This window comes from Camellia sinensis, chromosome 12 (genome assembly GCF_055761805.1).
Source record: "Camellia sinensis isolate YWXY chromosome 12, ASM5576180v1, whole genome shotgun sequence".
NCBI classification, from domain to species: domain Eukaryota; kingdom Viridiplantae; phylum Streptophyta; class Magnoliopsida; order Ericales; family Theaceae; genus Camellia; species Camellia sinensis.
The window spans coordinates 100,257,183-100,329,271 of record NC_138972.1 but is presented as its reverse complement, the minus strand read 5'-3'; the positions used below and the strand labels follow the sequence as shown (position 1 = coordinate 100,329,271).

Genomic DNA, 72,089 nt, shown 5'->3' with positions numbered 1-72,089 from the left:
AGAAAACCAAAAACAAAAAATGGTCATAATGATGAACTAGGAGCACAGTTGAGTTGGACTTTCTGTCTTTCCCCCGTCGCCAACATACTTGCCAAGGAGGGCACAACTGAAGCTGTCATTAAAGGGCTGAAAGCTCCCACAACCTCCGAACAATGAGGTATCGAACCAAGTGCGAAGCACGAATTTGAAGGGATCAAGGTACTCCGTTCCCTTACCTGGGGCATCGACCAAGCACCACCGGAAGAAACAGCCGTGAGCTAACCATGTTGGGCATGAACCCACAACTTCCTATTCATCCATTAAACACCCCGGGGAGGGATAAAAATGAGAGAATAAAGAATAGAGAGGTGTAAGTTGAGAGAAAGAGAGAGCAAAAAGGGTTTGAGAGAAAAACCGAGCTTGAGTGCCAGAGGGATGTGAGAATCACAAATGAGAAAATGGTGGAAAACAATACCTAGAGAAACTGGCTCCTCGTGATCTGAGGTCACCCATCTTCGTTAACACGTCTGTATGTCGTGTCTTTTGTTTTGTTTACCTCAACCTTTGTTTTGAGTCTTTTCCGAGTGTGTCTCGTTGTGTTTAGGTTGTTTACCTTTTTTTGTCTCCGCTGTTGAGTCATTCTCGCTACGTCCAGTTGTAGGCTCACTACCCCAGTTTTAAAAAAAAAAAAAAACTTTCTTCAATTTCAAAAATTAATCGTTTTGTGCTCAGAATGCTGTGCCATTCTCCACATTTGTGCAAAAACATGATTTGGTTCTTTCATACAACTGCAGGGTCCACCCCCGATAAGTGTGAAAAGGAAAACCTGGGCCTCTTTGAAGCTTCTAGGTTTCAGATCGCATCTGAGTGTGCTTCAACTTCAATAGATTCAACCTTCATGGTCCGTCTAGTCAGATTTGAGCTGTCTGTTCTGGATCCACTGTGTGCAAAATGAACCAAGCGCTGTGTTATGAGTTGTATGCAGATTAATCCCCAGTAGAGTATGAGCCGAGTGTTCAGAATAAGCAGTAGTTGGTATGGGTTGTTTTGCTGTTGGCTGGTTCATTATCTGATTATTACAATGCAAGTGTTCAATTTCCAGACAACAGATCAATTTCATTTACATTGAGGTGCAACATGATGCAATGCGATGCAATACATGAAAGGTACAAATACAACACTTTTTCAGACAAAACGTTTGTTTCATTTCATCATCTTTTTCAAGTACATGGTTTTGGAAATAAAAATCTGCCTGCGGCAGTACAAGGTACTCTAGCTACCAGCAAAAGGTATAAAAGAGAAAGAAAAAGAAAAACAGCAAAAATCTGGATCAATGACAAAGGATCTCAGGCCTGGGAGTCCGTCCTAGTCCTCTTCCTGGACGAAGGTCCAGGAGCATCATCAGCGCTGTCATCTGAGCCCGAGTCCGAGCCGTCTCCGGTCTCCTCCTCCGACGACTTTGCCTCCGCCTCCGACTCCTCTTCATCGTCATCAGGGACTGGAGCCCGCAAGCTACTCCCGACGTGAGTGCGTCCCGCCTTGGTGCGGGGAAATACTCTGCCCTCTCCATCTCCTCCGGCAGGAATAGAAAGCCTAGCTGGAACACCTCCCACAGTGGGAATCTGGAAAGGAGGCTGAAAAGTATAAGAGGCAAACGCATCAGTATGCCGTGAGCAATTTATCAGTACAGAATGCAGTGTATGAGTACAGTGTGCGAATACCGTGAGTAGTTTATCAGTGCAGAATGCAGTGTATGAGTACAGCGTATGAATGCCGTGAGCAGTTTATCAGTGCATAATGCAGTGTATGAGTATAGTGTAAGAATGCCGTGAGCAGTTTATCAGTGCAGAATGCAGTGTATGAGTACAGCGTATGAATGCCGTGAGCAGTTTATCAAGTGTTGTGTTGTGCACCAGATTATATGAAGCAGCTTATGTGTATGGTTTGAGACCGTGATCAAAAGAACATACCGGAATACTGTAGAGGGCCAGGAGGTCGAAAGTCCGCTGCAACATCCCCATCATGGAGGCATTCAGCTCCAAGGACTGCCGGGTATACTCGAAAGAAGCCTGCAAAAGTATCAAATGCATCAGTATTCTGTGGAATATCAAATAAACTGAAATGAAATGCCAATACAAGATGCATAAAATGTAGTAATACATACCGGAGGCAAGTCATGGAAACCGACCAACTCATGCTCAGCCGGAGAAGGAGTAAAGGGGATCTGGTAGGTCGCCCCACCCTGCCCTCGGCATGTCATCATCGTGGGTAGCATTGGCTAGCTAACCCCCCGACCCCTCCGAGCTCCGCTCCTGCCACGGACACGAGCTGTCCTCGACGTCCCTGCCCCTGCTCCCACTCCAACTACCGGCGCCGCAGGCCTCTCCCTCTCAACTAGACGGCCACCGCTCAGAGGCCGCATAATGTACGTCCGAACGTACTCGGTGTAGTCGCCCTCGCCCCTAAAGCCCTCCGCGTCCCAGCCGATCGTGTAATCGGCTATCTCCTCGGCAGTGAACCTCTCGGTGTCCCTCATGTGGGTAGGAGACGGACCCGGAACTATCTACTCTAGCAAGCTCAGGGTCTGGCGTAGGAAACGCTCACCCAGGTACCAAGCCCGACAGACCGGGCCCTCCAGCAAAATCCTGAAACGTGCAGTCTCCTCTGCACCAGCAAATCGATCTCGAATCGTCGCAGGCAATGGAGCCCAAGGCTGCCAAGTGATCTGAAAATGAAATGCAGATTGTTATCTACTATTATTGACAATACAGTGTAAAGCGAAGCTTAAATGAACTGCAAGTTGAATATACCTCTGCGGGGGTGATAGTGTCAAAATAGCGGCGGAAAAAGATGAACGTCTCCCGGGGCCTCCGCACGCACCTCCCGTCAAAGCGACACGAAAATGGAACAACGAGAGGGGTCTCCACATCTGGCACGGGGGCGAGTCTCGGAAAGTAAGCATAGACCCACAACTGCAGAACACATACCAGAAGGGTTATCAGATAAAGCAGAACACAAAATAAAGTAGAAATTGCAGGACCGTGTATTGTGCAGTGTATTGAGCAGAGTGTACAGTGTGTGCAGTGTACAGTCAGTGTAAAGCGGGGTATATGTGTGTGCCGTGTGTACAGTATACAATCAGTGTGAAGCAGACCACAGTGTGTAACCGTGTATTGTGCAGTGTATTGAGTAGAGTGTACAGTGTGTGCAGTGTACAGTCAGTGTAAAACGGGGTATATGTGTGTGCCGTGTGTGCAGTATACAATTAGTGTGAAGCAGACCACAGTGTGTGCAGTATACAGAGTACAGAAAATGTAAAGCATAAATGAAAAGCAGAGGAGAAAACATACCTCCCAAGCTCGCCAGTAGCCCCCGAGCAGCTGTCCGCTGCAACGGGAGGCTGAGCTCATGTACCCGTACAGAGTGGCCAAGGCAGCGCCACCCCAGTCATAGCGCAAGATCCGGGTGACATCCACGAGAGCGCTGAGCAGGCAGAGGGGCACAGTGTTCGCCCGGTCGGCGAAAATAGTCGTCTCCAGCAGGAACATGAGAAAGCCACGCGCGTATTGCTCCACCGCCTCCTGAGTCATCGGAGCCTCCTCGACTAAGGCCGGCTGGACTCTAAACTGGACCTCGAACCATGAATATTGAACGAAGCCGGGACGTGCGAGAGGCGGCACCTCACTAAGCAGGTAGATCTGAGCAGCCTCCCACTTGTCCATGTCGGTGTCGAAGGGGATCGGATCACCCCCTACCCCGATGCCGGTGAGCATTGAGAAATTATAGGGAGTCATCGTCATGTCTCCCACGACGGAGAAGTGGAAAGAGTCGGTGGTGTCCCACCACCTCTCCACTAAAGCAGCAAGGAGAGGCCTGCTCGCAGTAAGGTGCGAGGGTCCCCTGCAGAATGCGCCAAATCTGGCCTGGTCAACAATGCGATGGACCGCATCCGGTAACTCCATGTACCAATCCCTGGCGGCAACATTCCCATACCCGCGGACAGTATGGGAATCTCCCTGTTCAAAAGCAAATAGTTGCGAAGAATATAAAATGTACAGTTTTGAAGAGTATTCAGAATTCGTGGCAATATAGCGTGTGTGCACGTTTTCAGGTTCAAACAAATATCGGGTGCCGGTGTGCTAGCAGGGAACTACAACGTGTGATGTGTCAGCATGTTTGAGTGGTTCAGTACAAATACAGCATGTGTGCATATTTTCCAGATTCAAACAGATATCAGGTGCCGGTGTGCTCGCAGTGGAATACAGTGTGTACTGTGTCAGTGTGTCTGAGTGATTCAGGGCCAGTGTAGTGTGTGTGCACGTGTCAGTTTCAAACAGATATCACTTGTAAGTGTGTTCACAGTTAACTACAATGTATCTGAGATAAGCAGTTAAAGAATATAATCAACTATGGCAGTTAAGTGTTCTACATTGCGGAAAATGAAACGGGAGAGAATATACCTCGGAAGCGCCATGTGATAAATGTGACTCCGGCTCACGCAGAAGCAGCTTTGGTGGCACACTTCTCGCAAAATCCTGGAACTGACGAAGTCCGTCGGGAGGAAGCACGTGAATCGCCGGCCGGTAGGTCGCTGGGTCGAACGGGCGGACGCTCAAGGGGAAGAGCTCGGCCTCTGGATCCATCTCATGCTCTGGGGGAGTCCCACCCTGTGGAATATCATCCGCCATGTCAAAAGTGGTGTGAAAATGGCCGGAAGAGAGAAAATCGGCCTAGAATGGGAAGAGTCAACAAAAAGTCAACCCCGAGAGGGCGGAAAATGGCCGAAAAAGTCGGGAAATGGAAGAGGCACGAAAATCGAGAGAAACTCAGGGGAAACAAACCCTAAAAGGTGGAAATAGCAAAGGAGACACTGAAACGAAGAAATGTTCGGTTCAAAGTGTTTGAAACGCGATGAACTTCACGAATCAAACGTCGAAAAGGGCGCAAAAATCAAGGAAAACGAGGAAATGAAGAGAAGAAAATACTCTAGAGGGAGGGAAGAGAGAATTTCGGCTAAGAGGAAGTAAGAAAAATAGGGTTTGGAACCCTATTTTAAAAGACCTGAGCCAAAAAGACAAAACTGCCCCGATTCAGGCATTTTTGGCCAGTCGGCTACATTTTTGGCCGATCGGCCAAATATTTGGCCGGTGAGATGTTTAGATAGCCGGTGGACAGCCGGTGACTTCCCTTTTTGGCCGGTGAGCCTCCTACAGCCTTGTTTGGGTCAAATTAGTGGTTTTGGACCTTCATTGCTCAAGTCAGTGCAAGAACAGTGCATTTTCGAAGCTCAACCAGCCTCTGTTTCAACCTCGGACCGTGTCGTGCGTGGCACTCGAATTTGTGCAAGGTGTATCCTTTTGGTATCCTTTTTTATCTCTTACAAGGTTCGAAAGTTGCCCCACGTGGGTTACATTACAACGCTCTATCGTGAATGCGCGCTGATTTTGCGTCATTTCTATCACGTCGTTGCACACACATCTCGCATTGTCATGCGCATGTCATAATCATGCATAATCATGCATTCAAAATAACAAAATTCATGTATTTTCCCGGTTTGGCGAGACCTTAAACCCGCTCGGTTGCATTGTCATGCATTTCAAACGACGCGCGTGGTTGCGCATTCGGGTTCACATGCATTGTTATGCATATCAAAAGACGTGCCTGGTCACGCACTTACATCAACATGCATTGTCATGCATCTCAAAAGCCGTGCGTTGTCGCGCATTTCAAAATCATGCATTATCATGCATTTTCAAAAGAAAAATAAAAAAAAAGAGAGCAACATGCATCGCTACGGTCTGGTGAGACCTTACATACGCTCGATCTAGGAGACCTTAAATCCTCTGAAGGTGCAAGTCCTTCGGTGTTTGTCGTGCCCGAATGACTTTTGGCAAGTTTACATGCATTATCATGCATTTCAAGCGATGCGCATCGTCGCGCATTCGAGTTCATAAGCATTTCGAGCGACACGCGTGGTCGCACATTCAAGATCATTTGCATTGTCATGCATATCACAAGACATGCGTTGTCACGCGTTTACATCAGCATGCATCAACATGCACCATTTGCATTTCAAACAAAACAAAAACAAAAACAAAAAAACAACATGCATCATTGTAAATAATGCATATGTCATGCATCATTGTAAATAGTGCATATGTCATGCAGATCACTGTAAATAATGCATATGTCATGCATCTTACTGCAAATATTACATTTACGCCCATCCATTGCATATTGTAGATATTGCATTGTAGCTTGCATGCATTCACTGCATCACTTCCATCTAGGGTTTGCGCCTTTCCTTGTTGAGCTTGGTCTGGTATGTGCTCATACTTTTCACGTCTATACACTCATAGTCCTGTATGACCGTTCTATGTTAGACGTGACTTGTTCATGTCCATGCCTTTCCTAGGCAAGATACGGCTTGGTCGTAGGCCTTAATCCACTGTATCCATTCCATTGCATACTTGTAAGTAGTGCATTATAGCTTGCATACGTCGACTGCATCCCCCTCCATCTATGGCTTGCGCCTTTCCATGTTGAGCTTGGTCTGGTATGTGCCCATACTTTTCATGTCTATACACTCATAGTTCTGTATGATCGTTCTATGTTAGACGTGGTTTGTGTGTGTCCATGCCTTTCCTAGGCAAGATTTGGTTTGGCTGCTTGCCATATCCATTGTATATATATTACATTATAGTGTAATTTTCGCATCCAGCATTAGGATCATTGGTCTTTCATTAACGGGTCATTTCCCCACTTATGTCATTCCACCAAATTACTTGTTCTTGTGCCCGTCTACATCACTCATAGTTCTGCATGTGTACGCGCCTATTCCACGTTGGTATGTTGGTTTGAGGGTTGCGACACCTTTTCTATGGTAGACGGACTTTGCATCTCCATCAATCTATTTGACATTTGTGTGGTTTTGAACCGCTCATGATTGGATCATGATTCAATTGCATTGCATGTCGTTTGCATTGTTTCAATTGCATTGCATTTTCATTTGCATTGTTTATACATAGTTTTGTATATATTTCATATCATTTTGCATTCATTTTGCATTGTTATGCATGTTGCTAACAATATTGTACCTGTTAAGTTTGCTTTCTTTTCAGGCACGATATTGTATGTACGGTTTATTTGAGGCTGGTGTAACCAGACGAACCAGACAGGTATTGTATCCTCTGAGTGAGACGTATCGAGAATCGCATAATTCTCTTACATCCTTTCTGCATTGTAGTGTAGTTTGGTGTATGCTAGCTTAAAACTGTCGCATGTTATGCTTCGTTACAACTTTCTTTGCATGATCATAAGTTATGTTCGGCTTTGTGTATTGTCTTGCATTTTGCCCCTGCCTTCGGGCGCATATCTTGTTTGTCTTGCATGTTTGTCTAAGTCTTCGGCCTTGTCAAAAATGGGTCGTCTCTGGGCTTTGACATTCACTTCCGTCATTGTTATGACTTTCAAGTTCTGTCAAAGAGGGGCAACTGTAGACACCCCATTTTTGACCGTCCTCAAGACTTGGACGTCACTGCTTAAACACTCGGTGATCATCCATGTTTGTGTTCGTCTTGAGTTCCCGGAGGCCTCGGCTGCGCGCCTTGCCTCAGGATCTTTCGACTCGACCGTTTTGTGTCTGGTTTTGCACCAAACACTTGTGTTTTTACTTTGGAGGGCAGGGAATGGCTTTTGGGGATCCCCACATTCCACCGGCCATGGCTTGAGGCCACCGGCTGTGTTTTGTTGCCATCGGCCAAATGTGATGGCCGGCCGGCCAGTTTGACTGCCGGTCGGCCACTTTGATGGCCGGCCGGCCAAGTGTGGTTTTCAACAGATATTTCTGTAGACAGCTGGCAGCTGTCATTCTAGGCCATACCCCAGCCCATACCTGGACGTGGGAGTTCTGAGGAGCTGCAGATTGATATATATATATATATATATATCAATCAAGCTCTCTCAAAACACAACTAAGGGAGATACAACTTGGAGGAAGAAAAAAAATCTTTTTCTCTCTCTCTCTCTCTACATTTTCTGCCTCTCTCTCTAAAGTTTAGGGGTTGTTTGTGCTCAAAAGGGCATTTTCTTTGCACTTTTTTCACAAGAACACCTAGTTCTCTACTCCCTTTATTGGGCTGAGGTCCTTGGAGGTGATTTTTGGGGTGATTTGAAGCCTTTTTTTGATCCAAAAGGGCTACTGGTTTGGTGTTTTGAAAGAGGTCTTCAAGGGTGAGACACTTACCCTCTTATTCCTTTTTTTTTGTACAAGCTTTTAGACTATCTTGCATATTGATTTGAGCTTAGCTATAAACTGAATTTTTTTTTGTATTTGCATGCTTAACATGTTTGTTTAAGGTCATTTTGATGTTGGGGGTCATCCACCCCCTCTTAGGCCTTGTTTGGTCTCATTTTGAGCCTTATCGGTTGAGCTTCGGAACTTTCATATATTGGCCTTCTCACCACTGAAATCCAGAGGATTTTCAGTGGTGATGAAGTGGTTTTGAGGTCTTGTATAGGGGAGGGACACCCCTCTCCCTTCATTGTCTCATTTGCTTGTGTTTTGGCTCATAAAGGAAGCATGTATGCCTAGCTTTGTTTGGCTTAATTTCAGAGGTTATTTGATGTTTATTTAGCATGTTTTACCTCTGTCCCATGTTGGTTTGTTGGCCCCTCTCATGCTTAATACACTTGCTTTGTATTCCCTCATTTTGCCTAGAAATGCATCTAGCCATTAGACCATCATGCTTGCATATTCTTGCTAGCTTTGTGAAGCTTTTGGTCATGATTTATCATGATTGAGGTCTGTTGGGTGCTGGTTTGGTCGTATTTGATATGTTTTGTATAGCCTCTTTGTATTTTGGCTTGTAAGCCTTGAGGGTGTGAGTCATGAGCATGCTTGAGTTAGGTTATTTCAGTGATTTGGAGTCGTTTCCCATGTTATTTCAGTCCATAATCCATGCTTATATGCTTGTATTCATCATCTCTTTCATGCTTTGAAGGGTTGTTCTTTTGTGCCTTGGAAATGAGCATTGTGCATGCCTAAATGTTTAAGCCTTCGGGGCTGCCATATCAGAGGGTTTTAGGACTTATTTCAATGCATCTAAACTCTGTTTTTGGTTGTGTAGCTCATGCCATGTTGGCTTGGGGTAGTGGTGGTAGAATACTCCTTGGTTATGCCTTAATCTTGGGCCTATTGATGAATGCTTACATGAGTATTTGTTCATCATTTTAGGCACCTTTTGTCACTGTTTTAGGAGTGGGTTGAGGTCTGCCCTTTGTGTCTTAGGTCCACCATTGCATGATCATGTTGCATTGGTTTCATGTTTGCATTGTATCATACTCGCATTCTTGCATATTATTAGCTAGTTGCATTCCATGTCTTAGCTTACATGTTTGATTGCATTGCATTGCATCTTACATGCCTAGCATTGTACCTTTGCATGTCTAGCTTGCATCACATTTGGCATGTTTTGCATCCTAGTCTCATGTTGCATCTTTGAGCCAAGTTTGTATACATGCATTGCATTGTTTGGTTTGGGGTGTCAAACCAAACTTGAGGGGTGAGGATTGTTCGTACTCCAAGTGACGAAACACACCTCAACCCTCGGTAGCCAATGCCCTTTACTTCAATATGATAGGGTGTTGGCACTCACCTCTTTTGTTACATTCATTCACATTGAATTGCAAACTTGGCCTCTTAGGCCATCATGCGTCGAAATTCATAATTGATGGCCCGGGTGTCGAGGGTCATGCTCCCTTGAGTCCCTTGCATGATAGGGAGTGTGTCCATGCTCACATTTGTTTGAAAATTCCATGACATACACTGCTTGCCCTCTGCTGTTGCCAGCTGCAGGTTTCGGCAGGAAGAATTGGCCAGCCGGCAGTTTTGGGTGCTGACCGGCAAAACATGTTTGGCCGATAGCTTATTCAGTGGCCGGTGATCATCCCCTCCGGCCGGTGGCGTTTCTACTTGGTCGGTGATGCTCCCCAATGTCCACATAAGCACCCGTGGGACTTGTTAAAATTTTCAGAGGAGCAGGGCAGTGTAAACAGAGGCAACAGTGGCATGGTACGGATTTCCGGGCAAGACGGATTCGAGCATGCATCACCCACGCATTCCGAGGCAGGGCCGCGACCACTTTCCCCTTTGCATTTAACTTGTTAGTTAAATTAGAAAGTTCTGTAATAATTAATATAATTTTATTTATTCAGACTGTAATATTTATTCGGACCCTCCGAGTGAGGGAAATTTTGTAATAAGTGTGCGTGAGTGTGTGTATGTCTCCCAATCCCACGTCTTTCTTCCCTTTTATTTACTAGCTTTTGATGGTTAGCCTAGGGCATGTTTCAATTAGCATACAGTATGATAGCATGCGTGCATCCATGCATTCGTCTTACATGCACCGGGCTCGGCGCATCATACTAACTGCATTTGTATTTCAATTCCGAGTTGAATACTTGTTAGTTGTAGCATTTCACATGCCATCTTTAGAATAGCCGAGCCTATTGTAGTTGCATTTTTGCATGTGCTGCATTAGGCATTTCTGTATAGTTAGGATCATGCATGAATTTCTAACATAGCTTCTGTTTTGGCTTGGAGTACTCGGTAAGTACTTATGCTTTAGCATCCTTGCATGCGTATGAGTGTCTGCCATGATAGCATGCTTACCATGAGGCTAATTTCTTATGTGATATACCTGCCTGAATGCTTGTGGGTGAAGGTTGGGTTATTTGGATTGGAACAATTCATCAATTATGAGTTTTAAGCCCACTAGATAGTGGCAAATCATCATGTTTTCTAAGCCCACCTAAGGGTGGCAAAGCCACATTTTAGCCTACTTGCGAGTAGCAAACCGTTTTCAAAACAAACATGAGATGTTTCGTTCCAATTCAGGCGATCCAGTCTATACTTGTATGCTGTGCGCATCACATAGTAAATCTAGGCTAATAACCGGAATAAGAACGTATAATGTTTTCAAAACTAGATATCATGGTTAGTAGAGGCCGATCTTCGGATCGGGCGAGAGGGGGTGCTCATAGCTGACCTTCTCCAATCGTATCCAAGCTTCCGAGTCGAGGCAACTTTGGTGATGACGGACACGTTTGGCACCGAGTCAGGGTTTCGTAAATTTTTCAAAACAAAATATTTAGGTGGCGACTCTGTATCTGGCAAAGCAGTCCATGTTTGGCACTTCTTTTCAAAAATCTGTTTTCTCAAAACGATTTGCCGGATTTGAACTATTTGGTTCAGATTTAGAATCATGACAATTTGAGAGTCCGAACTGTAGTGAACCCCAATATGAACAGAACGGGGGGACTCATCCTCCCGGGGCGTTCGGGGACGTTTACAGTCGGTGGTTGTTTCTGAGGGGCTCGGTTCTTTGCCTTTGTTGTGGGCGGGTGTTCGTGAACTGGTTGAGACGCCCTTGACGAATGAGGGTCTCAACCTAATCCTTGAGGTTGATGCAGTCATCAGTGTTGTGGCCGTGGTCCTGGTGGAAACGACAATATTTGGACTGGTCTTTCCGGTTAGAAGGGGTCCGTGAAGGCAGGGGCCATTTGAGGGGATAATCCCGTTAGATTTGGTGGAGGACTTGTTCCATGGGAGAATTGAGGGGCGTGTACCGCTCGAACTGACCGGGCGGTCGGACTGGCGCCGACCGGTCAGTGCGAGGAGGTCGGTCGGGGTATTGGGGCGTTTGGCTGTTATACTGGGTGTTTCTGGGTTCCGAGTCTTTTCTCTTTTCTCTGGGGGGCGGGTTTTTGGATATTGGATCTTGGCGAGCGGCTAGTGAATCTTCCGCATTCATATATTTCTGGGCTTTGGATAATAGGGCTGCTATGGAGGTCAGGGGTTTTTAGAGAGGGAAAAGAGGAAATCGGACGATCGCAGCCTGGCCAGGAAAGCCGTAAGGATGACCTTATCGTCATTCTCCGCTACTTGTAGGGCTTCGGTGTTGAAGCGGGTAACGAAGCTACGTAGCGACTCCCCCTCGGTCTGACGGATATTGAGGAGTTGGGTTGCAGGGCGGCGTTGGCGCTGGGCTCCAATGAAATGGCTGAGGAAGGAGTCGCTGAGATGCTGGAAAGTGGAGACAGAGTCCGCTGGTAACTGACTGAACCATAGTCAGGCTGACCCCTTCAGTGTCACGGGGAAAGCCCGACATATGATCTCGTCAGGGAAGGCATGGAGGATCATGAGGGTACGGTAGGTCTCCAGATGGTCGACAGGGTCTGTCGTACCGTCAAAGGAGTCAATGGTGGGCATCTTGAACTTGGCAGGCAAAGGTTTGTCCCGGATGGAGGCAATAAATGGTGAATTTTCCGTGGTAGAGGGTTTATGCTGAATGTTCTGCATGACCCCTTGGAGTTGGAGCTTCATTGCTCGGAGCTCAGCGTCCCAGAGTGAAACGTGGTCCCCATGGTCAGTCAATAGAGGTTGGACGCTGCTAGCCTCCCCTTCAGGGGCTGGTGCTACGACCGACGGGTATAAGGGTGGTGGTGGTGGATTTATGTGTGGGTGGGGAGGTTGCAAACCTTCCAAGTTGGGTGGATGGAGTTGTGGAGTAGTATGGCTCGGGGTTCTTTCTTGGTTGGGGGGAATATCTAGAGGTGGTAGAGGAGGAATCAGAAGGTTCCTTTGGAGTAAAGCATTTATTAAGGCCTGGTTTTGCTCGGCCATGCGGTTGATGCTGTTGGTAAGCTCGATAAAGTACTGTGGTGGGTTGTTTGGATTGAGGGGGTCAACTTGATGGTCGGCAGCATTATTGTGAGAAGCCATGGATCTAGTTGTGACCATGCACTTTGACGGGTAGGAGAGAAAGGTTGTTGGAACGGGGCCTCCGGCGACAATGAACACAACTGGCGCGAGGAGCAAAGCGTTCCCACAGACGGCGCCAACTGTTAATGCTGTTCGTCCCAGTGAATGGATCGGGCAGGTCCAAGCTCCTCAAGCCCGCGTCCAAATGATCAAGCCCACCGGATAACCTGCAGGCAAGTTCAACGGGGAACGGGGTAGTCCCCCAGTGAACTCTCTGACGAGCAAGTTAGGAAGAGAAGTAATGTGTAGAGGGAGAGGTTAGGGATAGAAAAGCTTAACATTTTTCTTGTCTGCAACGTTCGCTTATATCCTTTGGTAATCATTTCGCTGTCCCTTCTGACCTGTTCTCCTTGCCGAAAGCCTATGCTGTAGCTTACCTTGCTCAGGGTAAGGGGGTCCTGTTCCGGCGGAGAGGTGTTGTCGTAATAAATGCTATGATGGGCTGCATTAATGGTGATGTGCAGTGGCAATAACTCTGTAGATCTTTGTTTGCTGATGTGGTTCGTCCTTCTCTTGCCGTGTGTCTGAATGTCATTGGCTCTTTATGCCATGTTGGACTCCAGCTGTCCTGGACCTCGTCAGCTGGGTTATGCACTGGGCTTCAAGTGATGGGCCATAGGTGATTCATGGCCTTTATGAGCTTATACATGTCAGTTATCAAAAGCTTTGCAGACAGTTTGATTAATGTCTTTTGTTCTCTCTCCTTCGATAAATCCAAAATCCATCCAAACATAACAACCAGGGCGGAATAAAAAATTATGTCTTGGGGGTCTGAGATGTATGCGTAAAAAAAAATAGTTATGGTACATTAATGTGTAAGTTAATTTTGTAGATAATAAGTAATTTATGATGAGAAAAACAAGTAATTTCTAAAGTTTTGAACTACTAATGAAGCTACATTGTTGGTTGATAATATACCTAGTAGAGTAGTTTGAGATGATCTAAATAAATATATTTTTTGATTTTTTATAAAATATGAGTTGAGTATGAGTTGAGTTTGAAGTGATATGATAGACAATTGATATAACTTAAATAAGATGATGTGATTTAAATAAGAAAATATATTTTTAATTTTTTGACTTTTTTCGTTCATGAAAAACAAGGCTTAAATAAAAAGTATACATATATTTTTTTTATTTAAAAGAAAAAGCCAAAACAAAAAGTAGTAGGCACATCTTATATAAATAAATTGATTATATTTTAAGTTATTTAGTAGCGTGAGAAATGCCGGTCAAAGGAAAAACAAAAAGTTGCGTTAATTGATTATTGGTGTTTAAAAGTGGCTACTTTTTTAGTTTTTATTTTATTTATTTTATTTGACTATTTTAATAAGTTATTTTAATTTTTGTATTTAGAAAGATAGGTTTGATTTTTTTATTAGATTAGTGTATTGCAAAATGTGTTAGAAATGATATTGAGATAATAAATGACCAAAATGCCCCTACGTTGTTGTTGGGGTTTCTCAAAAATCAAAAGCGCAAAAGCGTCATTTTACCCTCTGTCCATCACATATGGCTGTGCATCACATGGAAAGTCCTCAACAACCGTACTTCTTTTGGGATTTTTTCTTTTATTAAGTGTGCAACTTACACCTTACACTTACGCCTTTCTGTTTACTGTCCTGTTTTATGTTTACACCTTCCATTTACACCCTTTGTGTTGGTTGCATATGGTGTGCAACCTTAAGGGATTGCACACCATAACAGTACCCTTTTTTGTATAGGCTAAAATAGCTTATAAATTTCGTTTCCAAACACCGCTTATATATGGCTCCATTTGGCAAGTTGATTGGGGGTTATTTTAGTCACAAAAAATAAAATAGGCCATTTTAGTCACAACAAACAAAACATCACATCTAATCCATAATCATTACACTCTTCTCTCACAAAAAAAGTCAAAAAAGTTAAAAAGTCAAAAAACCCTTCTCAGACCAAGCTTTTTAAGCCAGGCTAAAATAGCTAAAAAAGCCAAAAAACTAAAAAGCCAACCCACTTCTCAAACGGAGGCATAATATATATGCTGGCGTGACAAATGCAAATGCTGATGTTAAAAAAAAAAAAAAAAAAAAAAAGAAAAGAAAAGAAGAAGAAGAAGAAGAAAAAAGTAATGCAAGAAATGGTTGGAAATTATCTCATCATATATTGTAAAAAATTAATGAAATAGAGAGTTAGAAAAATTACTTTAAAAATTAGGAGGCAATGGAAAAATGATAGCAGCTAATGTGTTCAACCCTAAAAGTTGGATTCCCTGTTCATAATTTATAATTTGGATTAAAATGTATTATCTGAATTTGTGAGACCATCATGAGTTTCGTTTTGATTATTTAAATCGTTTATTTTGTTAAGTCTTTTGTATATATCGTTTATAAAAAAAATTTAAATTAATATAATAATTATAATTTATTCAATTTATTTCTAAAAAAATGAACCATATATCTATTTTTAAAAGTAATTCATTTAACGATAATATATGATGATTCAAAAATTCATGACTTAAATATATCAAAGCGACGTTGTTATATTCAAATCATTTAAATTATAAAAATTTAAGTCACCAAGTATTTTTCTTCATTTAAAGACATGACGGTTGAGTTGATCTATCCTATATATATTTAATGCTACGCTCTTGTTTGCGTATCCCTTTCAGCTTGCTTGTTTATTGAATAGGTCACATTTGTTTCGAGTTCATTTTGTAAATTGAATAGTACTACTAATAGTAGGGAGTTTCGTAACCTTCAATATGTAAAATTTATTAAGTATTTTATCTTTATAAAAAATCATATTGATTAGATATCGATAATTTTTTAATCAGATCAAATTTTTGTTAATAATTTATTTTAAAAATTATATTTATTGTTGACCGAAATTTAATTTAATCAAATAATTATCAATATTTAATTAACGTAATTTTTTATAAAAATAAAATATTCAATAAATTTTATGTATTAAACAATTTAAATTATCAAAATATGATGTGTAATTACATTTCACAAGTCCAACAATATACTATACAGCTTATTCCCGATTGTAGAAAAGTCAACCCTTATTGAATTATGTCCAGAAAACGCAGCCTCTGACAGCGATGTAAAAAAAAAAATTTCCGAACAAGCCGACAATTTTGAAATCTTTGGCTACATTATTGCCGTCGACAAAGTTAGATATCAATTATTTAAGGATAAATTACACTAACTTCCCTGAGTTTGCCCACAATTATAAAAATCTATCATTAAAGTTCTAAAACTACACTTATTACTTTCCCTTTGCTTTCGTTAGGTCATTGTTTTCCTTTTGCCAAGTTGATGACATAAGTATATAATATTTTTTGTAATACTCCACTTTGACTTGTATAAATTTATATAGATACAAGAGTAATGATTCATCCCCCTTTTCCTCCACTCCCTTTGACCCCCTCTCTCTCTCATTGGTTACCTTTTCTTTTTCTTTTTCTTTTTTTTCCTGCTCTTCCAATCACTCCCTGCCACGTGGCAAAGGGGGTGACCCCCAAAAGGGGGTCCCAAGCATTATTCTAGATATAAATACCTTTTCTACACAAAGCAATGTTTTAAAATCCGGATCGAATAGACTGATTCAATCGTCGACCGGTCCAAATCAACTCTCAAACCCAATCTTTTTCTAGAACTAATTTATTTTTTGAAAATTGCTCTAAACCGTAGTCGAACCAATATACGTTCAAGCAAACCGACTGAGTCTATATATGGCTTTAAAATGCAAAATGTCATATTAAAATGTTTGCAGTGGGAGTGAAACTCAAGTCATCATGGATATGTAAGTACAATACCAACTACCAAACTAGCTTTGTAATTATGCAATACACATGAGAAGTTTAATATTTATATAGTTTCTAGTTTTTTTTAAAAACATTTTTAAATGCATAAACATTTAAAATTGTATATATTTTTATAATTATTTGTGACGTAATTATGACGTCATAATTCGATCCGATTTGATTCAACGGTTGAACTAATGATTCATCCACTCGATTTATTTTTCGATTCGTTCACTAGTTTGGATTTTAAAACATTGTTACAAAGTGAAGAACAATAAGACTTTATATTAAGGAAATGAATAAATAATTGGTTGTAAAATGATTGGTTGTATAATAATATAAATGAACAAACAGTTAATTAGTCAAATGAAAAATGTTTAGAAATTCTAATTGAGCACCCATAATTTATCTCTAATAATGTGAAATGGACTCCACTCTTTACTCCTCATTTTTCCTCTCTCTATCTCTCTATTCTACCTCAGCAAAAGTCAAGATAGGAGTGATATATTAAGAGGATGTAATACCACTCTTAGTCAAACAAGAAGACTGTAATATCTTAGGTAAAATCTTTTATTTTTACCGGCATAAAAATAAAAAATAATATCAAAAAATATAAACAAATAATTTTATTTATCTACATTTAATTAAAAGGCATGTTTTCTTATATTAAAAGCATTTATATGTAGTAGAAGAGTATTAGTTACTTATTTTATTCACATGTTTGAATTGAGAAGTTTGAAGTGATTATTGCCTCGTTGGATCTAATCATCTAAAAAATATATAAATATTCTAAAACATTACATATTTTTATTTTTTCAATAAATATTATAATAAGTTAATGTATAAATTATAATTTTTTTTTTAAATGCGAGAGAAGGGGCGAGCTATATACTTTGAAGAAAATTAATAATTAATAAAAGTGTAGTAATAGAATTTTTTAAACGTTAAAAGCTAAGTTATACTTGCATTTCTAGGAGTAGATTCAAAACTTAAAATAAAAAAAGATAAAAAATAAAAATAAAAATAAAAGTGAGAAGTAAAGTTTTAAAAAACGGCCGCAATCATTATGTAATGTTGTTATAAACGGATGTGGTAGTTACCGCCATCCGTTACGGCCATTATAGTAGTATGATGAAAATTTACATGCCATTTCGGTGTTACATAATAGTCATAATGGTACCGTAACAGTCGTAACAATTCATTACACACCGTTACACTTTTTTATAATATTCTGAATAGTTTCCTTTCCCAAAAAAAAAAGAGAGAAAGAAAAAGTTTAGAAAAAAAAGACAAAGACTCAAGTGATTCAAACTCAAAGAAAAAATCTTATATGAATATTTTTTCTTTATAATTTTTTTTTAAAATTTTTATTTCCTTACATTAGCATGTAAAATAAAAAAATATATAAGCAGTGGTTGCATTTATTTTTATAATAATTTTATTTAATATTTCTTGTTTTGTTACTATAATGTGTTGTCTAAAAAATGTATGTAAAAAATAAAATAAAATCAGTAGTTCAAAAATAATTTTTGTTTATGGCAAAATTTTTATTTTTATAATCATTTTATTTAATACTTAATTGTAAATAATTTTATTTAGTTAGCTTTGAAGTATTGTCTAAAAAATGTCTCAAAAATGATTTTTGTTTATAGAATAATTTTTATTTTTGTAATCATTTCATTTAATAATCGAGAATATTTTTTATTCAGTTAATTCAGATATTGGTCAAAAATAATTTATAAATATTTAAAATCAATTATTTTTAAAGTCATTAACTGTTATTATGCTACGACTTTCACACTCTCAAATCGCAACTATTTTTCGGAGCCTTGGTGAGGATTGATTAGAGAAAGAACAAATTCGTTAGTTCTAGGAGGTGAGATTTGGAGTTTTGATTAGGGTTAATTAGAAAGGAAAAAGTATCATCTCACAATATATTTCATTATTTAATTAGAAATATCTCTAGACAAACAACGGAAAAAATGGTAATCTAGAAGGTCTAAAGCTACAAGGGCGGTAAGTGTAATTTCAGAAACGTGAAGGGAGGTTTCTGTAATTAGCATATACCTGAGGGAAGGTCAGTGTAATTCATCCACTATATAAACCCAAGTTGATCATTGGCTCCTCCCCTCCAGAACTCGTGAGAAGATAATATGTCGACTCTTCTTTCAAGCTGGTCTAAGGATGTTAACACCGTGCCACAAAAATTTGTTTTCCCACCGGAAGAAAGGCCAGGAGACCTTCCAGCTCCTCTATGCAAGGGCATTCCAGTCATTGATCTACAACAATCAGGGGGTCATCATGACAGAGCTGACTTACTTCACCAAATTATAAAAGCTAGCCAAGAACTTGGCATGTTTCAGGTTCATTTTTATTAATCCTTACTTTTTTGCTCTTCATATATGTTATATTTGTTTAACCAAATGATGCAATCAATTATGATTATATAAAACAGGTGATCAACCATGGAGTATCAGAGGAACTAATGGATGATACAATGAGTCTGTTCAAGGAGTTCCTTGACATGCCTGAAGAAGACAAGGCCAGTTATTGTTCTGAGGACATAACTAAGAGCTTCATGCTCTACACAGGCAGTTCTAATTCTAATTTGAATAAGAAGGGTAGTGGTACCTACTGGAAGGATTCAGTGAAACATAGTTGTCATCCTTTAGAGGATCACATCCAATCTTGGCCTGAAAAGCCTGCTAGATACCGGTATACTCCGCAACCCCATTTGTCCATTTATATTAATCTAGTCTTATTGTTGTGTATTTGTGTTGAGTTGAGTTGTATACGTTTTTTGTTAATTGTCTTTTCAGAGAGGTTGTTGGGACATATTCAGTGGAAGTGAGGAAGTTAAGCTTGAGGATTTTAGATCTGATTTCTGAAGGATTGGGACTTGAAGAGGGGTATTTTGCAGATGAACTGAGTAAAACCCAAGGACTGATAGTTAATCATTACCCGCCATGTCCAAACCCGACTTTGGTCTTGGGAGTCGGTGGACACTTTGACCCAAATCTCTTAACCATACTTCAGCAGGAGGAGTATGGGCTTCAAATGTACAAGGATGAGCAGTGGGTTGGTGTTGAACCTCTCCCTCATGCATTTGTTATCAACATAGCTAACCAATTAGAGGTATATCTCCACCCCATTGTGCATAAATGTAGACAGTTTACATATTATTGCCACTTTCAATTCTATGACTCTGTCTGACTAAAAATCTTTAACTAAATGCAAACTCTGTTGGGCTTGTATGTAGTTGATCAGCAATGGGATGCTAAAAAGTGCTAAACATCGAGCAGTGACAAATTCAAGCATTGCTAGGACATCCATAGTCACTTTTATTTCTCCATCTAGAGAATGCGTCATCGAACCTGCAAAAGCACTTGTTAAATCAGGCAATCCCCAACTGTTCAAAGGAGTTCAGTACAAGGAGTTCATTAACACTTACGCGGGCAAGATTAAAGACCCTAAAGATACGACATTGGAGTCCTACAGGCTCCAAGCTTAGTTATGGTCTGTGGAAGGAAAATGCAAATCAAATAAGAGAAGTCATAACATAGGTTCATGTAATTGATCAAACTGCTTGCCTACATTCTCAGAATAAAATGCAATTCAGTCTGCTGCTCAACCAAAACTAATGCCCGTTATAGTTTTTCATAACTCGCTGTGAATCTTTTCGATTATTAGTAGCGGCTCGTGAAGTATCCATCTTTCTTTACAAAAAGAGTGGATACATGCCCCTTTAATTACTTTCTATTATATGTAAACCGATATTAGTTGAATGCAATTTCCAAGCACACTGCTGGTACTACCTATCAAAATGTTGCTAATGTGAAGAAGTTCCAAAGTTTTGGTTCACTCTGACACGCTTTCCCAATTCAAAATCTTGTTATAACAGATGCATAGTTATTAAAGCCGATGTGATTCTTTCATGAGAAGGCAAAAATTTAGTTAAAATCAACCAAACTAAACCAAATAGAAACAGCTGAAGTGAAGAAGTTTCACATAAATCTGTACTAGTGATCACCTCCAGTGGTCTCTAAACAAGCTGCCATTTCCAAATTATACCAGCTTATAAAAAGCTACAATAATCTAAGCAATGTTTAGTCCGCATTTTGAATGGCATTGTAAATTTGTTTTGGGCATTGCTGTATCCATTGGAGATCATGTGGCACAACATATCATGTTTGTTTTGTTGTGCCTCTTGGAGTTGGTATTGGTCTTGGTGATTACTATATTATCGGTTTCACTAGACAAACTCTCATTGGCCCCAAAAACCAAACAAATTTCACTTCTTTCTATGCTTTGATCCTTCAAATTTTGGATGCTCAAATTTCACTGTTTTTGTTGCTGGCCCTGCTCTTATCAGTCGACAAACATGAATTTGATTTCCCTTTTGCATATCACAAACACTGGTGAATCATACAAGCATAAAAAAAACTATATATATATATATATGCATCTTTTCTTTTCTTTTCTTTTCTTTTCTTTTTTTCCTTCTGGAAGTTGTCATTAAGGATTTCTAATTATTAAAAAAAATTTAGGTCAAGTTTGGCAAGTTGAGAAAAAGTTAAAAAGTTATCACTATTCATCAAAAGTCAAAAATTACGGTTGCACAATTCCCAAATCTTGATTTTTCCCTACACACTAATTTATATAATTTTTTAATACACATTTTTTCATAAAAAGTCAAAAAGTTAATCCGAACATTCATATTTTTTTCCTCAAATTTTTAATCCAAAAAGATAAAAAATATACTTATTTAAGATACCCCAAACAACCCCTAAGTCATGTTCCCCTTTTAATTATTTTACACTTTCATTATTATATATATATATATATATATATGCGCGCGTGTGTGTTCTTTTTGGTTAAATTGCTTTCAGTTGACCAAGTGAATTTGCAAGACTAGCTCGCTACAGCCTACCTAAGGTTATGTATGGAGATTTAGTTAATTTAAATTGCAAGGCTTTAGTTAATTCATTTTTAAATTGCTTTGAGTTGACTTAGTTAATTAGCAAGACTTAGTTAATTTAATTTGCAAGATCATAAATAATTTTCATTTTATTTCTTTTGGTCAGAAATCATCCGTTTTTAAAATTTTCTATTCTCTTGTTTCAAATTATCTATACTCATTGTAAATGATTTCAAATTAGAAAAGAGAGGAATTTAGAAACAAATGGAGGATTCTAGGACATTTCTAAGCGGCTATGAAAATTGATAATACAGTTTGTCCCAGTGAATGGATCGGACTTGTCCAAGCTCCTCAAGCCTAAGTCCAAATGATTAAGTCCACCAGATAACCTGCAAGCAAGTTCAACGGGGAACGGGGTAGTCCCCCAGTGAACCCTCCGACGAGCAAGTTAGGAAGAGAAGTAGAGTATAGAAGGAGAGATTAGAGATAGAAAGCTTAACCTTCTTCTTGTCTTCAACGTTTGCTTATATCCTTTGGTAATCATTTCGCTGTCCCTTCCCACCTGCCCTCCTCGCCGAAAGTCTATGCTGTAGCTTACTTTGTTTAGCGTAAGGGGGTCCTGTTCCGACGGGAAGGTGTTGTCGTAATAAATGCTGTGATGGGCTGCATTAATGGTGATGTGCAATGGCAATAACTTTACAGATCTTTGTCTGCTGATGTGGCTCATCCTTCACCTGCCATGTGTCTGAATGCCACCAGTTGGGTTATGTATTGGGCTGCAAGTGATGGGCTTGGGTTGTTTATAATGATTCATGGCCTTTGTAGACTTGTACACATCAGTAGTCCCCCATTCCCGAGTGCAGCTTTAGTCCAGCGAAGGGAATAGTAATGAAGAAGGTGAGGGTGTTAGGAAGTGATAGTATGGAGGTCGACCGACGGGGGTGACCGAGCTGGTGAACCGACTGGGAGGTGGTCCGATCGTGCAGGGTGACCAAGTGGGAGGGCCGACCGCGAAGAGGGTCGACCGTGAAGGTTGGCCGAGTGGGAAGGTCGACCACGAGGAGGGGCAACCATGAAGGTTGGCCGAGCGGGAGGGCCGACCGTGAAGAGGGCGGTCGCAAAGAGGGCCGACCGCGAATGTTGGCCGGGCGGGAGGGCCGACCATTGGGGAGGGCCGACAGTGAAGGGTGAGGTGGAGGGGCGTGGGGCTCAAAAGGCGGCGTGTCACGTGGTGATTTGAAGTGGAAAAGACAGGGTAAGGGAAGGAGACAGTGGATCGTGGTCGTACATGTGGCAACATCCCGTAGAGGAGGAAGATTAGGCGTTGGATCAGAAATGAAACGTTAGGTCATTATGGGTGTTGAAGAGACAGTTTTGGCGGATGATTTTGAAAAGTTTTCAAACTAGCGAAAATGAATTGGGATCCTTGGAATACGGGCAAACCGTGGGCTTTTGGCATTATTCGATTCACTTACTTGTTTACGAAAAATCAAAATATTCCAAGTGTGAATTCCTTTGTTGCTCACGATACACCTCTGCAACACTTTTTCGATTTCCTTACACCTGCCTCTGAAGCGATTCACAGACATACCACAGAAATGGCCCAAGAAGGAACTGCGATTGTCAGGGTGGACCCACTTGGAGATGATGATGCGGTGGAGTTAGCGCAGCAATACAGGATGGAGAGGGTGGGGGAGTCGATTGTACGATCCCATGGTTCCACCATGATGGCAGCTCCAAAGCCAATCAACTAGGCAGAACCTGATCACTGGCACACAAAGGCAGATAAATCAACGGTCACTGCAGTAGATTTAGAGGCTATTCGGGAAAAATACCAGGTGCCTGCCGAAATAGAGTTGTCGTTGCCGATGTCGATGGAGAGGCCATCCGATGCCAGGCTAGGGCAGTTTGCCCTTTATGAAGAGGCATTGAAAGGAGGACTGAGGCTGCCCCTGCCGCAGGTGGTAGTAGATGTCCTAAATCGCTTGGAGGTGGCGCCGGGCCAACTAATGCCCAACGCGTGGAAGATCTTGCTGTCCTGTGCAAGTGCCTGGCCAAAGGCGAACGAAGGGGCGGCCATAACGGTGGACGAATTCTTCGTGTGCTACAAGGCCTCGGGGCAGCAAGAGACTTGGGTCACTCTGTAGGCAGCAGCAGGGAAAGGGCTGGTGGCGGGGCTGCCGTCGTCGATCAAGGAGTGGAGACCACGGTGGTTCTATGTGTCTACTAGTGGAGGAGTCAGAGCGCGGACCATTTGGAAGGTGCCCACCAAGTCGATGGAGCCAAGGTTGGGAGCAGCAGCAGAGGAGAGGGTGAAGAGGGTAAAGGAGTGGAGGGAGAAAGAAGGGGCCAAATAGGATAAGCTCGTTCAGCCGTCTGCATTGTTTGAGGCAGGGTTGGGTCCACAGCCGAGCGGTGGGGATCTCGACCGAGCAGAGTTGGAAGCGAGGAGGAGGGCTTAAGAGGCGGAGGATCAGACCATCCTTGCGAAAGCCCAAAAATTCAAAGAGTCCTAGGCTGACCGACCACCAAAACCGGTTGCAAGGGAGAGAATTCGACCTCGCCCCAAACCCTTGAGAGAGAAGGACTTAGGTGAATTTGTGCCGCGACCGCCCCTAATAGACCTTTTGAAAGAGAGGTCTTTGAAAGAGATGGAGGCGTTGGGCGTGGTGAAGAAGAAGAAGAGGGTGAGGCGGAGTGAAGAAGAGCCTGCCCAGAAAAGGAGGAGGGAGACGAGGGTAAAGGAGACCAGTGTGGCCAATGAGGCAGATGGGGGGGAAGTGGGGGGGGACCCCAGGAAGAGTGATTACCTCAGAAGTGGTGGACATCGCCTTAGAGGGCACGGAGGTGGTGCTAGTAGTGGCGGCAATGGCCGCCCCTGAAGGGCAAGTGGAAGATGGGGCAACTGGCCCTGGGCCAAGGAGGGAAGAACAGCCCCAGGAGGGTCCTGCACCTCAAGGAGGGGAAGTCAGTCTGACCACAGCGATCTACCATGCTCGTGCGGTGGCGGGGCGGCTGGAGGGAGAAGAAGGCCCAGCCAGGGCAGGGGCAGACCGCCTGGTAGGGATTGTAGAAGAGGCAGCCTTGCGTTCGACATCCAGATTCAATGAGGCTGAACTACTAAGGGGGTTATGCTCCGCTCAAATAGAGGTAACCACCTTAGCAGGGGCTCTGCTGAGGAAGACGGGGGCTGCCAAACTCAAGGCAGATGAGGCCAAGGCTCAGCTTACAAAGTTAAAGAAGAAGAGTGCAAGTTGGGAGAGTGCCCACGCTGATCTGCAAGTGGTTAAGATGGAACTGGAGAACACACGCCGCCAGGTTATGTCGCTCGAGTTCCAACTGGCTGGCGAGCAGAAGAAGTTGGATGAGGCCCAAAAAGCTTGCGTAGTCGCGGTCGAACGCCCTGAAGAGGCAATGAGCAGTAATGAAGAGCTGGTCAGGCAGAAAGATGAGGCAGATGTGAAGGTTGGCAATCTGCAGAAGGAGCTGGAGGGCGAGCGGGCTAAGGCAGTGGAGGAGATGAGGAGCCTTCAGAAGGAGTTGGAAGCAGAGAGAGCCAAGGCGACGGCGGAAAATGAGAGCCTGAAAAAGGAGTTAGAGGAGGAGAGGGCTGAGGCTGCGTCTGAAAGGGCGACCCTGCAGAAAGAGCTGGACGAAGAGAGGGCGAAGGCAGCCTCTGAGAGGGCGGCCTATCCCGATCTGTGCGTCGCCGCGATGGAGCAATTCAAAGGGTCTGCTGAATTTCAGATGGCAGTTGATGCCGCGGTCGCCAACAGCTTGGCTAGGCAAGAATCTGGGGGGGCGGGCCCCTCGAAGACGACCACTGGAGGCAGAACTGAAGCAGAAGTTATTGAGAGCTTCCAGCAGTCAGATTTCTATAAACACGAAATGGCTGAGTTCTGGGACAGTGACTGGAAGATGTTCAAGCGTAGAGCTGAAGAACTGTTCCCAGACTTAGACCTCAGTAGTGTAACAATTGGTGAGGATGATGTGGCCCAAACCCCCCTGGATGAGGGTATTGAAGAAGAGGACCTCATCTCCAGTGAGGAGGAGTAACTGGAGAAGAAGAAGAAGACTGTGCACAGACATTGTTTTTGTTTTTTTTTTTTTTTTTTGAATTGCTGTAATGAACTTTTGTACAAAGTTGTGGATAAATAAAATTTCTATTGTGTTTTGCATTTCACTGTTTTTGTTTGTGTGTCTGAAATGGATGAAAACTAGTGATAAAAACTTGTGATAGACTTGTGATAAAAACTGAATTTAGGAATTCCTCAAGGCAGAGTGGGATTGAAATCGTAATAAAAACTGAGTGTAGAGTAAAGTTAGGAACTCCTCAATGCAGAGTGAAATTGAACTGGTAACAATGCAGAGTGAAGGTGAACTTGTAATAAAAACTCAATGCAGAGTGAAGGTGAACTTGTAATAAAAACTCAATGCAGAGTAAAGTTAGGAACTTCTCAATGCAGAGTGATATTTAAAATGTAGTAAAATTACAAGTTTGCGTTTGCCACACTGCTCAAGTAGGTTAGTGGTTTACGGGGTGAGGCCTGGTTTGTGAGTTTGATTGAGAAAAGAATAACCTGACTTTTGTAAGAACGACTTTGGAATTCGACTGAGCGAAGAGTGGTGTAGAGATTTGGAGCTGGAATTTGTATGGGTGGCCTTGACCGAGTCCTGCATGCGTGCTCATTTGGGGCAAGACATTGTAGGTAACTGAGTCTGACCCTGAAACTGTGGCGCTCGGTCTGGCTAAGACTTGTCAGGCAAGCGGAGGGCTTCATGTTCGGTCTGGCAGAGGCTGTTAGTGCTCGGTCTGGCCGAGGCTTTTTAATGCTCAGTCTGGCTGAGGCTTTTGGTGCTCATTCTGGCTGAGACTTTTAGTGCTCAGTCTGGCTGAGGCTTTATTGTGCTCAGTCTGGCTGAGGCTTTTGGTGCTCAGTCTGGCTGAGGCTTTTAGTGCTCAGTCTGGCTGAGGCTTTATTGTGCTCAGTCTGGCTGAGGCTTTTAGTGCTCAGTCTGGTTGAGGCTTTTTTAGTGCTCAATCTGGCTGAGGTTGTTGACGGTCGGACTGGCCGAGGCTTATGGAGTGACGCTCGGTCTGGCTAAGGCTTGTAATAAGTGCTGCAAATGAGAATATTATTGAGACAGCACATAGATAGCCAAGGTATAGAATTGTTGTCATGATCAGTGTAATCCAGTCGATACAAGTTTACATTATGTAACAAAACAGAAAGAAAATACAACAACTGAGCAACACAACAGTAGGAGCTTATTGAAAGTAGCGTTTCAGGTGTTAGTGTTCCAGGGGTGGGGGAGATCTCGACCTTCCATGTCCTGAAGTCGGTAAGTGTCCGGTCGTGGTCGGGCCTTCACAACGTAAGGTCCCTCCCATTTGGGTGCCAGTTTACCCTCGGTCGGATTTTTGGTGGCAAGGGTTGCTTCTCTCAAGACAAGGTCCCTTACAGCGAACTCTCTTGGTCGGACTTTGTGGTTGTAGTGTGTTCTCATTTTCTGTTAGTATGAGGCCAGCCTGATAGCAGTGGTTTCTCTGAGTTCTTCAATTAGGTCCAGGTCTGCCCGACAGAGCTCTTCCGTTAGTGTTGGATCCGGATGTAAAACTCTAGGGGTAGGCAGACCGACTTCTACCGGAATAACCGCCTCAGCGCCGTATGTTAAGCGAAAAGGAGTTTCCCCAGTGGGAGTCCGCGCTGTAGTTCGGTAAGCCCAAAGTACATTTGGTAGTTCCTCAGCCCAAAGCCCCTTGGCAGCTTCTAGCTTGGTTTTGATGATCTTCAGAAGAGAACGGTTGGTGACCTCAACTTGGCCATTGGCTTAGGGATGTCAGGGGGAAGAAAAACATGGTTGAATTTGGAGGTTCGCACAGAACTTCCTGTACTTGGCGTTGTCGAATTGTTTGCCGTTGTCGGAAACAATGGCCTGGGGAATGCCAAATCTGCAAACGATCGACTGCCAGATGAACTTGGTTGTGTTCCGTTCGGTAATGGTGGCAAGGGGTTCTGCCTCTACCCATTTGGTGAAGTAATCAATGGCGACGATCGTGAACTTGGTTTGACCTTGGCCGGTGAGAAGTGGACCGACCAAGTCGATCCCCCATTTGGCGAACAGATAAGGGCTGTAAAGTGTGATCAACTCTAAAGGAGGAGCATGGGGGATGTTGACAAAATGTTGACACTTATCACATTTGAGCACGAATCAGTCGCATCTTGATTGAGAGTTGGCCAGAAATAACTAGTGCGGAGTATTTTGTGGGCAAGAGACTTGCCGCCCGAATGGTTGCCACAAATTCCCTCATGGATTTCCCGCATTACATAGGTTGCTTGAGCCGAATTGAGGCATCGCAGGTATGGGCGCGAGAAACCACGTTTGTATAAGATGCCATTGACAAGGATGTAATTGGACGACCAGGCCCTGACTTTGGCGGCCTGCTGTCGGTCATCTGGGAGTTCCCCCGTTGTCAAAAATAGGAAGATGTCGGAGGCCCAAGGGATGGGTTCGTTTTGGAGGAACTACACTTCTTGTAAGTCGGGTGAGATGGCCGGGTGGGCTAGGTATTCGAGGCGGATACCGTGGCTGAGGTCGAATTGGTCTGCAGAGGCCAACTGAACCATCTCGTCTGCCTTGGAGTTTTCCGCTCGAGGTATGTGCTTTATGTGGAAGGTATTGAAGAGGCGAACAAGGGGGAGGGCCATATCTCTGTAAGTCCGCATTGTGTCCTCCTCGGCATCGAATTCTCCCGTAATCTGGCCGACAATGAGCTGGGAGTCGCTGAACACCCGGATGTGGCTGACTCCGATGTCCTTAGCGAGGCGGAGCCCTACTATCAATGCCTTATACTCGGCCTCATTGTTACTGGCATTAAACAAGAAACGGAGAGCACATTTGAAATAGCCGCCCTCAGGGGCGGTGAGAATGAGGCTAGCCCCGCTACCTTCCCTGCATGATGATCCGTCCACATTGAGAGTCCATGAATGCGGGTCTTCTGGCTCGGTAAGGGTTGGTGGGGGTGGGGGCGCAGCGGTTGGCGTAGGATTAGTGAATTCCATGATGAAATCCGCAACAGCCTGTCCCTTAATTGCTGTTCGAGGCCGGTAGGAGATGTCAAACTGACTGAGTTCCACTGACCACTACATGAGTCTGCCGAAAAGTTCTGGTTATTGCATGACCTTCTTCAAGGGTTGGTCGGTGAGAACTACTATGGAATGGGCCTGGAAGTAGGGATGGAGCCGTCTGGAGGCGGTGACCAAGGCCAAGGACAATTTTTCTAACAGCGGGTAATTCTGCTCTGCTCCCCTGAGGGCCCGACTGATGTAGTAGACCGGCCGTTGGACAGAGTCGTCTTCCCTGATAAGAGCTGCACTGACTGCGGTGCTTGAGACGGCTAAATAGAGGAAGAGGGGCTCGCCCGTAATTGCTTATGAAATGAGGGGCGGATTGGCCATGCACTGTTTCAACTGTTGAAAAGCCTCTTCAGATTCAGTTGTCCATTCAAAAGTTTGCCGAAGAACTTTGAAGAACGGTAAATGAAACGGTTGAGGGCTACAACTCGGCCAGTGAGCCTTTGAACCTCCTTGTCCGTCCTGGGTGACTGCATCTCAATCAAGGCCTTGATCTTTTCAGGGTTAGCTTCAATGCCCCGCTGACTGACCATAAAACCCAGAAACTTCCCGGATCCTACGCCGAAGGCACACTTCTCTGGGTTGAGCTTCATTTGGTACTTGCGTAGGGTGGCGAAGGTCTCCCGCAGGTCGGTCAGATGATCAGTAGAGAGTTTGATCTTGACTAGCATGTCGTCGACATATACTTCCATATTCCGACCTATCTGGTGATGGAAAACGGCATTGACCAACCGTTGGTAAATGGCCCCAGCGTTCTTCAATCCGAATGGCATTACTCGGTAGTGGTAGGTACCTCGGTCGGTAATGAAGGATGTATGTTCCCGATCGGACGGGTGCATCAGGATTTGGTTGTAACAAGAGAAAGCATTCATGAAGCTGAGCATTTGATGACCGGCCGTGGCGTCGACCAGCAGATCTATACGGGGAAGAGGATAGCTGTCTTTGGGGCAAGCTCGGTTCAGGTTAGAGTAATCGACACAGAGTCGCCATTTGCCATTGTTCTTGTGGACTAGTACCATGTTTGACAACCATTTAGGGTAATCCACGTTTTTGATGAATTGGGCCTCAAGGAGCTTGTCAACCTCTGCGGCTATAAGTGTATTGCGCTCTGGATGGAAGATTCGCTGCTTCTGGCGGTAAGGTCGGAAATGGGGTTCGATGCTGAGGCGGTGAGTTATGAAAGAGGGGTCGATGCCCGGCATGTCTGAATGGGTCCAGGCAAACACATCATTATGCTCGATCAGAAGGGCGGTAAGGTCGGCCTTAGCTTGGGGGGATAGTTGGCGGCCGATCTTGGCAGTCTTCATAGGGTTAGTGGGATCGATGGGAACCTCAATGAGCTCCTCCACCGGTTCGCCTCTGACCAACTCGTCCTCATCTCGAGCGTCAAGTCCTTCAATGATCATGGCCTCCTTCAGCTTGACTTCCTTGAGTGAGGCGACATAACATTCCCTGGCTATGGTCTGCTCTCCCCGTACTGTCCCGACGCCCTGGTCGATAGGGAACTTTATGGCGAGGTGGTAGGTTGAAGTGATGGCTTGGAAAGCGTTGAGAGCAGTGCGACCAAGGATGATGTTGTAGGCAGAGGGACAGTCGACCACAAAGAAAGTGAGCAACTTGGTAGTTTGCCGTGGGTATTCGTCGATGGTGATGGGGAGATCGATGGAGCCGATGGAGGTCACTCGGTCACCAGTGAAACCGACCAAAGGGGTTTGGAGGGGAGACAGACTTTCCTCCCCAATTTTGAGCTGGCGGAAGCAGCTGAAGAATATGATGTCTGAAGAACTGCCGTTGTCGATGAGAACCCGTCTGACCTTATAGTTGGAGAGGAGGACATAAATGACGAGAGGGTCATCATGAGGATAACGGATGCTAGTACAGTCAGCGTCCGTGAAGGTGATGGGCTCTGTCCACTGCTTGGGCTATTTGGAGGGTCGGTCTACCGTGGCAACTGCCCTGTCCGAGCCTTGCCTTATCTTCCTGAGCTCTACCCTCTGAGCGGAGCAGGATGGTCTGCCACAAGCAAGGCCACCTGAAATGACTCGGATTTCACCAACTGGCGGAGGGGGATTACCTGGGGGCCGAGGCTGTTGTGAGGGGAGATCATGGCCTTGGTTAGGTTGGGCTGGCTGCCAGGATGGGGTACGCCGGCGGTTGTTTCTGAGGGGCTCGGTTCTTTGCCTCTGCTGTGGGCGGGTGTCCGTGAACCGACTGAGACGCCCTTGACGAATGAGGGTCTCGACCTGATCCTTGAGGTTGATGCAGTCATCAGTGTTGTGGCCATGGTCTTGGTGGAAACGACAATATTTGGACTGGTCTTTCCGGTTGTAAGGGATCCGTGAGGGTAGGGGCCATTTGAGGGGGTAGTCCCGTTAGATCTAGTGGAGGACTTGTTCCATGGAAGAATTAAGGGGCGTGTACCGCTCGAGCTGACCGGGTGGTCGGGCTGGTGCCGACCGGTCAGCGCGAGGAGGTCGTTCGGTATAGTGGGGTGTTTGGCTGTTATACTGGGTGTTTCTGGATTCTGAGTCTTTTCTCTTTTCTCTAGGGGTCGGGTTTTTAGATATTGGATCCTGCCGAGCGGCTAGTGAATCTTCGGCATTCATGTATTTCTGGGCTTTGGAGAGTAGGGCTGCCATGGAGGTCGGGGGGTTTTTGGAGAGGGAGAAGAGGAAATCGGACGATCGTAGCCTAGCCATAAAAGCCGTGAGGATGACCTTGTCGTCGTTCTCCGCTACTTGCAGGGCTTCGGTGTTGAAGCGGGTAACGAAGCTGCACAGCGACTCCCCCTCGGTCTGACGGATGTTGAGGAGTTGGGTTGCAAAGCGGCGTTGGCACTGGGCTCCAATGAAATGGCTGAGGAAGGAGTCGCTGAGATGCTGGAAAGTGGAGACAGAGTCCGCTGGTAACTAGCTGAACCACAGTCGAGTTGACCCCTTCAGTGTCACGAGGAAAACCCGACACATGATCTCGTCAGGGAAGGCATGGAGGATCATGAGGGTACGGTAGGTCTCCAGATGGTCGACTGGGTCCATCGTACCATCAAAATAGTCAATAGTGGACACTTTGAACTTGGCGGGCAGAGGTTTGTCCCGGATGGAGGCAACAAATGGTGAGTTTGCCGTGGTAGAGGGTTTATGCTGAATGTTCTGCATGACCCCTCGGAGCTGGAGTTTCATTGCTCGGAGTTCAGCGTCCCAGAAGGGAATGTGGTCACCATGGTCAGTCAATGGGGGCTGGACGCTGCTGGCCTCCCCTTCAGGGGCTGGTGCCACGACCGAAGGGTGTGGGGGTGGAGGTGGTAGATTTACATAGGGGGGGGAGGTTGCAAACCTTCCAAGTTTGGTGGATAGGGTTGCGGAATAGTATGGCTCGGGGCTCTTTCTTGGTTAGGTGGGATATCTGGAGGTGGTGGAGGAGGCATCAGAGGGTTTCTTTGGAGTAAAGCATTTATCAGGGCCTGGTTTTGTTCGGCCATGCAGTTAATGCTGTTGGTAAGCTCAATGATATACTGTGGTGGGTTGTTTGGATTGGGAGGGTCGGTTTGATGGTCGGCTGCATTATGGTGAGAAGCCATGGATCTAGTCGTGACCATACACTTGGATGGGTAGGATGAAAAGGTTGGTAGGACAGGGTCTCCGACGACAATGAGCACAACTGGCGTCCGGATAAGAACCAGTTCCCACAGACGGCGCCAACTGATAATACAGTTTGTCCCAGTGAATGGATCGGACTTGTCCAAGCTCCTCAAGTCTAAGTCCAAATGATTAAGCCCACCAAATAACCTGCAAGCAAGTTCAACGGGGAACGGGGTAGTCCCCCAGTGAACCCTCCGACGAGCAAGTTAGGAAGAGAAGTAGAGTATAGAGGGAGAGATTAGAGATAGAAAGTTTAACCTTCTTCTTGTCTTCAACGTTTGCTTATATCCTTTGGTAATCATTTCGCTGTCCCTTCTCATCTGCCCTCCTCGCCGAAAGTCTATGTTGTAGCTTACCTTGTTCAGGGTAAAGGGGTCCTGTTCCGACGGGAGGTGTTGTTGTAATAAATGCTGTGATGGGCTGCATTAATGGTGATGTGCAGTGGCAATAACTTTGCAGATCTTTGTCTGCTGATGTGGCTCGTCCTTCACCTGCCATGTGTCTGAATGCCACCAGCTGGGTTATGTATTGGACTGCAAATGATGGGTTTGGGTTGTTTATAATGATTCATAGCCTTTGTAGACTTGTACACGTCAAAAATGTCAAAGACTACTCATATGATGATGAGGCCGAGCTTGAAAACAATATAAAGAATTATTCCTTTTGTTGGTCATATTTTTTTTCGAGGCCTGAAACCCCAATTTCTGCTTAGAAGATTTAAGTGGAAATGTGAGTGATTTATAATTAGTCTTGGTATTTTAACAAGATTTATTAAGATTGTGTTTGATTCATAAATTTAGAAAGTGATTTGAAAAGGAAAAAAAAAAAGTGTGTAAAATAAAGGTGAAACATAATTATATTTTATTTATATTTCATATATTTTTTTTCTTTTTTTTAATTTTATTTTTTTTGTCTACATCTATGAACCAAATACAATGTAAAGGAAATAATTTAAAAAAGAGATGCTCTGTGCCTATGATCTTGTGTTTTCTAAACCTGAATCTTGTTAGTAGCTCATATGATTTTAAAAAACCGTCGCAAACGGTGTAAAAAAAAAAAAAGCTTGAGAAATCTTTAAGTATTAGATTTAAAAAAAAAATCATAAAAGAAATTTGGAATAAAAAGAAAATTTTAAAAATAATGTAATAAAATTTAATGAAATAATTAGAGTAATTTATATATGGGAATTTTTAGGCCAAGTTTGGGAAGTCTAGAATAAGTGCACTTTTTGACTTTTCTTGTATTATGTGTAGAAAAAGTAGAGAGGAGATATTGATTGATGTGACCCAAAAAAGATAAAAAGATGAAATAAGTGCACTTTTTTAGTTTAGCCAAACTTGGCATATATCCCTTTAAAACACTACAACATTTTCTTAGTTTAGTGACATTTGAAAGTGTCACTTGAAAGTGTCACAAAATTATTCTTCTAATGACATTTTTTGGTCTTGTGACATTTTGAACAAGTGCCACTTCTATCGGTGCCACGGTAGATACGAGTGCCACGGTAGATACTTGCAAGTGTCACTGCACCATCATGGCTGAAAACTTTCAATGGCAATTTAATGTCATGGTAGATATTATTTGTGGCACTATCAAGCGTCATTAAAAAAAGAGTTAGTGACACTTGTAAGTGTCATTACACCATCAAGACTAAAACCTTTTAGTGACACTTTAATGTCATGGTAGGCACTATTCGTGACGCTATCAAGTGCCATTCATGACGACAATTCGTTGTAGAACAATTTGATCCACTCTTGCGGAGACTCGAACCGCCAACCTTCCGCACCATAAATCTTATACACCACACTCTTCCCACTACACCTCTATAGCACCACATGATTATATATGCAACATATATTATTTATATAGTACATACATCCATATTAATATAAAAGTATATGAATAAACATAATTATTTTATTGAACATAATTTATGTAAAATAAACCATTTACTACCAAAATAAAAAAAAGACCACTTTTGGTGACTAAAAATATTTTTTAGTCGCCAATTCTATACTTTTGGCTACTAATTGTTTTTTAGTTGCTAAAAAACTTAACTTTTGTCGACCAAAATCGGATTTGGTCGCCGAAGATGCACTTTCAGCTACCAAAATTTTGGTCACCAAAAAATTTTATTTCCGCCTAAGGATTTTAGTTCTCTCGCGCTAAAAATGACTACTTTTGGCGACTAAACTTATTTTTTAGTCGCCAATTGTAGACTTTTGGCTACTAAAATTTTTTTTGGCATAAAAAAGCTTTACTTTTGGCTACTAAAATTTTTTTAGTCAGTAAAACCCATATAATCAGCGACCAAACTTATTTTTAGTCGCCAATTGTAGACTTTTGGCTACTAAATTTTTTTAGTCGCCAAAAAGCTTTACTTTGCGCTACTAAAAATTTTTTAGTCACTAAAACCCATATAATCAGCGACCAAACTTAGTTTTAGTCGCCAATTGTAGACTTTTGGCAACTAAAATTGTTTAGTTGCCAAAAAGCTTTACTTTTGGCAACTAATGCTGTTTTGGTCGCTGAAAGCTATACTTTCAGCGACCAAATTTTTTTGGTCAGGAAATTTAGTCGCCGAATATGCTTTTTCCTGTAGTGTATATTGAGTTTAATTCATTTATTTCTAATCATTTACTGCATTTTAAAAATATGCCACTAGTGTAGTTCCACTAAAGTATGTTTTTGTTGTAGTTTTGTGACACTTGTTCATTGAAATGTCACTAGAGCCTTTTATGCTTGTCGTTTTGTGGCATTTTTCAAAAACGTGCCACTAAATATCATTTTTTGTGGCATTTTCTAAAAATATGCCACTAGTGTAGTGCCACTAAAGTATGCTTTTGTTGTAGTGAAAAGAGTGTACTATGGCCCCGTTTGGTATAGTTTTTAAAATAGATTATAGATTATAACTTAACAGATTATATACTATGGCTTTAATTAGAAGCCGTTAATCTGTTTGGTGTAACTGTTGGATTATAGATTTAAGTTGCTAAGTAGTGTTTGTTATATAAATTGTTAAATAACTTTTTGAATTAACTTTTATTTTTTGTTAATTGTCTACATTTCTCATAAAAAAATAATAATGATAATCCATAGTCCATTTGGATTTTTTTTTATTTTTTTTTTTTAAAAAAAAATTAAGAGTATAACCTTTAACATGTCCACAGCAGAAGTTGATAATCAGAAGTAAGTGGTGAACAGCTTCTCAGAATCAGCTTTTTTAAATTAAAATAAGTTGCTAAAATCAGAAGTTGTTTTAAATAAGTTTAACCAAACCGTCCAAAATAACTTTTTCAAAATTAAAAGCTATAAGTTGGCCAAAATAAGCCACACCAAGCACTTCCTCTATGCACCCCTTATGCCATTTTTTTCTTGGAAAATTTAGCCAAAACTCCTCCATTGGGCCTTTATTTGGTGAGAATGACAGTTCAATTTATTTTGCTTCATAAACCCTCTAAGGAGAAAACACATAATCGAGTAACGACAAAGTAAAATATCTTTTTTTTTTCTTAGACAATATTACCAGAGTAACATGGTATTGTCAAATAGAGTAATTATCAAACAGAGTAATATGTTACTGTAAGACACAATAATATATACTGTTACTGTTTACATCATTTTTGACGGTAATAATTTTTTTTTATTTTAAGAATTTTATAGTCAACATGGATCTTATTTGATAGATCTTGATAAGAGAATTCTAAAAAAAAAAGTTTCATTGCACGAACACGAAGGTATCCAGATCTAGAATCCTTCTCCTTCATTTATTCATGGTTCACTTTGCTAGTTGTGTTGTGAGTTTGCAGACTTCTGTTTGTAATTTTTTGCTTTGTTTATTTAATAAGAGAATGGTTTCATTATTGTATCATATGTGATAAAAGCTAGGTTGAATAATAATAATAATAATAATAAATTTGTTTGCCTTTTTCTTTTTTTTCTTTTTTATATACATATTCAAAGTGCAAAAAAAAGTTATTTATGTTTGGTTTTTTTTATGGCTTCAGAAAGTGGGGAAGGCCCCAATGCCAAAGCCCAAAAATAAAATTTGAAAAAAAAAAAAGTCTAATTCACAAATCGCCTGCAACCGCTCACACAATCGCATGACCCACCCGTTCGATCCGCAACTCGCACTGCGGGCGGACATGGTTCCATTTTTTTCCCAACCCGCACCCTATTGGCAGGTCCAACCCGTCATCCGAACGGCACAGAACCGATCCGTGACCACCTCTACCCTTCATGAACACGAATTTGTATATAAAAAAAATAAATATATCAGTATTGAACTGAATACAAATGTGAGTTGATGAAGGATCTATCAATATCCGATTAATTTGATTTTTTATAAGTATGTTCTACTTGATGTTCTTTAAAAATTAAACGGTTTGAATGATGAAAATAAAGTCCGAAATAATTTTCATGTGCCACACAATAGTCACTGCTGTGTAAGCCGCACACCAATGACTCCAATTCCAATAATAGGAGATTTATGTAATTATGTCAAATTTATAAAAATTTATATTTTTTCCCCCTAATTCTTAGAAGTAGTCAGTGTAATTTATCTTAAAATTTATTCTTATTTATTTATTTTATAGTATTACTCTAATCAAAACTCATAACCAAACACACAATTCAAAACTCAATTTAAAACTCTATTTTAAAAGAAAAAAATTTTAAAATATTTTTTTTAATTTTTTTTTAAAATTGTTTTTAGAATCATAATTTGAGTATGGAGTCATGTTTTGAGTTATGAGTTTTAAATTGAGTTTTGGAAAGAGAAAATTTGTTTAGTTATAAGTTTTGAAAAAAGTTTTAAGTTGTATTTTGAAATTTTTTGAATTTTTTTTTAAATATTTAAAAACTTTCTTAATTTTATTTTTTTAGGATAAATATTTTATATTTTAAATATTTATTTATTTATTTTAATGTACAATATATTTCATACATTTATGTGCTGTATTTTTTTAAAAATGTTTTAATTATAATTTTTAAATAATAAAGAATTTTAAAAATTCTTTTTTTTTATTTTAAATATTTCTTTATTTTTTATTTTAAACATTTTATTTTATTTTATAAATATATATTAAAATATTTTAACTTTTTTTGTTATATGTTTGATTACGATTTGAGCATAAGTTTTGAAAGTAGTGTGGAGTTTCGAGTTATGTGTTTAGTTATAAGTTTTGAAAATAATTTTTGAATTGAGTTTTGAGTTACGTATTTGATTACGATTTGAGTATAGAGTTGCGTTTTGAGTTTAAAATATTAAATATTAAAATATTAAAATATTTAAAAAATAAAATAAAATATTTAAAATAAAAAATTATATATTTAAAATAAAAAAATAAATCCACAAAAGCAAGGGTAATAAATCCTAAAAAATAATTCATAATTTAAGTATGTATGACATAAATAGAGGGGAGGTCCCTAACAGAATATATGCAAGGGTAATAAGGTCATTTAATATATGCAAGTAACATCGTTACTTTTAATCTGACGAAAGGGAAAAATCTTGACAATGTCAGTTAAAGTAAGAGAGGTTTGTGTAACTATTCAAATCACATGAGAGGTCCCTGTATTTGTCAGAAACCTCAAGGGAGGTGAGTGTAATTTACCCTTTAAAGTTTAATATTTGTCAGAAACCTCAGGGGAGGTCCCTGTATTTGTTGGACTTTTCAAAAAAAACTTTTTGTGCTTGTCCTTAATGCATTAAAATAAGGGTTTTAACCAAATCTTTTTTTTTTTTTTTATAGTTATGATATTATTTTAGTTATGGTTGATGAGTTTTTTAGTTATACCTCATATTGTGTTTATTTATGATATTTTTTCTTTTTGTTTGTTATAACTCAAAAAATTAAATTATATTATTTTTCTTTTTAATTATAAAGTGCACATTGAAGGATGTGCATCATAATATTTTCCTTCATATATACATATATAATTGTGAATGATGAATGATTTGATATCCTAAGAAATTGTTGTTATGTAAATTTTTCAAAAAATTACATAAATTTAAAAAATTTACATAAATAATTTTATAAAAATGCATAAGTAAAAGTACAAATTTATATAAATTTACAAAATCGGGTATGAATTTATATTCAACTTACAATGATTAGGTATGTAGATGTACTTTTATATTAGAATCACATACTATCTGTATTGTACACCCGACCTAATTCTAAAACAAGGAGTTGAACAACTCCTTCTCTATGAATGTGTCCATGTAAGGACTTATGTCGCAAAACCTTGATATCTCACCTAATTTTTTGTTTGGAAAGCAAGTTTGGATTAAAATAGTCCTATAGGATAAAATTGACTATTTTAGTTAAATAGGATAAAGTGTTACATCCAACCTATAATCGTTTTATTTTTTCTCTTACAAAAGTCAAAAAAACCAAAAAATTTATCTCAAGCGAGGCTTTTTACCAAGCTAAAATAACCAAAAAAAAACAAAAAGTCAACCTATATCCCTAACGAACTCTAAGTCAGTATCAGTTATTAGTCGATTCCATTCTAGTTTCTCCCAACCCATGCCCATACATTCTTTGTTGCTTGTGCATTAAAGACTAATGGCTAAAGCCTTAACTTATCAGTCTTCGACACTCATCTCCACAGTGATCTTCGGTGTCCGGTAACCCTTCTCTCTTTCTAATATTTGTGAACGATCTTTTTTTTTTTTTGAGGGCTTAGCTTCTTAGATATTTGTAATTTGTTTTGGAGGGCTTTGCTTAATCTTGTATTTCTGTGGGTTATTCACCTTTTTATACAGGGTTAAGCTTAACCAAATCTAGAAGCCTCGTTTGTTTTTAGAGTTAGAATGGGTGGGATTGTTAATGAGGAGATTGTTAGTGTGGTGTGATTGAGTGAGGGGATTAAGAAAGGGAGCGGCTTGCCTCTTGTCCTTAATCAAACTAGACGGTGCTATTTGGCCTGTGGAGGCCCACCACGGGTCCTGTTTTGATAATCCTAACCGTTCAATGTGTAGAACTCGTCAAGTACTATATGTCTTAAAAAATCACATTGATCGGATATCGATAACTATGTGATTAAATCAGTTTTGTATAAAAAAAAAAAATGGACGGTGAACAAATTAACAGTTGATAAAAAACTGATAAGATGAAATAGCTATCGATATCCGATCAACGTGATTTTTTACAAATATATAGTACTCGACGAGTTCTACACATTGAATGGTTCGAATTATCAAAGCGGGACCTGTGGTGGGCCCTTACGGGCCGAACAACACCGTCTAATCCAAATAAGGACTGGAGGCAAGCTGCTCCCTTAAGAAAAGTTGTGTTTGTTTATGACGACCAGACTAGTAAGAGCATCTCCAATACTAAAACTAGAATTTGAGTAAAAATTTGATAAAAAGTTTGATTTGATATCGTTCAGTCCAATACTAAAACTAGAATTTTCATTAAATTTTTTTACATCTCCAATTGTCCGGGAGGACATCTAGGAGGACATCTTGAGGTCGTCTGGACATGAATAAAAAATGTTGTCACAGTTGCTCTTAGGTAGACATTCGAGTGGAGGATGTTCGGCTCAACGGTAACAATTTAAATTTAATGAAAGATGAAAGACTCCATTTGATAAATTTTTTGATTAATCCCTTATTTGATATGAGTTTGATAAAAGGTTAGAGGTTAAACGGTTGCCGTTTTTCATCAAATTTAAAGCGTTGGAGATGCTCTAAGAGTTGTTGTTTGTTTTCCCATTCTATGATGATGAGATTAAATATATGAAATTTCATAAATACTTTTGATAGATTTTAATATTAAAAATTATATTTCATATATATATAAATATGTTTGGTACTATATTATATTATATATATATATATATTTGGTATAAATATATTATTATATTTTAATATTAAAAACCAACCACACAGGTAAAATAGTTATTTATATTGTAATACGGACGGACTCATTTTTGAATACCAAGTTCCCCATGCCACTATTAAACAAACATAATATTAGTGGCTCTAGCCCAATCTTACATTTTATCTCTAAAAAACAAACGGGGTTGGATTTGAATAGGAATTTGTAGAAGGAAGGAAAAAGACAATTGAAGGGAAATGTGACGGAAATTGAGGATTTTCTTATAGTTGTGGTCAGGGATATAGATGCTTGTTCATTACAATGCTTTTATTGTGATCTTTGTCATCATTTTACTTTATTTTTGAGTAAATTATATTGACCTCTCCTAAAATTTGGAAAAAATACATTAAATCTCATAGTTTTGGTATAATTATACTAATTTCCTTTTCATAAGGCTATAGTAATCCAAATCAATGTAGATGATGTGAAGACACAAAGATAATAATGTAAAATATTCATTTTAATATAAAAGAGATGACAACATCAATTTTTTATTCCCATGACAAACAAATTTTTGATAAAAATGAGGCTATGTGTTATGCAAACTATAACTTTTAGGGAGATCAATATAATTATTCTAAATTTATGAAATTTATTATATTTTCACCAAATCTCAAGCGAAATTTACCCTTAACCTTTTTTGGCAGCGATAAGAACATCATTGAATTTATCAGTAATGGTACACTCACCAAACGTGTATTTTCTCTTAAATAATGTAAAATATAATTCACTTGTAAAGAATGTCGATTATTGTTTGAAGCTGGTCTAAGGATGTTCACACCGTTCCAACAAACTATGTTTTCCCATTAGAAGAAAAACCAGAAAACCTTGCAGCTCCTCTATGCAAGGACATTCCAGTCATTTATTGTCACGCCCTAAAATTTGAATAATTAACTATTAAGTTATGATTAAATCTCAATCAATATTTTTTCATTCAAATCTTAAGGGTGAAAAAAAATCTAAAATGTTCTCGTCTCCATAAGGTTTAAGTAAATTTCAATACTCAAGAAAAAAATACAAGGGACAAAAAAAATTAACAAACGTTAACCAAATCATCCATCATAAATTCATATCTATCCAATACCTCCAACATTAAAGTAACAACAAACCGTTAAAACAACTTAAATAATGTAAAGTTAGAAAATAACCCACAATGTCAAATTATCAAAATACTAAGGTCATGAAATAAATAAATAAATATCAATCCTAATCTCAAGAAAGTAAAAGAAGTCCGAGAGACATGTCCTACCTATAGTTATTTCTCGTCACCACAGTAGTCCCAACTAATCTTGCAGAGAAAGCTCAGATGTGCTCAAACAGAACGCACCGGAGATGCTAAGAGACAAAATGGGTTAGTATACAAGTATATTGGTATGAGTATAAGATTTGACACCCAGGTGTCCACCAGACATGAACAAAAAGGTACATTTAATTCTTGTTATGAGACAAGACAAGTAATTCTACCCGCACCGAGACGAAGGGATAGTTTTCCGAGATACGGTGACATTTAGTTTCTTACCCGTACATAACTAAACATAAATTGAGTATATAAAAAAATAAAAATAAAAAAAAATATGGTGGTCAACCTTGCATAAAAAGTTAGTAAGTCTTACCTAACACAAGCTATACATAGAGAGCAACAGCTAGCAGGCCAAGCATCGAAACCCACTAGACTTAAAACCCTGTCTCAGAAACATAAGAGCAGCACTATAAAAGGCCTAAGAAAATGTTCCATATTCCCATAAAAAAAATGGGATTTTTGAACACAAACCTAGACACCCAAAAATAGTCACATAATACAAAAGTTTGCACATCCCGCAAAAAGAAGGAGAATTACAATGATGAATCACCTAGAAACATATCTCCTCCCTTGCACAGCCCGCAAAGGAAGGCAGCAAAACAACAAAAAGACCAATTGTATCCACTATATATACATCAAAAGACCATCTGTAAACCCATATACAACATATATTATATTATAGCCTTCACTCAACACTCAAGTACACTCAAACAGTACACACAACAGTTAACTATAATATATGAGAAACAACACAAAAACTATACAACAATATATGCCTCAATCACTCAACCCACAAAGAATAACTCTCCTAAGATAGACCAGCTGAGTACCTACACAAAAAACAATTAGATAATTATTGGTTCTCACCACACTAAACCCACAATAACACATAAAACCCTCCTCACACACAATCCTAATATAGGAACTCACCAACACTCAACCCAACTTCCCTACATAACAAGGGTTAGCTAAAAACCTGCACAACAAACTGTGAGATAAAGATTAATTTGCTGCAGCCACTCAACCCACAAACTCACAATCTCACTCAATCATTTACAGAGTAACCTCACACACACTCAACTCACATTCCTAAATAAAGGACCAGGACTCCAACCAAAGAGACCTGCAATTAACACCCAGTCAGTAACAACACAAATAAAACTAGACCACCCCAAGCTAACCTTGACCTGATTTCAGGACAGAGTTTGGGATGGACCACTTCACCAAAAACCAAGCATTTGTCACCTCCTCTCTGAAACTTAAGATGGACAAGATCCTATTTCTCACAAGGCTTCTAATTTTAGCTTGCACAGCCACCTCAGTGGAAGTTGAGCCTTTGAAAATCCTACAATTTCTCTCAATCCAAATACAATAAGCAGAACAAGTAAACACAAGTTTAGAAATAGTGGCAGCCAAAGATTTTCCCGTGATATTCCTGGTTAACCAATCCACCAAATCTGTTCAGTCAAGATAAAGAACAGTCAAATTGCACATACCCTACATAACATTCCAGACTCTACAAGAGAACGGACATTTAAAGAACAAATGATTTTGGTCCTCAAGCCCAACCCCACAGAGATAGCAAGTAGCAGAGTTGCTAGTACCAAAGACAATAAGCCTATGAAGAGTGTTCAGTCTATTATGGATATCAACCCAAACCACAGTACTTATTCTAGGAATATGAAACTTGAACCACAGGATCTTAGCCCAAGCAACTCTAGAACCATGGGTCCTCTACTCATCCCAAGAAGACTTAATGGAGAACTGCCCATCAGAAAATGGTAGCCACACCACCTTATCATCCACTAAAGAAGGCTTCATATCCTCCGGGACAGCAACCGTAATCTCATTCAACTCCCAAGTACGACACACAGGCTAGTTCCACTTAGAACCATAGATAACAAACTCCACTTTAGCAAACTTCTGGATCCCAAAGTCAGAAATTACTCTTTCCCCAAATCTAGTAAGGAGAGGCCCAAGAGGGAGCCAGTTGTCAAACCACAAGAAAAATGCTTTCCCATTACCAACATTATATTTAGGGCAATGCTAGAGACCTCTAATTTAGAGGCTCTAAACACACCTCTAATGAGGTGGAAAAGGCAAAAAAAAAAAAAAAAAAAAAAACCAAGACACTGCACTGATGTCCCACTGCCACATCACTAGTGGTACCTCTAATTAGAGGTCCCAAGCATTTTTCTTATATTTAATCAGGGGAGCAATAATACTCCTCAAATCAAGAAGCTTTCTCCAGACCCAAGAAGGGTCACTTGGAACTTTGAGGCACCAAAAACTTCTACTCTTTAACCAGTAAGACTTAACCCATTGACACCACATGGATTGTTCACCCCCTGACAGCAAAAACCAAACATGCTTGGCAATAGTAGCTTTGTTCCACACCTCAATAGATTTAAATCCTAGACCACCCTCATTCCGAGGAACACAAAGATGCACCCAAACAACTTTTTCTCCAGTCCTTTTCAAATCAGGACCATTCCAAAAGAAAGCCCTCAAACACGATTCAATCTCCCTTACCACTTTCTTAGGGAGAATGAATAACGAAGCCCAATAGACTTGCATAGAGAACAAGATAGATTTAATTAATTGGGCTCTCCCAGCATAAGACAACACTTTATTGGTCCACAATTGAATCCTTTTGGTAATCCTAGCCACCAATTGATCACAATCTATTTTACGCAACTTAGTTGAGATAAGAGGAACCCCCAAATGCCTCACAGGAATATTCCCCTCTTTAAAATCCATAATGGAGAGTAACTTACCCTTTAAGTGATAACCCATCCCCGCAAAAAACATATGACTCTTAGGAGGGCTAGGGGACAGACCAGAGAGCCCTTGGAATTCATTGAGAGCCTCCTTGACAAGAGACATAGAACTAATGTTACATCTACAAAAAATCATGAGGTCATCAGCAAAACAGAGATTAATAATTTTGTTCTTCTCACACCTCCAGTGGAACTTAAAATCAGGACTCTCAGCTTTCTCTACCAACAGTCTAGCTAAAACCTCCATAACAATAACAAACAGGTAAGAGAAAATAGGGTCCCCCTGTCTAAGCCCTCCAGCACCCCCAAAATAGCCACAAAGTTCCCCATTAATACAGATCGAGAAGGAAAGACTAGTAATGCAAGCCCTAATCCAACCAATCATCCTACTAGGGAAGCCCATACCAGTAAGAGTATCAAAAATGAAATCCCATCTCACATTATCATAGGTTTTCATGATATCAACCTTCATCGCACACCTAGGAGACCCAAAACCTCTATGATAACCTCTCATCAATTCCTAGGATAGGAAAATATTATCTGAAATCCTCCTCCCTTGAACAAAAGTAGACTGGACCGGATCAATAACATCAGGGAGGACCTTCTTAATCCTATTTGCCAAAATTTTAGCAATACACTTATACACTGTGTTACAACGAGAAATAGGTCTATAGTCACCCACTTTGCTAGGATTTGGAACCTTTGGAACAAGAGCAATAGTGGTACTATCAACCTCTTTAAGAAGTTCACTAGATGGAAGGAAGACTTAATAGCCTAAATAACGTCCCTACTAACCACATCCTAGGTAACTTTTAAAAAAACTAGCTAGATAACCATCAAGCCCAGGAGCCTTATTACTATTGAGAGACTGAAAAACACTTTCAATCTCATACTCCAAAACATCAGCAGTCAACTCCTCTACCCGAGCAAGAGAGAGCTTCCTCTTAATAAGCTCCTGGGCTCTAGACCTACCATTGTACCTATCAACAAACGGCTTCCCCAAAAACCCCTCAAAATAAGAAACTAAAGCAGATTTGACATCATGCGGATCAACAATAATGCTCTCATCATCCAGTGTAACACTACTAATCCTGTTGCGATTTCTATTATTATTAATAGAACTGAAAAAGAACCGACTATTACTATCACCTAAGCTAAGCCATTGAATTCTCGATTTCTGGGCAACAAATGACTCCTCCTCTTTGCAAAGTTTAGCAAAATTAGCACAAAGATACCTTTCAAGGGATTGAAGATTAGAGTCACCCGGATTTTTATCAAGCTAAAGCTGAACTCTATCTAGATCCTCTTTGGCACAAGAAGTTCTCACCGAGATATCACTAAAATGCTTCTTATTGAGAGCTTTCAGCTCAGGCTTTAAAGACCTAAGCTTACTACAAATCCTAAACAAGGGAGTACCCTTGACATACTTACACCAAACACCCCTAACCACATGTATAAAATCCGGATGATCAGCCCACATGTTAAAAAAATTAAATGGCGTACACACCCTGTGAATTTTCAAAGGCACAATAACAACGCAAGGAGAGTGATCAGAGGTCCCAAAAGGATGGAAGTAAGCATGAGAGTGAGGCAAATTATTGAGTCACAACCCATTAACCAACACCCTATCAATCTTAGATGAAATAAATCTATCCTCACACTGTTTATTAGCCCAAGTAAACTGGCAACCCCCATAGTTCAAGTCATCAAGCTCAAATTGATTAATAAACAAATTGAATTCATTTTTACAAGACGACCAACTATGGTCCCCTCTCACTTTCTCATATAGGAACCTAATAGCATTGAAATCCCCCAAGAGAATACAAGGAAAGTCCCTATACAACTGAGCCAAAACCTCCAACTTATTCAATAGAGGCCTCCTCAAGCCATACGTATTTTGAGCATACACAAAATAGGCAAAAAAATGAATATCCCCATTTAAAACTTTAATTTTACACCACATGTGTTGATCAGAGCTATCCAGGACATCAATAGTACGAAAAGTAGGATTCCAACAAACCCAAATCCTCCCCAAAATAGCATGCTCATAGTTAGATAAACTTACCCAATCATGCAAACATGGTTAAGAATTCTAACATGATTATTATCAATCACTTTAGTTTCAAGCAAACCAACAATATTAATGTCCTCTTTCTTAAAAAACTTAGCAACTTCTCTTTGCGTACTAGAATTATTAAGAACCCTAACATTCCAAGCACAAATCGTTGTAGACATAAAGAAATATATACAAAAAGATCACACACACAACACTACGGGGATAGCACATAAAGCCAGGATTTACCTCTTTTTCTTCCTACGGCTACTAGAAGAACCAGTAGCCTTAGGAGCAGCAGGTATAACAGCACTTCTCAGCATTCTTGGAGTCAACATCACTCTGTCACCCACTTCCTCCTCCAAGATTAAAGAATTAGCTTGGATTTTAAGATTAGGTTATGAAGGATCAACTATAGTTCGGGCTCCTCAGACCCAGCTTTCACAATCTCTGATGATGTACCAGTAACTGGAACCTCTTGTACCTCATAAACAACCTGACCCCCATGTTGCCTTACAATATCATTGACCACAATTGAGGCAGCTATCTCAATCTCTGATAATATACCAGAAACTAGGACCTCTTGAACCCTACAGTCAACCTGACTCCCATCTTGCCTTGCTACATCAGTGACCTCAACTGAGGGTTCACCCACCTTTCTTTTCCCTTTAGCCACAACTGTCTTCCATTCCTCATCACTATTCTAACTCTGAACAATATTTTCCATTTGTGTTTTGATACATCTATCATCAGCATGGCCAAATACCTTACATTTAGTACACTTGGCAGGCTTCCACAGATACTTCACCCTCACCTCAATACTTTTACCCTCACATTTTATAAGGAAATCAGTGGGCAAAATGGAATCAACTCCAATCTCTACACAAACTTTTGCAAATGATACCCTATCTCCATGAGCAGTTAATTTATCCATGTAGAGAGGCTCACCAATAACACTAGTTATCCTACTTAGACCATTATCACCCCAATACTCCATAAGAACATTAAATAGTTTAACCCAAATGGGTATTTTATCCAGTTGGTCCTTAGATAATTTCATCATGCTATGCCATTTCTTGAGAACAATAAAATATCCACCAATGAACCAAGGGCCATCCTTTACAACAGCAGTACTACTATCAATTGTATCAAACATAAAGAAGACAAACCCATTTGAAGTAGACAGGACTGACTTCAAATCCTTATTTTTTCGAACGTTGAAGCAGAACCCTGTGAGTCCATAGCTAAAATCTCTGATCATAGACCCTCTATAGACATAGCAAAAGATATCGTACTAGGGCTGAGATTACCTTCACCCCCCATGTTCACATTGTTTGGATTACACGAAGATCCACCCTCCTTAGAGGAACCCACCAGTTCATCTTGCCCTAAACCCAAATTCTCAGGTAGAACCGAAACCCTCGCTTCATCTATAGCCATTGAAGAAACCCCTTCCGAAGATAGTGACTATACCATCATCATCAACGAGATATTGAAACCCCAGAAATTTAGGAATTTCTAAAGAGATGGTAGAGCTTCTCACACTAACCCATTCTTTTATTAGTATAATTTAATCGCAAGTAAATTACTGAAAAGTATAAAAATGCACCGTTTCATGCTTAAATCATTCGAATTGACTAAAACTCAAAGAACAAAAGTTATACATAATCAAATTTCCTAAAAGGCAAAGAGGATGAATTTAGTAGAAACTAAACAGGTTGAGTGAAAAACTTAATAGAAGAACCTAGACGAAATTCAACCGGAAAAAAAATCTGAAATTGAAAATGAAAAGAAACTGCCCTAAGATGATTTTTTTGGGAAAAGTTCAAAACATGAAAAGTGTTCAGAATAATGTTTTACTTGAGTTTAAGTGAAATTAATAAAAATAAGCTCGTTTCGTGGGTTAAAACTGTAACAACCCTAACCTGTGATTAGCTGAACAACCATGACTAAGTATGCCTAATAAGTAATTAAGATAAAATCCTGAGTTAATTACATGTGCATTGCATTATTTGTGTTTCTATCTGTCACTTGTAGAAATATCTATTTGAGTTTCCGTTCTGCTGTGCAAATTAAAGGCCTTATTGGCATCCGATCACGAAATCGACTTGATTTCTGTGTGTGTTAGAATTTTTAGAATTTTACGGTAGATTTGATTGAAATTCGATTTGGAATGATTAAATTAGAGTAATTGATGTCCATTTGATTAATTGTAATTAAGCCTCATTAACTCAAGCCTATATAAGGCATAAATGACCCCTAGTTACACTTTCACGCACTCTTATATCTTCATTCTTGATGTCAAAAAAGTTAGAGAGAGTGAGAGAAGGAAGGAAATTAAGATCAAGACTAGAAGATGGGAGAATTGCTAGGAATAATTGGAGAATTAGGAGGTGAAACTTCTACACTTGTGCAATTAAGACTCTGGGTAGAATTTTGTCCATAATGCTGTGTTTGGTTGAGGGATTTGAAGAGAGATTTGGAAAGGAAAAAGGGAAAAGGTGTGTGAAACTAAGTGAAATTTAGGGATATTTTATTCACATTTCACCTACCTTTTCCATTTCTCTTTCCAAATCCCTCATCAAATCTCCCAACGAAACACAGCATTAACTTTTTAATCAAGACTTTAATACAAGAATTATTGAGAATTAAGCTAAGTTACGCAAGAGATAAGCTAATGAATTAGAAAGGAGGATCATTCCATGCATGCATGCATGTATCATGGCATTTTGAGTTTGAATTTCACTCAAGTCATACTTGCATGTGTCCATCTTGGCCTTGTTTTAAGAATTCATCACATTTCTTACCATATGACCTTAATTGATCATGTTTTGGAAGCTTTGAAGTCAAGATGAAGCATGCATGTTATGTTTTCAAAGAATGAAGTGTTGTTTTGCACAATTCGCAAGCTTTCGGGCCTTGATTTTGTGATATGATTTTGAATTCACCATGTTTTATCCATTTACAAGTGTTTCCTCAAGTTTTCTCAAGTTTTTGGCCCAAAAGACCATGACTTGCAGCTTTGAGATTGAATTTTGCACTTGGCAGAGCAATCTGGAAATTCCAAATTTTGCCTCTTCGCTCGAGAGACAGATCCTGCGCTTGAGCGACCACTCTGTGATTTGCACCTCCACTCAAGCAACCTGTAGTTGGCTCGAGCATAAAATGCATGCTCCCAGAAGTTTACATGTTTTGCAGACCACTCGCGCAACAATAATTACGCTCGAGCGAAGATCTCAATCACACGCTCTAGCGACCGTTGAGCAGTCGTCGAGTGAAAATTTCACACAATCAGTACTTTTGCAAAGTTTACAAACTACTCAAGCGAGGGAAGCTGTGCTCGAGCGACGACTCACATGTTTGGACGTCCGCTCGAGTGAAAGAAGTTACGCTCAAGCGAGACCCCCGTTTTCTGCAAATTTGACTAAGTGTTCTAAATCACATTTTGGCATCCTTATTACATCCTAGGCATTCCTAAGCCCTATTTAAGACAGAATAATGAGGAAAAGAGGTAGAACACACCAATATAAGAAAGAACTAAGTTACGATTCCGGGTGTGTGATTATGCACGTATTCATTTTGTATCGGTGTAGGTCACGCGCCGTAAGTTATTTGATCTGCCTACTCTGTCTGTTTGCTTTGGAGTCATTTGTGAGTAATAACTTTGTAAAGTTATGTTTAACTTCAACTATTTCCTGATGATATGAAATGATCTATTTTCTGAAATGCTATTTTGTGAATCATGAATGAATGTCCATTTTCCTGATATGTAATTGTGACATTCTATATTCACGTGGCCCTTACCTGGGGGTAATAATACTGTGGTCCATATGTACGTGGCCTTCGTCTAGGGGTAACAATACTGTGGCTTATATTCACGTGGCCCTTGGGTAACAATACCGAGGTCTATATTTACGCGGCCCTTGCCCAAGGGTAACAATACCGAGGCCTATATTCACTTGGCCCTCCCCTGGAGGTAACAATACCATAGCTACTTGTGCACAAGGTGTGGACCCATGTGGTCGTCGACACCGACTATGCAAATTTGATATGTTATTATAGTTAAATGGATGTACTACAAATATCTTTTTATGATTTCTGGATAAGTATGTGGGTCTGAATTTGTTTCTGATCTGAAATCTGATATGGGACATCATTCATTAAACTCTTTACTTTGTTATTATTCAATGGGTTTCGATCATCATTTATGTATATATGTAGGTGACCAGACGCGTGACCAGGCTCAATGAAGACCGCCGGGAGAGTTTTTGTCAACCAGCCTTTGTGCCTCCCGAGGAGGTTCTGTACGTCTTGTGGTCATGTTTTGTGAACGTATAAGGCTTTGTTTTCTCTCCGGATTATGAACAAGTTTCCTGTTAACTGTATATTGGGCTAAGTCCCTTTTGGCTATATCTGTAATCAATGTGACGTAAGACTACTACATTTTGACATCATGTCTATGTGTATATAGTTTAAAACTTTTATGTCCCATATATGTCTCCACAGCTCAATGGACTATGTATTTTTCTTTATTTGATTCCGCAGCCCCTAATTATAGGTTATTCTGTTCAGAGGCCTTTGGTGATCCAAGGATTACTGGCCGGTTACAACGCTAAACCTATAGGGGTGAGTTTGGGTTGTGACAAAACAGTATCTAAAATCTGCATTGCTAAAATGAATAAAAACTATTGTAACCAAGATCATCCGATTACAAGTTCTAATCGATATTTTTAGTAAAAAGTTAAGATACAAAAGTTGTCTAGAATTACGTATATATGCCTCTGTCCAAATTTCGTAATTTAGTGAGGTTATTTACTATTTTTCAAGATATACAAATCAATACAATCCAAACTATACCAACAAGTTCATATTTGGTGGTTTCTTAGGATGTTCTATATAAGTGCACATTTTGACTTTTTAGTTAAAAAAGTAGAGAAAAAAATATGTATGTTTGGGATAACTTTTTGACTTTTTACGAAAAAATGTGTAATAAAATATTGTAACAAATATCAAAATTACTGGATTGTCTTTCCTAACACAAGCAACAGCACTGAGCTGTTATGTTGTGCATTTCATTTTTTTTTTAATGGGAATTTGTGGCTTACATTGTGCCACTTTTTTCTTCTTTTTTTTTTTTAAATTTTTTATGGGGGAAATGCAATGCAGCACTGAGCTGCTATCATTGATTTTTTTTTTTTTTGACCTACAGACTTCCTGCCCAAAATCCCTAACCATTATGAACTTTTTTGCTTTTTTAGTAACTTTTTGACTTTTATAGGTGATGCCAAGCATCTTCTTAATTCTTTGTACCTTAACTCCACCACTTCGGCTCTTTACTTCCCGGCTTACACATATATCCCATGTGCCTCCTGTATACCTAACATCTTTCCGAAGCCAAACTTGCACAGGGATATCATCCCGAGTTTGACCCACACTCCCTAGACGGTTAGCATATACGTACGCGCGTAAATCAAAGCACTCGTCTACTACTGAGAACAAGCCAACAATATATATTTATACAACCCCTCATCTACTCATGAGAGCAAAACATAACAATGTCAAGCCTAAGGCATTCAAATAAATTTCATAATCCTTTTTTCTTTTTAATACACTTTTTCTCACCAGTACTCAAATAAAACAACAATCCATGGAGTCATGGTGGAGTATTCGAAATTTATCTACGAGTTCCTAATTTATTTTAATTTCATATATCCATGAATGTGATTACATTCATAAAATATATATATATATATATATATATATAAACCTTAAATCTTGTATACACAACTAACTAAAATAATTGAAATTAATCCATCATCTTCATGCCAATACAATATCAAACCAACTTAAATATATAAAAATAAATAAATAATAACAACAAAATAAATATAAATTAAGGAAAGTGGGTTTTGCACTCAATTATTTTTTGAAGATCAAAAAAATACTTGAAGAATTAATGAAACCAACAAAATAAAACCCTAATCCTTTTTTTTTTCCTCTTCTCTCGCCTACCGTCTCTCTCTCTCTCGGCTTTCTTTCGCAACTCCCTGTTTTTTGTTTTTTGTTTGTTTTCCTAAAGACTACACTATTATAACCTAATTTTCTATTATCACCCTAACACCTTTGATATATATAAGATGTATATATATATAATACCTTGTATATATATAAAATATATATTTATATATAAATATTTAGATTAATTATATATAATTAAATATCACATTAAATTCTCATGTATCCACATAATTAATAAAGCCGTAAATAAAATAAAATAAAATAAAATAATAATAATAATAAATAGAAAAATTAGAGTCGCTACACTGATTTATGACAAATAAGTGCTCATAATCAAGCTGTGATGAGTCCCACGAACTTAACAATACGTTCCAATTTACTGTATAACATGGAGAGAAGCCTTTCCCAATTAGGAACACTTTAGCTAATGAGACCCATCACTCAAGAGATTGCTCACTCACAATACTCCAATTATATTTTTTTGTCTGTTATTTTATAATTGGCTGTGTCTATAAATTTATTGAAGAGAATTAGGGCGTTAGAGTATTGATATCAACTAATGAGATTTTTAATATAAGATCTTTTTGTCTTGTGATCAGCACATGATATAGGATATAAATCCTAGTGATCTCTCATATTTTAAGATTGATTTGCGGATAAAAGTTGATGCACATCTATTTGTCTAGTGTACCAAAAGCACTAGTTAGAATATTACGGAAATAAGAGTCAGGAAAAATTAAGGGAGTTTTTTTGATAAATCCATTTTCTAAGAGTTTTATTTCATCTAACCCATATTCTTTTTGACTATTCCATTAGGTCCAATTTGAGATAAGAAGACCAAAATACCCTTTTCATCTATTTATGTTCCATTTAGTTCATATTATTTTCTTATGTTTCAATAAGTCCTATGGGTGACATAATTACCAAAATACCCTTAATGTGAATGTTCACACCGTCAATATAAATGTTTATATCGTCAATGTGTAAGGGCCCGGCTCATGTCGATCCTCGTGGGTGCCCGAAAAAATTCGAGTCGGGCCGGGCCGGGCCGGCCCACAAGCCAAAAAAATAGGCCCGACCCGGCCCGTTGATAATATGAATATTCACATTGACAAGTTAACATTCACATTAATAGGAGTGTAAAATTGGCCTGCGGCCCGTGGGCGGCCCGAAACCAGCCCGTCGCTCGGGGCGGGCCCGGGCCGGCCTGTTCACAATATGAATATTCACATTGACATATTAACATTAACATTAACATTGACAAGAGTATAAAATTGGCCCATGACCCGTTGGCAGCCCGAAGCCCGGGCCCGGGTTGGGGCGTGCCCGGGCCCGGCCCGACCCGTTGACAATGTGAATATTCACATTGACATGTTAACATTCACATTGATAGGAGTGTAAAATTAGCCCGCGGCCTGTGGCTGGCCCGAAACCCGCCTGCGGCTCTTGGGCTGCCCTGGGTGGGCCCGGCCCGACCCGACCCGTTGATAATGCAAATATTCACATTGACATGTTAACATTCACATTGATAAGAGTATAAAATTAGCCCGCACCCCGTGGCTGCCCGAAACTAGCCCACGGCCTGTGGGCGGCCCGGGGCGGGCCTGACCCGGCCTGTTGACAATGTGAATATTCACATTGACATATTAACATTCATATTAATAAGAGTGTAAAATTGACTCGCGTCCCATGGGCGGCCCGGGGCGAGCCTGGTCCGGCCCGTTGACAATATGAATATTCACATTGACATATTAACATTCACATTGATAGGAGTGTAAAATTGGCCCGTGGCCCGTGGGCGGGCCCGGTCCGGCTCGTTGACAATGTGAATATTCACATTGACATATTAACATTAACATTGATAAGAGTGTAAAATTAGCCCGTGGCCCATGGGCAGCCCGAAGCCCGGCCCCGGGCCGACGCGGGCCCGGCTCGTTAACAACGTGAATATTCACATTGACATGTTAACATTTACATTGATAAGAGTGTAACATTAGCCCGTGCCCCGTGGCTGCCCGAAACATGCCCACGGCCCGTGGGCGGCCTGAGGCGGGCCCAGCCCGGCCTATTGACAATGTGAATATTCACATTGACATGTTAACATTCACATTGATAAGAGTGTAAAATTGACTCGCGTCCTATGGGCGGCCCGAAGCCCGTGGGCGGCCCTGGTTTGGGTCCGGGCCTACCCTCGGCCGCGGGCGAGCTTCGGGCAACGGACAAGTTTTACACTCCTATCAATGTTAATGTTAACATGTCAATGTGAATATTCACATTGTCACGGGTCGGGCCAAGCCCGCCTCGGGCTGCGATCGGGCTTCGAGCCGCCCACGGGCTGCGGGCCAATTTTACACTCCTATCAATGTGAATGTTAACATGTCAATGTGAATATTCACATTGCCAACAGGCCGGACCTGCCCTAGCCCGAGGTCGGGCTTCGGGCTACCCATGGGTCACGGGCCAATTGTATACTCTTATCAATGTGAATGTTAACATGTCAATGTGAATATTCACATTGTCAACAGGCTGGGCCGGGCCAGCCCCGGGCCGCCCATGGGCCGTGGACGGGTTTCGGGCTGCCACGGAGCGCGGGCTAATTTTACACTCCTATCAATGTGCATGTTAACATGTCAATGTGAATATTCACATTGTCACGGGTCGGGCCAAGCCCGCCTCGGGCTGCGGTCGGGCTTCGGGCCGCCCATGGACTGCGGGCCAATTTTACACTCTTATCAATGTGAATGTTAACATGTCAATGTGAATATTCACATTGTCAACGGGCCGGGCCGGGCCCGTCCCAGGCAGCGGGCGGGCTTTTGGCTGTCTATGGGCCGCGGGCCAATTTTATACTCTTATCAATGTGAATGTTAACATGTCAATGTGAATATTCGCATTGTCAACGGGCCGGACCGGGCTCGCCTCGGGCCGCCCATGGGCCGCGGGCGGGTTTCGTGCCGCCACGGGACGGGGGCCAATTTTACACTCTTATTAATGTGAATGTTAACATGTCAATGTGAATATTCACATTATCAACGGGCCGGGCCGGGCCGGGCGCGCCTTGGGCTGCTATCTAGTTTTATACTCTTATTAATGTGAATGTTAACATGTCAATGTGAACATTCACATTGTCAACAGGCCGGGCCGGGCCCACCCACGAGCCGTTGTCGGGTTTTGGGCAGCTACGAGGCGCGGGCTGATTTTACACTCCTATCAATGTGAATGTTAACATGTCAATGTGAATATTCACATTGTCAACGGGCCGGGTCGGGCCCGCCCCGGGCTGCGGGCGGGCTTTTGGCCGCCCATGGGCCGCGGCCCAATTTTATACTCTTATCAATGTGAATTTTAACATGTCAATGTGAATATTCACATTGTCAACGGGCCGGACCGGGCCCGCCCCGGGCCGCTCATGGGCCGCGAACGGGTTTCGCGCCGCCACGGGACGGGGGCCAATTTTACACTCCTATTAATGTGAATTTTAACATGTCAATGTGAATATTCACATTGTCAACGGGCCAAGCCCGACCTGGCTCGCGGCCGGATTTCGGGCCGCCCACGGGCCAATTTACATTCTTACAAATGTGAATTTTAAAATATGAATGTTCGCATCATTAAATTGCTAATCGTTAAAAAAAATATTTATAAGGTTATCAAAATTAAATATAAGGGCATAAGTGTCCAAGAAAATAGTGTAAATCAAGAAAATGGACTTTATGGAATAAAACTATATATACATGGGACTAAATGGGTTAAAAAATTTATTTATGGACTTTTTGGGTTAAAACACCTTTAAATTGGACTTATCAATAAAAATCCCAAAAATTAATTACGAAGAAGTGAAAAATATCATAACAAAAATATTAAAGATTCTAAAAATTTTATCGAAATTTTTATCAAATTTTTCACATGGTTATGAGACCCACATATGACTCATATTGTGTAGGTTTCATATACATGTGAGACATTTGGTAGAATTTTTAAAGTATCTAACATTACTCATATTATAAATATTATACATTTATTATTTATTTTATCAAATTAATTTTTATTATGTATTTGGATGATAATCATGTAAGGAGTGATTGTTTTTATTTTTATTATAATAATAATTAAATATAATATATAATCAATTCAAAAAAATCCTTAAAGTGAAGAAAAAAAACAAAAAAAAAACTCTAATAAATAAAAAAATAAAATAAAATAAAAACTCTAATAAATAAAAAAAATAAAAATAAAAATAAAAATAAAAACACGAGGTAGCTGCATATGTGATTTGTACAATAAAACAAAAAGGAAAATGAGTGGGAGCACTAATTAGTGCTACCACTGATGATGTGGTAGTAGACTCCACCATGAATGATTTGATATTTTGACTTTGGTGTTGTATTTTTTTTTCTTTTTTTATTGAGTGTCATGTCATTAGTAATCTTTTTAGAACTCCAAAATTAATAGTCTCTATCATTGTTGAAACAAAAACACACCAAGTAATAATATGTAATGATCTACAGACCAATACATCAATGTCATGTCGCATTTCAGATCCACAGACCGATACGTAAGGGCAACCATTTGCAGGTAATTTTTAAGAAATCCATTGTTATCACAACCAGGGCGGAATAAAAAATAAAAAAAAGATTGAGAATTTTAAATTAAGAGTTCAAATAGTTTTAATTAGTGAGAGTCCCATGTGATGTGATGTGATGTTTTAATTTTGATTTTTTTTTTCATATCACTACTGCTCTTTTAGAACTCCAAAATTAAAAAGATGTATCATTTTTCATAAAAAAATTATGTCTTGGGGTCTGAGATGTGTGCGTAACAAAAATTAGTTATGGTATATTAATGTGTAAGATAATTTTTTACATAATAAGTAATTTATGAAGAGAAAAATAAGTAATTTCAAAAGTTTTGAACTATTAATGAAACTACTTTGTGGGTGTCTTTATTTACACACCACTTTTATCTCAAGGCACATTATTTTCTAAAAAAAATATAATTACAATTATATCCCTTAATTAAATATCCAAATTACCCTCATCTTCTTTCCTGAAACCCTAACAACCACCCCTCACCTCACTAGAAATGTGTCACTACTGCCATCACTCCCAGCACAACGCCAACCATCTCCTAACTTCTCTCTTTTGTGATCCTTCTCCACAACCACTCCACGACTGATATCACTCATCTTCCCGTCACCTTTCTTCACCCTACCATTCTTCCCTCTTCTTAGAACCACCGCAACCCCTCCCTCTCCAACCAGAACCATCGTCTTCTCCTCTACCTTGCGTATAACTACCACTTCTCCCATTTTCTTCTTCTAAAACCGTAGCCCTCCTCTGCCGCCCACTGCTAGATTGAAAACCACGTTCAATTTGCAACATCCAAACTCGCGACTGCAGTTCGTTCTGCAACTTCCGAAAATCGTAAACCAATTTGGAAGACAATATCAGAACATCGATAATTTGTTCAACACTAGTTTTCTGCCACTATCTCTTCACTTCTTTGTTGAATCTCTTTCTTTCTATTGCTCGAGATTTGCAGCGTTGGGGTTTGTGGCATTGATAGAAGAGGGTTGGGAAAGGGGTGGCAGGGAACATGAGGGAGTTGGGAAGAATTGATGAGAAAAAAAAGATGGCTAGATAGGGGAAGAGACAATGCTAGCGAGGGAGAAAGCATGAGACCGGGGAGTGACGATACAGGTGACGAAGAAGAGAAGGGTTACATCAGCGCCGTCAACGAAGTTGGGTTACAGGTGGAGGTGGTGGTGGTGGTGGTGGTGGTGGTGGTGGGATGTGACTAAGGGTAAAAATGGAACATTGTGATATATTGAGAAAATTTCTTATTTTTTAAATTACTAAAAGTGTGCCTTAAGTAGTGGTGTGCCTTGAGATGAAAGGTAGTGTGTAAATAGAGGTATCCCTACTTTGTTGGTTGATAATATATATAGTAAATAAAAACTATATATATATATATATTATTTTTTTAAAAAAATAGGAAAAATTATAGGGAGACTTATACTACATATGGTCCTACTAAAAATCTTACGTTCCCATAAGTCCTGTGGGAAGTTTGTTGACACATTTATCCTCAATATTAGTTGTTAATATCATAAATAATGGCAAAACCATATATAGGAAATTGAATGTTACTATAGATCATATCTATATGAATGTGAATTTGAATTTCAAAATACACATTTGTCCTCAAAATTTAATATCATAAATAATGGAAAAACCATATATAAGAAATTGAATGTTACCACAGATCATATCTATATGAATGTAAATTTGAATTTTAAAATACACGAACAAGCAATATTTTCACATTCAATTTAAAACATAAAAAACCTAGTAAGTTTGCGAAACGTAACGTGACACGTACGTAAACAGTGAATACAACAACGTCACAACACAAATTCAAAGAAAAAATACAACCGAACAAAACACACACAAAACATGACAACATTATAGATGTGAGTTAACATTACAACCTAAATGTAACGTCATTGGAGGCTAATGAAAGTGTGTCAATGTATGGATGTACCATATTTCATAAACTAACAAAATTTTCACATTGAATTAAAAAAATTAAAAACCCATTAAATTTGCGTAACGCAACGTGATGCGTATATAAACACTTAATACTACGACATCACAACACAAATTCAAAGACAAATACAACCGAACATAACACACAAAATATGACAACATTGCAGATGTGAGTTAACATTACAACCTAAATGTAACGTCATTAGAAGCTAATGAAAGTATGCCAATGTATAGATGTACCATTTTTCATAAACCAGTAACATTTTCACATTTAATTAAAAAAATTATAAACCCATTAAGTTTGCGAAATGTAACGTGACACCTGCATAAACGTAATGTAACGTAACCTAACCATATCAAATGCGACATTCAGACGTTAAAAAACACGTTTGCATTGTAAAATGGTACATCCATACATTGGCACACTTTCATTAGCCTCCAATGATGTTACATTTAGGTTGTAATGTTAACCCACATCTGTAATGTTGTCATGTTTTGTGCGTGTTACATTCGGTTGTATTTTTTCTTTGAATTTGTGTTGTGACGTTATTGTATTCAGTGTTTACGTACGTGTCACATTACGTTTCACAAATTTACTAGATTTTTTATTTTTTAAATTGAATGTGAAAATATAGCTTGTTCGTGTATTTTGAAATTCAAATTCACATTCATATAGATATGATCTATGGTAACATTCAATTTCCTATACATAGTTTTGCCATTATAGGGTATAATAGTATATTAATACTATTTATTTACAATTCATAGGATCTTATGGAAAACATTCATATCTAAATAAAACTTGAAACTCTATTAGAAATTACATAAGATTTCACATTAACTAAGTTCTCCTAATAGGATTTATGAATAATTTTTCCCAAAAAAAAAAAGCCAAAACAAAAAGAAATAGTATGCACATCTTATATAAATAAATTGATTACAACATGAGAAATAATGCTGGTCAAAGAAAAACAAAAAGTAACGTAAATGGATTATCTATCTATATTATTATTAAATGAAATCTTCTTCTCCCTATGCTATGTGACAATTTTATATATGTTAAAATAAAAAAAATAATAATTATATATAGCGTAAACAAGTTTTAAACTGAAAACTTTAAATTTTATTAAGAACATGTTACTTAAGCATCATATATATTATAATATTAAGTTCTTTATTATTTATTTTTATTATTAGTTATCTGAATTATATACGTATGGAACTTGCTAATATATTATATTCTAGCGTGAGAAATGCTGTTGGAATCAAAAAAAAAATAAAAAAAAAAATAATAATAATAAAAGAAATCGTTGGAGATTATCTCATTATATATTGTGAAAAATTAATGAAGGAGGGAGTTAGAAAAATTAATACTTTCATAATTAGGAGGCAATGGAAAAATGATAGCATCTAATGAGTTCAACGCGAAAAGTAGGTGGATTCTCTCTAATTCTTAATTCGTAATTTAAATTAAAAGGTACTATTCGAGTTCATCCTGAGTTTTATTTTGATAATTTAAATTATTTATTTGTTAAGTCCTTTGTATATATCATTTATAAAAAAAAAAATTAAATTAATCCAATAATTATAATTTGGCAAATTATACTAACGATTCTGTGTGAGTGATTTTTCGATCACACTGTCCAACTCAGTACTCGGCTGGAGAACACTGACAGAATAGATGACACCTGGCTAACCTGTAACAGAAAGAGAAGATTCCGGAGGTGGTTCGTCCACCCAGGGGCACTCCAATGATCAAGTCAGTGTATCTCTCAAAGATAATCAATAATGTTAAACTCAATACTCAAAGCATAAAATTGCATACCTTAGACCCATGAGGGTGCCTCTCTTTTATAGTTACCTCAATTCTAATCCCAACAGAAGCCTGACTTTTATGGATTCCTGTTCAGTACTTACTTTGGACTCCTCAAGAGATAAAGATAAACTCCCTAAGAGGTTTATCCTTATCTTGGCTAAGTCTCCTCTTTATTCTAGGACTCCGATATCTTTGGAGATAACCTCGGCTTAACCGAGATCACCTCGGCGTCATGACCCTGACACGTGGCACCTCGGCTGACACGTCGGCGTCACCTTGCCACGTGTCGGTACTAAAAAATATATCCCCACAATTGCCCCCTAGGTTCTATTATCTCGGCATTCTGAGGTGATGGAACCTATATCATTCCTTTCTTTCAGTACGTTAGTTCACAGTATTTCAACCGAGATCATTATGTTGGCCGACGTGTCTTCGTTAAAGAACAAGAATTCCAAATGAGCGCCTTCATGCGTATGAGCTGTCAAACATCACTTTTTAACCGTTTCATTCACGCGTTTCATTCTTATTGGATCGTGCTTATGACGCGCCAGAAAACCGTCTTGTATGTGTGCGCCGTCTGACGCACTCGTTGCTCTAGATGCATTTAATTTCCTTTTGCCGCCATTTCAATTTTTTTGACAAAAACTTGTTTTCCCTTTTTCATCTTCTTCACGTTTGCATCAATTCCTTTGCTCTTTCTCTCTCTAGCCTTTGAATACACCATTGTTCCAGACCTCAAGCTCTGCAACTGCCTTCATTCTTCCTTCTGTGAAGCTTTCTGCCGTTCTGCTGCTTCTGTAACCATTGACTGACTTCAGCGATTCTTACACTGGCCTCTTTTCTTCGGTGAGTTTACTGTTCCCTTAGTCTTCAATTTCTTGATGCTTTCCATTACTTGCCACCACTACTGTATTTGTTTAGACTTTTTAATTTGTGAACCATACACCAGAATGTGTTTTTCCCACGATTTTGCCCCTGCCCATATCTTGAACACACGCACTATTTCACTACTTCCTTGTATTGTTGCCACTGTTCTTGGCCCTATACTTCTTGTATTCTTTATGCTCTTGATAGACCATCTCTGTTCTTGATTCTGAAACTCGTTCTTGTTTCTGTTTTCCAGATTCGTTCCTTCAATCTTCATCTTCATAGCTTTAGGTTTGGGATTTGTCAGTAGAACCCACAATTTAGGGCAAAACTGAAACATCCCTTACAAATTTCTGCACCAGCTCAAACCTAGGTTTTTTGCCGAGGTCCCAATAATCCTATTTGAAACATCTTCTTACTGAAATCCAATACCTTTAGTTATCTCGATATCATGGGTATGTGGAAACATCGGGTAGACACCCCCTCTAAGCTAGAATTTTTTAGGCAAGAGTTTGAAATCTCAGCCGATGTCAATCTGAGGTTGGCTGGGGATGATGACTCCATCATGCCTACAGAAAACTCCATGTCCTTCCCTGTAGTTGCCTTTATCGAGTGTCCGGTTTTCACTTGACCCTTTTTTTTGTCAAATCCTGCACTTTTATAAGTTGAACCCAATGCAACTCGCCATCAATTCTTACCGAGTTATTACTGGTACCATAGCTTTAGTCAAACAAGAGAATGCCAGGATTACGCTTGCCGATTTCCAGTACTGTTATACCATGTGTCACCTTAGAAAAGACACGGACTATGTCTACTACCTCAAGCTGAGATCCACTGAATATAAAATCGTAGCCGACCTCCTAAACTCCAACAAGGGAGCTGAAGACGATTTCTTCATCGTCTCGGGCAATTGAGAGTTTCAGCCTAATGATGACCTCCATCTTTATCCCTTAAGTTGAACAGTTCTCAGGGAAGGAGCTGGTAAGGGCCACCCTTCATAAATTTTCTTATCTTTCTTGCATAAAGTTTTTAATATTCTGTTCTAATGTCTGTGCTGTTCTATCTTTGCAGTTCTTTCTCAGTCTCCAAAGAACTTTCGCCAATCCTTCTTCCCCAGCAAGGATTTGAAGAAGCTACTGAACCTTCCGGTTCACAAACGGAAGGCGCCTTTGCTTCTCAACTTTATCCCAACGTACAAGTCAGCTTTGCCCGACGTCCCTAGGAGGAAGAAAAAAAAGTCTTTCTCCACCTTCTACCACAATTCCACAGACTGCGTCCACATCTCGGACAGATCAAGGGTCAACTTCCGATCCAGCTGATCAGCCATCAACCTCGGCTCCATACTTGATTCCAATATCACAACGCCGCCGTCGACACCGAACAGTTTCTACTGCCGAGATAGGTTGCCCAAAACCAATTGCGAAAGATTTCTTGGCTAGCATCCCTTCTGATGTTGATGCACAACCAACAAAAGCCATGCCTCCACTGAAGCCGAAAAGAATAAAGAAGGCTCAACCAAAGGCTAAGGTAACTCAGGTTGAGTCTAAAGATACCTTGCCTATCTCAAAGTTGGCTGAGAATGACAAACCTCAACCTTTTGCTGGGAAGAGGCACTCTGAAGCCCAACCATCAGAATCCCCAAAATCCAAAAAGTCGAAGTCATTCTCCGCTACAACTTCAGGGTCTAAAAAGAATGATGCCCCCTGGTCCCCAAAAATTACTTTGGAGGATAAGACAGTCCTTGCTACCGATAGTGCCGATGACATAAATGTCGGTGTAGCGCTCAGTACTGCTCTGCTCCTCCCCGGCGATCTTAATCGAAACGTCGAGATGAGCGAGTATGAAAACTACGCTTTGATGCTTCAACGCTCTGTTCAAGTAAGTGTCTTTCATCTGACACTTTTTTCCTTCTTTCATATACTTAGAAATTTTCTAATAATTTCTATTTTATTCAATTTCAGGCCATCCAGCATGCCCATTATTTCTCTGTTCAATCTTTCGAAAATCGGCAGAAGCTGGCCGATATGAAGAGGGAGTTCTCTTCTCTTCAAAAAACCAACAAGAATTTGCAGTCAAAGATGAAAAAGTTGGAGGACCAAGCCGAGGCTGCAATCAAAGCCCAAACTGAAGCCGAAGAGAAAGCTGAATCTTCCAAAGCCATCAGAAAGGTTGCTGAGTCCCAAAGGAAAGAGGCTGAGGAGAAGATGGCCCAAGTCGAGAAAGAGCTTCAAGAAGCCTTGGCCACCAAAGAGGCTGAAATCAAAGATGCCGATGAAAAGGCGTACGCCCAAGGCATGGCCGATGTCACTGAGGCTTATGAAAAACAGGTGAAGGAGGCATGCAACAAGGGTTTCACCCTTGGTTGGATGTCCCTTCTGAAAAAGCTCAACGTTCTTGAGGACTCGGCCTTGAGAAAAGCCGACGCCATTCCGCTTCTGCTCCCTCCATCTCCACCTCCAAGTCAAGACGTCGGCGAATCTGAGTTTGAAGATGGTGATGAGGATGAGGATGAGGCCTTGGTGAGAAAATCCAAGGATGCTGATGGCGCCAAGTCCCCTCTTCGGAAGGAGCAAGTCCTAGACTTGACTCAAGATGAGGAAGGTGATGAGGTTCCCAAAGACGCTGCTCATGAGAAGGTATCAGCCGATGTCCCCTTCGCCGACAAGAGTATTGAAAAAACTTTGCAAGAAATTGATGTTGAGCTAACGACGGAGAAGGCGGCCGAGGTTGCATCTCAACAATCGTTCGAGGTCCCAACCCAGCTCACTGTCGACGCTGAGGAACCTTAGTTTTCATGTATTTTTTTTTCTACTTTGTTTTTCTTTATTTTTTGAAACAATGTAAGCCCTCCATATGGCCGATGTGCCTCCCTTTTGTTGAATGCTAATACAACTTTCCTTTACTGATTGCTTGTACTTTTGTCTTTTCTTGACTGCTCTGGCGTGATTCTATACTTAGAATATTCTGCATGTCATTCACATACTCTTCCTTCTTTGTACGATCATCTCGGGTTGACACACCTCGGATAGGCAAACTTCTTGGTTTTAATCTTAACTTGTAAACTTTTAACAAGTGTTGAACATCATACTAGTTTAACTCAACTTGTAAATTGTCCACAAATTTCAACAAGTGTTTAAACAATGACTTCGGCTTAACTTTAACTTGTAAATTGTCTACAAATTTCAACAAGTGTTTAAACAATGATCTTGGTTTAACTTAACTTGTAAATTGTCCACAAATTTCAACAAGTGTTAAACAATGATTTCGATTTAACTTCAACTTGTAAATTGTCCACAAATCTCAACAAGTGTTAAACAATGATCTCGGTTTAACTTAACTTGTAAATTGTCCACAAATTTCAACAAGTGTTAAACAATGATTTCGGTTTAACTTCACTTGTAAATTGTCCACAAATTTCAACAAGTGTTTAAACAATGATTTCGGTTTAACTTCAACTTGTAAATTGTCCACAAATTTTAACAAGTGTTAAACAATGATTTCGGTTTAACTTAACTTGTAAATTGTCCACAAATTTCAACAAGTGTTAAACAATGATTTCGGTTTAACTTCAACTTGTAATTGTCCACAAATTTCAACAAGTGTTAAACAATTATCTCAGTTTAATTTCAACTTGTAAATTGTCCATAAATTTCAACAAGTGTTAAACATTTTTGTCTTCTCTCTGTCCCCTAATGTGAACCTGAGTTCCACTTGGGTTCTCATTATTTATGCATTCCAGAAACAACATTATGTATCTTTATCAGTCACAAGTGTTGAAGAATCGTGCTAAAATTTTATTTATGACGTCGGCAAAAAATAAGTCAAATCTTAATGATAAAAAAATTTCAGGTTACAAGTGTTCCAAGGTCTTGGCAACTCTTTGCCCTCATTATCTTCAAGCCGATATGCCCCATTGCCCAGGACCGAGATGATTCTGTAGGGTCCTTCCCAATTTGGGCCAAGTTTGCCCTCTCTAGGATCCTTCTTGTTGCCGACGACTTTTCTTAAGACGAGGTCACCAATCTAAAATTCTCTTAGGTTAACCTTCTTGTTATAAGCTCTGGCAAGCTGTTGCTGGTATGCTGCGAGCTAAATTGCAGCTTTCTCTCTTCGTTCTTCTAGGAGATCTAGATCTCAGGCTAAGAGTACATCATTAGTCCCGTTCTCTACCCCTTGGGTTCTGATCCCAAGGATGCTGACTTCTAGTGGAATGACTGCTTCTGTGCCATAAGCCATGGCAAAAGGGGACTCCCCTGTTGATCTTCTCGGCGTAGTCCGATATGCCCAGAGTACATTGGGTAATTCGTCTACCCATTTGCCTTTTGCTGCCTGCAGCCTTTTCTTTATCCCATCTAAAATTACTTTGTTGGATGCTTCTGCTTGTCCACTACTTTGTGGAAAGCTTGGGGTTGAAAAGTAGTTCTTGATCATGAACTTTGCACAGAAATTCTTGATTAGTTTACTGTCAAATTGAGTTCCATTGTCTGCAACAATTGCTCTTGGAATTCCAAACATGGTGATAATGTTTCTCCATATGAAGTTCTTGACATCCACATCTCGGATCTTGGCAAGGGGTTCTGCTTCAATCCACTTTGTGAAGTAATCTGTTGCTACCAGCAAGTACTTTCTTTGTCCAGTTGCTTGGGGCAATTGCCTAACGAGATACATGCCCCATTGGGCAAATGGCCAAGGACTGGATACAGGGTTTAGGTCAGCAGCTGGCTAGTGTATCAAAGGTGCAAACCTTTGGCATTGTTTACACTTCTTCACGTAGGCTTTTGCATCTTTTTTGCATGTAAGGCCACCAATACCCCTGGGTAATGGCCCTGTGAGCTAGTGATCTGTCCCCAGTGTGGCTTCCATAAATTCCTTCATGGATTGTATATAGAAAATCTTCAACCTGCAAAGGGTGTACACACCTTAAAAGGGGTCCAGTGAAGGACCTTCTGTAGAGACGTCCTTCTGCTGTCAGACTGAATCTTGCCGACTTCAATCTGATCTTGTGTGCCTCCTTGCGGTCATCTGGCAGCTTTTCTTCTTTTAGGAACGCAACAATTGCGTCCATCCAGCTTGGTCCCATGTCTGCGCACATTGCTTCATGCTCTGTGGTTTCTGGTTCAATGCTCGGGCCCGACAGGTAGTCAATCATTATTGTCCTTGCTTTTCCAGGTTGTACTGCGCTAGCTAGGTTGGCCAACGCATCGGCGTGGCTGTTATCATCTCGGCTTACCTGAAGTAGTCGGCAGGTCTAAAACAAGGCTGACAGTCTGATGACTTCCTTTGCGTAGGCCGACATTCGTTCATCTCGGGCTGCAAACTCGCCTGTTGTCTGGTTAACTATTAGTTGTGAATCACAAAAAACTATTACCTCATCTGCTTGCACTGTTGCTGCCAACTTCAGTCCTGCAATGAGTGCTTCATACTCTACTTCATTGTTTGAGGCCTTGAACCCCAAACGAATTGACTGTTCTAGTACCTGTCCATCTGGGGATATCAATACTACTCCTGCCCCCCGCTCTTTGTCGGTTTGAACTCCCATCAACAAACAGTCGAAAGGAGTCGCCGATGTAAATGCTGCAGGGTCTGAGTTTGTCCTCTTTTCTTTGTTCTTTTGCCTTTGGCTATGCTTCTCCTTGCTTAGTTGGACATCGCTCATCCTGGCTCAACAGAGCCCGATGTTCGATGGATTCTAGTGTGAACTCGGCCACGAAGTTGGCCAGAACCTGGCCTTTGATTGCTGTCCTTGGCCTGTACTCCAGGTCATACTGGCCTAGGGTGACTGCCCATCTGGCTATTCTTCCTGTCAAGTCTCCTTGTTGCAGTAAGGACTTCAAGGGGTGTTCTGTTAGCACCACAATTTTATAGGCCCGGAAGCTAATGTCAATTTCTCTAAGGGTAGATACCTTGTTTCTGCATCGGCTAGGGTTTTGCTTACCTAGTAAACAGCCATTTGCTCCCCTTTTTCTTCTCGGATTAGTACTGCACTTATCGCATGTTCCGAAACGGCTAAGTACAGGAACAGCTCCTTCCCAGGTTCTGGATTTGAGAGAACCGGAGCTGTGGTCAAGTACTTCTTCAGGTCGGCAAAAGCGGCTTCGCATTCTTCTGTCCACAGGAAGTCTGTGGCTTTCTTTACCAAGTTGAAGAAAGGTCTGCACTTATTTGAGCTTCTGCTGATGAATCTGTTTAGGGTTGCGGCCCTTCCAGTTAGCATCTGCACCTATTTTGCCGACGTCAGGCTCTTCAACTCTAGGATGGCCTTGATTTGATCTGGGCTAGTCTCGATGCCCCTTCTAGTTACCAGGTATCCTAAAAACTTACCAGATCCAACTGCAAATGCACACTTCGATGCATTGAGTAGGAGCCGATATGTTTTAAGAATTTCAAAGACTGTTTTTAGATCGGCAAGATGACCCTCAGGGCCCTTGGTCTTAACGACCATGTCGTCGATGTAGACTTCTACTGTTCGGTTAATCAGGTGTTTGAACATTTTGGTTACCAGCCTTTGGTAAGTTGCTCCAGCGTTTTTCAACCCAAAAGGCATTACTCTGTAACAGTACAGGCCTTTTGGGGTGATGAACGCGGTCTTCTCTTCATCGGGGGGGTACATGGCTATCTGGTGGTACCCCTTGTAGGCGTCTAGGAAGCTCATTCTTCCATATCCGGAAGTGGCATTTACTAGCTGGTCAATCTTGCGTAGAGGAAAGCTGTCTTTGGGACAGGCTTTGTTGAGGCTGGTGAAGTCTACGCAGACCCTCCATTTACCGTTCTTCTTTCTTACCACCACTGTATTGGATAGCCATGTCGGGTAGTGTACTTCTCTAATGGCCCTGGCCTCAAGAAGTCTGTCTACTTCTTCCTCTACTGCTTTGACGTGCATCAACGTCAGTCTTCTGGCTCGCTGAACCTGTTAACATTCAGTCTGTGGCACGTGACCTCGAGGTCAATGCCAGCCATTTCGTAAGGTGTCCAAGCAAACACCTCAATATTTGCTCTCAAAAAAGTTTCCAACTCCTTTTCCTCTTCTTTGGCTAAGCCCGAGCCGAGAAGAAAGAAGCGTTCTTCATCTGGGTGAAGGCCGAGCTCTTTGTAACATCGGACGTACATGATGTCACAAGAGCTGCCTTGGTCAATCAAGATGTGTTTCACTTGGCACTCCCCAACTTGGAGGGATATTACCAAGGCATCATTGTGCGGATACTAGACCATCTCTAGGTTGGTTTCAGTAAAGATTATCATTGGTCCCTGGCACTCTTCTGCTCGATGTCTTTTCTCCCCGACTTGGTAGACATGTTGTAGGTGTTTTATCTTCTGGGTCTCTCCTCAGATTTCGTTTTCTTTGACCTTCGAGTGGATTACGTTGATTACTCGAGGTCTTCCTGCCTGCGGTTGCTGTGCTGGGGGAGGTGGGGCTGATGGTACCTGAGGCAATCTTGCCCGTTCTTTCCTTGTCCTGGTCTCATCGACAAGGTCTCTCAGATGTCCTTGTCTCACCAGGTCTTCCAAATATGTTTTCAAGGCTTTACAACCCTGAGTTGTATGCCCATCTTCATTGTGGTAGGCACAATGCCTGCCAATGTTTCTTCCCATGAACTCTCCTGGAGTCCTCTCTGGCGTTTTGAAATAGGGCTGGTTCCGAATTTGATCCAGGACTTTGAGAATTGGGATTCGGAACACAGTTGTTACTGCTTGTGTCGCCCTCAGTTCTGCCTCTTGCCTGCTCGTTCCATTGTTACCTCGGCCTCGCTTCGGCGAGCCGTTTCCTTTCTCTTGTTTTATCTCCCTGGTTCCCGACGTGTCTTCTTCGGCTCTAGCGTACTTCTCGATTCTCGCCATGAGCTCCTCCATACTTTTTGACAATGTCTTTGCCAAAGACTTTCGTAGTGGACAGTTGTCTTTCAAGCCATTCTTGAAAGATACGACTGCCACCTCTTGATTACATTCGGGTATTCGATTGAAGACCTCATAGTATCTTTTTGCATAGGCCCTAAGGCCTTCATCCTTGCTGATCTTTAGAGCCATCAATGCGTCCATCCTTAATGGCTGCAGCTTGTTTGTCACAAACCTGGCCACAAATATCTCGGCCAGGCCTTCCCAAGTCTTCACGCTTCCCTTCGGTAGTTTATGGAACCAATCTGATACAATCTCACCGAAGGATGAGGGGAACACTTTGCAGAGCAACGGCTCGTTCCCACTATATAATGCCAGTGAGTTCAAATATAGTCCAACGTGGAAGTTGGGGTCTGACTTACCATCGTATATTTAAAATCTCGGCATATTGAATCTTTTTGGCGCCTCAAACCTGTCTAGTTCCACCGAGAATGGTGTCCTCGGCTTATCTGGGGAGGTTACCTCGGCGTAGGCATTCTATTGCTTTCTCTTGAGGTAATCTCTTAAGTCTTCTTTGCTCCGTCCAGGAGTTCTGCTATCTTTTGACTTTAGTCTTTTCGGTATACTACTCTCGGCCTCGTGGTGAGCCCTTTTCGTCCCTTCTCCATGAGTTGTGTCGAAGTATAGTGCCTGCCCCTGAACATGCCGATGTCCTTTGGGGTCTGCCTCCTTTGTGCGATGCGTCCTCCGTGATTCTTCTCTTCTTGACACTCTTCGTCCGACCTCCCTAGAAGGTCGGTGAGAGTATCTTTCGCTCCCGTTGTGCTGAGGGGCTTCGGGGATTGTTTTCTGCCCTCCCTTCTGGGCATTGGCTGCTGGAATCAGCGTGTCCTGCAGCGGGTACGGTGGCTGCATGACGCTACTTTGCATCATGAAATTGACGACTGACTGTAGGTCTATCAATTTGTTTGCCATATCTTTTACCTCTTCGTCCCTCCGCAGGCACCTATCCTTCCATAGCTGGAGGTCGTCCTCGTTGTAGTACCCACTTTGATCTGGTTTCTTTGGTGCGTCACTAGTCTGGCCGACGTCTTTTACTCCGTGATTTTTGTCACGAGTTTCTGCGTTGCATTCGTCTCCTGTGATATCAAGGTCAATTGGTCTCCCGCTCCCAGCAGGAGTGTCATCCCCAACCTTTTCTTTTTGTCCGTTACTGGCCATCTATTCTTCTTTCTTTCCCACAGACGGCGCCAAATTGTGTGAGTGATTTTCCGATCACACTGCCCAACTCAGTACTCGGCTGGAGAACACTGGCAGAATAGATGATACCTGGCTAACCTGTAACAGAAAGAGAAGATTTCGGCGGTGGTTCGTCCACCCGGGGGCACTCCGACGATCAAGTCAGTATATCTCTCAAAGATAATCAATAATGCTAAACTCAATGCTCAAAGCATAAAATTGCATACCTTAGACCCATGAAGGTGCCTCTCTTTTATAGTTATCTCAATTCTAATCCGAATAGAAGCCTGACTTTTATGGATTCCTGTTCAGTACTTACTTTGGACTCCTCAAGAGATAAAGATAAATTCCCTAAGAGCTTTATCCTTATCTTGGCTAAGTCTCCTCTTTATTCTAGGACTCCGATATCTTCGGGGATAACCTCGGCTTAACCGAGATCACCTCGGCGTCATGACCCTGACACGTGGCACCTCGGCTGACACGTCGGCGTCACCTTGCCACGTGTCGGTACTCAAAAATATATCCCCACAGATTCCTATAGTTTAGGACTTGTGTTGTTTTGGTCCCTGATTTTTCAAATGTGGCATATTTAACCTTAAATTTTGAATCTTGTTCCAAATAAAGACAATTGAAGATATTATTGCTCAATTTCAAGGGCAAAGTCGTCAATTTGATAAAATATAAACTAATTTGACAAAAATAAATATCAAAAAAATATTTTTGAATTTTTAAAAATTATTTTTACCCACCAAAGATAAAATTATATAAAATTGATAAATCTTTTACACATTTATTGTGTTTTTTTTTACCAAATTAATTTTTATTATGTGTTTGGATGATGATCATGTAAGGAGTGGTTGTTTTTATTTTCATTAAATTAGTTTCTATTTTTTCAAAAGTCAAATATGGCAATAATTTTGATATCATTATTAAACTAATCTATCAAATCAAAAAATTTAAAACTAAAAACATTTCATATATTAAATATATTGATTACACATTAAAAGCTTAACAACCACCAATTACATAATCATCATCCAAATACATAATAAAAATTAATTTAGTAAAATAAATAAACAAATAAATGTGTAAAAAAATTATCAATTTTACATAATTTTATCTTTGGTGGGTAGAAACAATTTTTAAAAATTCAAAAAAAAAATTATTTTATCAAATTGATGACTTTATCCTTAAAATTGAGCAATAGTATCTTCAATTATCCTTATTTGAAATAAAATTTAAAATTTAAAGTTAAATGTGTCACAATTAAAAAGTTAAGGATCAAAATGATACAAGTTTCAAACTATAAGGACTACTAAGGCCTCGTTTGGGAACATGCTAATTTAATAACTTTTTGGCCATTTGGCTAAAATATGAGCTAAAAAAAACTAGTATATTTGGGATGACTTTTTAGTTTTTTACGAAAAGATGTGCAAAAAGTAGAGAGAAAAGAGAATATTTGACTTTTT

At 40.2% G+C, this 72,089-nt stretch overlaps 1 protein-coding gene and 1 long non-coding RNA gene across 2 annotated transcripts; one reads left to right on the top strand and one right to left on the bottom strand.

Moving 5' to 3' along the window:
* The first annotated feature begins 18,561 nt into the window (after positions 1–18,561).
* Positions 18,562–20,412, top strand: LOC114260217 (hyoscyamine 6-dioxygenase). The gene is made up of 4 exons (XM_028200278.2): positions 18,562–18,951; positions 19,044–19,303; positions 19,408–19,723; positions 19,848–20,412. Exons 1-4 carry the CDS (start codon positions 18,742–18,744, stop codon positions 20,097–20,099), a joined length of 1,038 nt encoding a protein of 345 aa, XP_028056079.2. The 5' UTR covers positions 18,562–18,741; the 3' UTR covers positions 20,100–20,412.
* Positions 20,413–41,888: 21,476 nt separating this feature from the next.
* LOC145804663 (uncharacterized) lies at positions 41,889–47,835 on the bottom strand. Its single transcript, XR_014346901.1, has 2 exons — positions 46,552–47,835; positions 41,889–42,299 (listed from the first exon to the last, which is right to left on the bottom strand). It is a non-coding gene; the product is annotated as an uncharacterized LOC145804663 (long non-coding RNA).
* Between the last annotated feature and the right edge of the window lie 24,254 nt (positions 47,836–72,089).

What these genes read in the sequence shown, in the direction of transcription:
- LOC114260217 (XM_028200278.2), top strand. Translation starts at nt 18,742, where the DNA reads ATGTCGACTCTTCTTTCAAGCTGGTCTAAGGATGTTAACACCGTGCCA. An exon ending in GAAAAGCCTGCTAGATACCG is followed by an intron (nt 19,304 to 19,407) that starts GTATACTCCGCA and finishes TTGTCTTTTCAG; the next exon opens with AGAGGTTGTTGGGACATATT. An exon ending in ACATAGCTAACCAATTAGAG is followed by an intron (nt 19,724 to 19,847) that starts GTATATCTCCAC and finishes GCTTGTATGTAG; the next exon opens with TTGATCAGCAATGGGATGCT.